General features: G+C 37.3%; 1 protein-coding gene across 1 annotated transcript; it reads right to left on the bottom strand.

Moving 5' to 3' along the window:
* Positions 1-263: 263 nt before the first annotated feature.
* Positions 264-41,033, bottom strand: TEX15 (testis expressed 15, meiosis and synapsis associated). Its single transcript, XM_060001504.1, is given in 13 exon segments — positions 264-486; positions 488-739; positions 741-867; positions 870-1,211; positions 1,214-1,276; positions 1,279-1,454; positions 3,907-3,965; positions 5,815-13,142; positions 17,318-17,480; positions 18,349-18,495; positions 21,857-22,094; positions 32,448-32,613; positions 40,895-41,033. Coding segments are annotated over 13 exon segments (9,423 nt in total).
* Between the last annotated feature and the right edge of the window lie 19,915 nt (positions 41,034-60,948).

The following is a 60,948-nucleotide window of genomic DNA, read 5'->3' as shown; positions in this document are numbered from 1 at the left end:
CCTTGAAGTTGCGTTTTATTGAAGGACATATATTTTAGTGATATCATATTTAGTGATATTACCAATTCTTTCTTTCTCCGTCTTTGACAACTAGTTTTCCACTGACAATGTAATTCAGCTCTGCCTGATTTTAAACAATTCTACACGTCTACACAGAAAAATGTGCCATCTGTCACCACCTGTTGTAAATTCCACTTACATAAATGTACAAAGATAAAAGTGAAAACTCTACAAAGCAAGTACTAAACTTGTGAAACTCACCGTCAAGTCCAAGGAACTTCCGGAAGCACCTTCAAATCAGGAGAGCAAGGGTATTCAGTGACCGGTTGATAGTAAACATACTGTGAAAAAATTGGCTGCTGAAAATTGTAAACAGGCATTTGAGTTTGAAAATGTCCACTCACTGGCACAAAGTCATTTGCTTGTCGTTCCCCAGCAAAGTAACCAAAATATGGAGAGTACAAAAGATTAGAATGCGTATTTTGAACTTGTAACTGCAGTCAACATCCCAAAAGGAGGTGGCTGTACTTCATAGGATGTTATTCCCTGGTATGTCGGGGTAATGGAACTGCCATTGCTGCTGCTGTAACGATAAACACACGAAGCAGAGTGAGGATATGAAGTTCCAAATGACTGCTCAGAAGAATTATATACTGGGGTACATGCAGACTGTGGAATTTCATTCCAATATGTGGCAGCATTCTGAGTTAAAACTTTTGAATTCTATTGTTCAGAAAAAGTATTCTACTGTTTGATTCACATTAAGGGTCATGTTCTCAGATGCTTCAACAGGTGTAGTACTGGAATTCAATGTATCCTTCCTATGTTTTTCTTCTGACTCAGTTTTTGCAGGTTGTGTTTTATTTGTAGAACAGGAATTTTGTTCTGGACATGTATGGGTTCTGGAGAACTGGTGCATTTAGAATTTTTAATGGATGAATTTAATATTTCATTATCTTGAGGTTCAAAGTCAGTGTCATGCATTTCTAAATTGGCATTGATATCCCTCACAAATTAGAAAACAGGCTTTGAGAGCACTGATGCATCAGGCAGAAGAGAAGCATCAGTTTCTGGTTTTATGTCTGAGAGACAAGATTTCTCTGCAGGATCTGAGGAATTCTTAAGAAATTTCTGAGAAGTTATCTCCTGGTCTTTTGAAAGTGTACCATCTACACGTTTTTGGTCAGAAATTGCCAAAGGAGAACAATCTTATCACTTTTTGTTTCAGCAACACTAAAATTTACATTTCTTTCCTTCATGTTATTTAAGCTTCCCTGTCTATTTTGCCCTCTAACTTTGACATACAAGTGTCTTTCAGGTTCTTTAAAGGTAAAAGTGAGCCAGGTAGTGATAGCTGAATTTCAACTTTTTTTGGAGAGACATGGTTTCTTTTCAGATTGTCAGATGAACTTGGTCCTATTTCATTTTCACTTTCGGGATGAGATCTCATAGTCCTATTAAGTGTAACACACATACAAACAACTTTAAATATACAGAGTCACAAAATTTCAATATAAATATAGATTTGAAAATTTTATTTAGGAAAAGAATTCTTAAGATTCACATTTTCCTCTTTGTATTGGCATTATACAAGAAACATATTTCTCCAGTTTTCCTCCCTTGGTTTGAATTTAGATACTTTTCTTGCTGAAGGTGATATATGCCACATTTCAAATATATTTCCAATACATCTGAAAATACCGAGTGCTGCCAATATTGTAATAAATCATGTTATGCTTTGGACACTTCCTGATTTCAATTTTTTTGCAGTAGTTTCTAATTCATATACCTCCAACCTATTGACAATCTTCTTTACTTGCAAATGGCCATATATAGCTGGTGAAACCACTAGCTGTGACCCCTACCCCCAAAAGACTATCTTGTCACAAAGGATTGAGATATTTTGTCTGTTCAAGGTCGAGAGTAGGAAAAGCAGACTTCAAAAATTTCTTGCCAAGTGAATATCCTTGGCATTCCTATCTAAATTTAGACAGTCTCAATCAGGGTGAAGGAAGCATTCATTATTGAAGGTCTAGAGCCAGACAGTTAATGCAGGTCTCCACAGCAAGTATATTTTTTTGGTGTCTCATCAAATTCTTCAAATTACAAGTGGAAAAGAACATGTTGAAAGAAAGAAGTAACCATTCCTCCACAGTCAAGAGAAATTAACCTTTGGCCTAGAATTTGTGTATCCCACTCACGAAACTAAAAGTCCCTATTTTACTTAACCCAGCCTCCTTAAAAGGCACTTGAATGACAACCTACATCATCATCCAACCCAACAGAATACTTTGACAGTTTCCAGAAAGGACAATTTTGACTTTATCACATTTCCAATGATGTTTCAGTGATGTCTCAACCTTACAGATTGACAGCTGCCTGTGTGATCTATCCTTTTACCCATTCTCTTAGAGGATGTTCTTCCACGACCATGGCACCTTATATTAGAATTCATTTTCCTGCTAATTGAGGCACAGTTTGATTCTTTGAGCAGCAAATACTACCTGTACTTACAAAACTTAGTTTTGTAAACTAAGTAAAACAAATCATCTTAGTTACAAAACTAAGATGATTACAGAACTGGTTTATGTTATGCCTCTGATAGCCTATTCATCCTTATGCCACTACACAATTATTTAAAGAGTCATCTGTGCCAGGAAAAAGATTCTAGAAATGTAGTAAATTAAAGATCATATTTAATTTTTAAAATAATTAATTTATTTTTGGCTGTGTTGGGTCTTCGTTGCTGTTCACGGGCTTTCTCTAGTTGTGGTGAATGGGGGCTACTCTTCGTTGTGGTACGCGGGCTTCTCACTGTGGTGGCTTCTCTTGTTGCAGAGCATGGGCTCTAGGTGCACGGGATTCAGTAGTTGTGGCGCGCAGGCTTAGTAGTTGTGGCGCGCGGGCTTCGTTGCCCTGCGGCATGTGGGATCTTCCCGGACCAGGGCTGGAACCTGTGTCCCCTGCATTGGCAGGTGGATTCTTAACCACTGTGCCGCCACTAGGGAAGCCCTAAAGATTATACTTAGAGAAGCAAAACCAAATAAGACAGAAATGAGAATGCTTATCTTCTTTTAGTTCATATTATTCATTTTCCTTCATAGGATGGAAAAAAAGATGGTAAAAAATGAAGCTTGTCATAAATTGAAAACCTTACAGAGTTGAATGAAACAAGAGATGGTCAACAAGTCCAGTGGTGCCACTTCACGTCAAAATGAGAAAAACATAAATAATGTAGTGGGTTTTTAATAAAAATAACTAATTCAAAAAGAATTTAAAGAACTAGCCTTTATTCTGAAATCATGTTCTTTCTATATTGTGGTGTTAATACATCCTTTCATGAAACAGTAGTATACTTATAATATGTGAGTGTGTTTGACTAAGCTCCCACTTAGGAATAAAACTTGTCAATTTTTATCTTGTTAGCCAGTCTTGAAATTCGACAGGTCTATAAAATCCACAAGTTTAAAAAAAATCTAATCATTTGCCCCCATTCTATGCCCTTTTTAGTAATAAGCCAGTCGCTAAGCCCCATCAATTCATTAAATAATGTCTGTCAAATACGACTTTTACCTTCTTATTCTGTAAAGCGTCACTCTTTTCTAAGCCCTGGCTGACTTACTACTTTTAACTGTACTTAGAATCTCCTTACCCTTTAAATCACTGTGAAAACGCATTTCACAGGATATTACCTTTCAATCCTTACAGAATGAAATTCAAACTCCTTAGGCCTTACCTAAGACACTGCATAATCTGAACCTTCTTCTCCCTCCTTAGCTAACTCTTCTCCCCTAAGTTACATGTATAACCCAACAGAGGTAATAAATAAAGGTTTTAGTCTTGTTCCTTAATATGTGCTCAATTTTGTTTAGTTTTTCTTCAGACAGGGCTGATGGCAGCTCCTACCTTAGATGCTTGAACGTTGCCTTTTCTCTGTTGATTTTTGTGACATCTTTCATGTTAACCTATGTTTAAAAAATACAGAGAAAACCTACATTGTTGATGGTTTAAAGTACAATATTTATTATTTTAATTATCAGACATTTGCAATTGCTTGTTCTGTCATCATCTAAAATGTACTGTCTGAAACTATATTCATTAATGATCCTCTCCTTCAAAACTCAGTGACTCTGCTGGACTTCCCATATTTCATAAATGTTTGGAGAAACTTTTTAAAAAAGCAATCTGCAACATTCTTTTTACCCACATCTTACAACACGTCTATTTATGACTGCTTCCTATTTTATGCCCTTTTTAATCAACCAGTCACTCAGTGCCACTGTTAAGTAATGTCTGTCAAGTATGGATTTTCCTTTCCTATTCTGTAAAACAGCACCTTTTTCTAAGACCCAAATGACTTCCTACTTCTAACTATGCTCAAAATCTCTACTCTTTAAAATCACTGAAAAAACACTTTACAGGACACTACCCTTCAATACGTACAGAACGAAGTTCAAACTCTTCAGGCCTATATTTAGAACATTCTGTTATCTGAAACGATATGCTTCTCCATCTTTAGCTTACTTCTGTCCACTAAGTTAAAATGTTTGTTCCAGACTTAATTTTAAACTCATTTCTCAAATAATGCCAATCAGCATTGTGTCTTTGGTCACATTATTTTCCATAGCTTGGATACCCTCTTCATTTTTTTACCTTCATCTGATAACATTTTTTCCTTTAAGGCAAAGCTTTGATCTGTGTCCTTCTATGAAATCAATGAATAAATCTCCATTTTTTAAAAATTTTGCTTTTCTTCTCTATACTTACAACACCTTTTTAGTAATACCCTCACTTTACTCTTCATGTGGAGTACACAACTTGTGTTGTTCTTGTGTTTTGGAAGTATGTTTATAAACTGGTTGTTAATTAAGCATTTCCCCACAAACACAGTGCAATAAATGATTTGTTTCCTAGTCTCTAGAACTAGAGTTTAACTAACGAATACAATTAGAGTAAGCTGAGAAAGAACCCTACTTTTCATTTTGCGTATAGGTCTCTCTTTCTTCACTTCTGAGATGAGAAATTCTCAAAAATTTTTGAGTAGTCTCTGAGGGTGGAGTAGGGGCAATTATTAATATGGGCTCTGGAGCTAGACTGCCTTGTTTTACATGTAGGCGCTTCCATTTACTAACTCTGTGACCTTGGGAAAGTTATTTAACCTTTCTATGCCTCAGTTTCTGTACTTTTTAATAAGATAATAACAGTGCCTCCATCATAAGCATTCTGTGAAGAATAGAAAAAGTTAATGTTTGTACATTCATTAGAATGCTGCCAAGTATAAATGCTATATAAAATTTGTTAAATAAAATGTACTTATGCAGGACTAACTCCTTCATAATCGTCTATTTTAAAATATCTGTACTATTTCTCTGTGTGGATGATAATGGTCAAGAACACAGACTCCACTGTCAATTTTTAATATCCACAACATTAAGTATAGCCTCATTATATAGAAGCTACTCAATAGATACTTGGTCACTTGCTTAACTCACATTCATAATATGTACTTTTCCTTTAGCCGTTATTAAAATTCACACCCTTCCAAGAAGTGTTTTCTAAATAAAATAATTAATTTGTAAGTTTAAAAGTAGACATTTGCAAGGCTACCTCTCACATATACAAATCATTCACATCATTTTATAGATAATATGGATTGTTTAATCCAATAGTTCAGTTAGTAAATTCATTTTGCAAGGCAGTATTTAAAGCATCCTCAATTTTTACAATTCTGCAAACTACGTACTTGTTTACTTAAAGAGTAGCCTTGTTCTCAGAAAGAATACCTACATAGGTTTCGCTTAAAACATTTGTTACCTTTTGTTTTTTACAACTGGAAACGGTAGTATTTTCGTCTTGTTCCTGAGGGTCTTCACACTCGTCTACAGTGAAAGGTCGTTTTTTAGAGGAATTTGAAACGTTTTTCATTATGCACTGTGAAACTGAGGGCACCTTCACACAAGTACTGGACTTGTTGATATTTTTCCTAGGTTTTACATGAATATTCATTTCTTCCTTTCTCTCCAGGTGCAAAGTCTTCTTTCTGTTATGTCGCATTTGGCACAGGACAAAGGAAATGGTTAATTTAGCATTTTTAGCACATATTATCTTCATATCTTCAATAGTTTTCATGACTTTCATAACATGGGCCATTTTCCCTACGTCCTTCCGAGGGGCAGCCATCACATTTTTGAGCAGGGTGGAAAACTGAGTGTAGCTGTATTCTAACTCTGTCACAGTGCTTCCGTAATTTATGGATGCTATACACGGCACAACGTCAATGTATGTGGAAAGAGAATACTTAGACTTCTTTAGAAGTGTTTTTATTTCTGAAAGTTCTTCAAGTTCTCTTGAGAGCAAATGAAGAGCATAGGAGCAATTAACAGCTTCATTATATTTGTAGATAATATCCAGATCGTTCTTAAGTTCAGAAATAGCAGTCTCTATCACTTTCCAAAGACAATCTGTTGAATTATCTTTAAGAAATGAGAAAGAAGTCATTTCTTCTTGGCACTGAACCAGTTCAGGAAGAAGTGACAAATCAAACCAAAGCATACCTCGAAACCTCTGTTTGTCTAGTTTCTTTGCCATTGAGTTTTTAAGAAAGTGAACTGTTTCTGAGAGCATGACGATTTCAATATAGGTTTCAATGGCCGCAGGTTTTAAAATTACTGCCTCGTGGTTGTGGTTTTTCACCATGTCCAAAACATTTTCTTGTGTGATAAAAATATTATCTATGTTATCTTCTTGCAGCAACTGAAAGTATTTTTTCAAAATTTCTAAGTGATCGGTACATCTCAAAGTGAGTTCCTGTAGTTTTTTAAAGTCTGCAAATTCAGCTTGATCCAATATTTCACTAATACAACAGATATCTGGATATGAAAGCAAAGTACTGTTAAACCTAGAGTTTTCTATGCTAATTGTTGCTTTGTTTACTAGAGCATTTGACTTTTTGGAAGCAATCATAGTATTCTCAAGCCCAGTACTGGAAATGCGTTCACTGCTTAAACCTTTAGACAACGTATCACATATCTTCTGCAACTTAGAAAAAGCATGTTCATTTATTTTGAGTAGTATTTCTTTGCTGTTCTTTCCTGAGTATTTTTTGCAGAAAGACTCTCTCTTTTCTTTCCAAACAAGACTTTTTGCAGCATCAAAAAAGATATGTTCCAGACCATAAAGAGATATTTTAATACTTACTGCCTCATTGCTCTTGATAAAATTAACTTTTGAGGAGATCATTTCTATAATAATCCATAGATGGTCTTGTTTTCCTGGACAGGAATCTTTTTGGGGAGAGTCCCCATATATACTGATCAGATTTAATGTACTTTTTCTCAAAGATTCTAGGTCTCCTAAACTATCTCCAAAGTTAACTCCACAGGTAAATGGAACAGAAAGAGAAAAGTCAAAGCAATCAGAACAATGTTTCATTACTGCCTCACACTCATTAATCTGTCGTTTGTATTTTAAGAACATGTAGTATGAACTGATTTCCCTTTTGGTTTCTTCAAACACTTCAACCAACTGATCATGATAGTTTTGCAACTCACAGAATGCATGATATTTTAACCTGCCTTGAAAAGCAGGATAGAAATTGGATTGTTGTTGAAACCCACGTGGTCTGCCAAGCAGCTCACTGTACAATGTCTCATCATACCAAAGCAAGCTTCGGAATGTTGGCTCACCTCCTAAGAGCCTTGTTTTGTTTTCAATGAACTGAATAGTTTCCATCATCATTTGAAGTTCTACAAAGGAGTCAAGAGCACACGGTTTTAATTTGCATCTGCAGTTATACCACAGGTTTTGTTCTACCAACAGGTCTCTTGAAATCAAGATTTGTTTAAATGAACATTCTTGTTTTCTTTCAAAAGCTTCAACAAATAAAGGGAGAATATTTTGACAAACTTTAGTTTCTTCCTGTAGAATCTGCAAAGATGATGCTTCATCTGCCCTCTTCAAAATTTGAGCTATCTTAGCTATAGGAGCCAAATTATTAGTTAAGCAATGTTCTTCTTTTAATTCATTCACGTATGATGTAGGCATCTTCGGAGGAGGAGAGACGTTGGAGGTTTCAGAGTGGGCATGTAGAAGAGGCATGTGATTCATTCCTTTAATGCCTGGTTTGGAATTACAGGCTCTTCCTGAGTGCACTGCGGAGTCAGACTGAGAGTCATGACTAACTTTTCCCTCCTCTTTCTTTCTTTTGTTAAGCTGATTAGAAGCAGTGTTACTCAAAGAGACTGCCTCAGTAGCACCTTTAATGCTTAAATGAGAATCGACCAAGTTGTCTTTAACTGTTTTCTCACTTAAGTAGGAGGATTCTTCTAATGTCTTATTCTTTTGATTTTTGTACTCAGTCTTAACACTTGATCCTTCAGCCATGGTTTTGTGAAATGAATCTTTTGCTTTCTCTGCTTGTTTATCTTTCCACATTTTTCTGTCCTGAATGTCTTTCTTTGCAATACATTTTGGGGAAGAAGAACCCTTTATGTTATCTTTTAAGAGCAGAAAACTATCATGGGAAAATAGTTTCTTCATCATATTGTCCTTACTTTCTTCACTTACTGATGTGAAATCCAACTCAGAATTCTCAATAACATTTGTTCCATTCCCGTCTATGCGGAAGGAATTACTTGAAGAGCAATGTTCTGTCTTTAGCAGCTCCTTTCCAGCACATCCTTGTTGACAGTGTGGTACAATGGTAGACACTGCTGAAGAATCTACAGCAAAAATGCTCTGTTTATTCAGGTAAGATTGTGAAGATTCTCCCTCACTGTCTGTCACTAGAGTGGCTGATAACAATTGAGGAATACTGTTACACTTTTTGCTTTTTATCAGAGTTAGATTTAATGGGTCCATAAGGAAGTTTCCTGTAATAATGCCTGGTTTGGAGCTCTCATTAGGAGCTGTCCATTTTTCTATAGGAAAATTTACTTCCAGGTTTCTTGTATAACCAGATAAAATAAGGTTATTTGGTTTGTTGATATCAATATTAAAAACATGCGTCACACCTGATTCTAAGACTGAAATAACTGCATCAGTTTTCACCTTTGTGTGGGCTATACAAGTTGCATCATGATTTTTGTCCACACTAAAATTTACGTTGCTTTCTTTTATGCAAGTTAAAGATACTGAATTCCTTTTACTTATTACTTCATTAGCTTCAGAATTGTTTTCTTTTGTTGTACCCTTAATATTACCATGTGCTGAATGGTTCTTAAGCTTTTCATATTTACTAACGTTAGATAAAAACTCTGCATCGATTTGATTTTCTCTTTTAATTAGTTTCTCATCTGGGCAGTCTGGGGAAGAGAGACACCCAGTTTTTCTAGAAAAGGGCTGAAGTTCTGATGATCTGGGATTTCTCAAACTGCTAGTGCTATAAGCTGACTGACCTGTACTTTGGGACCTGGAGCAGAGGGCTAACTGTGATTCAGGATACTCTCCATCACAATATCCTCTCACGCGAATAGTGGTGGGACTTCTGGAGACATCGGACACATTTTTCTCAGAAAGGCACTTTGTGACTCTCTCTCCACTTGTTTTATAAGACTTGTGGTTTGATACATGAGTTAATGATTTATCAACTTCAAATCCCAAAGCCCTTTTCTCTCCAGGCTTGTCGTATTTTCTTTTTGACAAAAATTGCTTAGTGGAGTAATATCTTCTTTCAGACACAGAACTATAACCTTGAAGGTCACAACTTTCCCAGAAATTATCGCATATTACTGCATATGCTTTTGGTAAAGGGCCCTTTCTTTTTTCTCCCACTTTAGCTATAAGCTGCAAAGACGTGTGAACTCTTCTGTGAGCTTTTTTTAAGTGACGAACAGCTCTGTCAAGTTTTCTGGAAAGACATCTGCTTTTGCATAAAGATGCTTCACTAGTTAGAATATCCGGGACACTCCTAATGTGTTTTTCTGACCGTGAAGAGGTTTCAATTCGTCCTTGGGATAATGAAGAAAAACGTTCCAACAAGTCCTGACTGGTTAGCCTCCTCCTATTCCCACAAAGTTCGTGATGTCTTAAATCTTTATGTGGTATATTCTGGTCCCTAAAAGGTGTATGTGGCTTTCTTTGGCTAATGCTTGATTCTGTGTCCTTTTTACTTCCAGTATCATTACAATCGGTTTTTGACTTTGTAAAGGAACACCTGCTTTCGTTATTTACTGTTGTGACATTAGAAGATTCAGTAACCAAAGGTCCCTTGTTTTGCTTTTCAGAAAGTGAGGTTTCAGATTTACTCACTAGTCCTGATACTTGCCTTACATTACCAAATTCACCTTCCGATGGATGATGTGAATTTTCACCAGAACACTGGGAATGAATTTCAAATCGTGGAACTTCTTCCTCCTCCTCCTTTATTTCTGATTTTATGGCTTCAGTTCTATATTTGCAGGAATTATCTTTCAATGCAAGGGATTCAACAGCAGGACTGAATCCTTGCATAAATACATTAGTAATCGTAATTTCTAGATCAGGAAGTAAAATTGGGTTGAAGAGCTCTGCTTTGTGTTTTGCTGTAGAGAAGTAAAAACTACTTTCCTCAGAGTAATGCTGATCGCTATTCTCCCTCCTTGTGGTGCTTTTCAAAACTTCTGTCTTCCCATTAGTGCTTCCTAACAGACCTTCCCAACCGATGCGAGACTTCAGAGTCTCGTATGAGGCCCCGAAATCTTCATAGAGTACATTTCCATGGCTATGAGCATCCTGTTGAAATAGAAAAGCACTGTCACTCCGTTCTGATCCTACTTCAATCTCATTATCCAATTTGATGCTTTGAAGAACTGAGTTGTCACTTACCGACTGATGAAATGAGTTGTGTAATTGATTTTTATCCATATCTGTTTCACAATCAGAAACCCTATATTTTACTAACAAACCAAAATCTGGACCCTCAGAAGAACAAGCTTCTTTAAACTGGTATCTTGGGTGATCTTCGAGATTTGTGCCTAACGCTGGCACTGGCGCATCAGCTACCTGAACTACAGCATGTGAGGTTACATGCCCTGAAGAACCTGCAACCTGGGGAAATGTTGTGGAAACCAAATGCTCTACAGTCCTTCCAGTATCTTTTTCGTTTATGACAGTTACGGTACCTTCATTTTCTAATAATGTAGATTCTGTGGACACATATTTTTTCCCCCAAGTCAAATTAAATGTAGTAGAAAATTCTTCAGAACTCAGAATTTCTATGCTATTGTAATCTTTATTCTCCCTCCTTTCATCTACAGTGGTAAAATTTTTGTTTGCATGAAAACTCTGCTTCTCATCTCCATGTATATTCCCTATGTTGTTTTCTGTAGACAAAGCAATGTCTTCCACTTCAGCCTCATTCTGGTTTTCTTTATCATTCTCTCTCTGCTCTCTGCAATCAACATTCAGGTGCACATCACTGTTCAACTGTGAATTACAGAACTGAGTGTGATCTTGACCTTTACTGTTAACTTGAGAATTTTCTTTGCAGTCTCTTTCACTGTTCGCTAAGGACACTGGATCATTTCCATTTCTCCTTTTAACACATATATTTTCTCTAGCCATGCTGCAATTTGCATTATGAGCTGTTTTAATGTCATGAGATGAAGTAACGGCCGGCAGTTGTTTGGCCTGGGGAATGTCTTTTGCTTCCTGCAAAGCATCAGTCATAACGCTAACACAGTTTTGATCTGGTTTTTCCAATTTCAGTTCCATTCGTTCTTGAGAAATGGTAAAACTTGTGTGAACGTTATCTTTGTACTCTAAAGAGTGCTGAGGATGCTTTTGTGAAAGGTTCTCCAGTCTTGGAGTAAGATGATTTTCTATTTCCAATGCTAGGTGATCTAGCTCATACTTCTCCTCTGTGGTAGATGAGAAAGATTTTGGCTTTTCTAACCCTTGAGTAATTAATATTTGATCACAATTTTCCACCAAATAATCAAGATTCTCATTCTCTTTGTTGTCTTGATGCAAAGAAATGTAACTATCTACTGGACTGATTTTTGTTTTATTAGTAAAAGAATTATCACTTTCTTTCCATACATTTTGCTTTTCTTCATGTTTGGAATTGTCTTCTGGCCCAGTGAAGTTTCTCATCTTTCCAATATCTTGAATGTTCTCATGTATGCTTTCTTTGCTTTCGAGTGGAAAAAGCGTAGGCATTTGGTGACCAGTCTGATATACAGTTTTAAAATTAGAAGACTGTGGTTCTGGAGAGATGTGACTATTATATACTTTTGTACAAGTATTCACTGATTCGTAAGAGTCACGTGGCTCACTATTTTGTTCAATTAAAATTGGAATGTTGCTTCTCTGCTGGGATCTCTGAGCTTTTTCTCCACTGTGTTCTTGGATTTCAACTTCTGAGACTACATTTGACACACACATTGGGAAGGAAAAATTATCGTGGCTCTTACACTGTTCTGCCGTGGTAATTTTACTGGGAACTGTACAGTCATAGGTCTTACAGCCCATGTTGTGAGCCTGGGTTTGTGACTCATTCAAAGAAATTTTGAAGCAAGGGGCATCCAAATAATTAGTAAGAACAGTCTGATCACCAGGCATGACTTCAGATGATGAGGCAGGATTAGTTGGCATAGATGATAGGTTTATTTCTGAATTAGCAAAATCTAAACTCTTCTCCAATGGCAAAATCTCATTTAAACCTGTAATAGTATTATGTTTTCCCATGCTTTCTTCTCTCTTCATCAGTCTTGGGTCTTTGATGAGTTTTGAAGTAATAACTGTGCTTGAGCCAATATTGTTATGAAGGGGAAAAGCAGGAGCAAAACCACTTAAAACATCTTTAAGATGTGTCAAATTTAAGAGGTCATCATTATTAACACTTTCTCTGGTATCACTGGGAATAAATGAAGGACCTGAATCATATGCATGTACTTGAGAAGTGTCTCTACATTCTGCTGAATTGTGCTCCATCTGTCCACTGTATGCTTCAAGTACAGAAATGTTTTCATTTTGCACATTTCCATAGGAGTTAGAAATATTTGAGTTGGAAGGATTTATCTCTGAATTTAGTGCACTGCATGAACAGTTTTCCTGAACAAATGGATCTATAGGTTTCCTGAAATGCTCAAAGATGACAGTAGCATCTTTTCCTTTTCCAATTCTTTTGGCCACTGTACAGTTATTCAGAGACCATGTTCTTTCTGTGGAAATAATAAGAAAATAAGGAAAAACAGGAACAAAAAGTGTTTCTTCAGGCAACTCTATTAATGCAAGTAAACTATGTCATAAGCGGTTTTAACTGGAAGTCCATCAAATAACCTAATGATGATTAAAGTATGTTCTCAGCAGAAAAAGCAAGAAGAGGAAGAGTAACCGACCGATAAAGTATAAATGACATAGCATGAAATTCTGCCCTATAGACCCATTATAAGTATTTGCTATAAAAAATTTGAATTTTGACAAATACTAAGAAATAGAAAAATTAAATAGGAATAAAACCATGTTGCTCACAGACTAGGTAATTCTTATATTAATTTCCTATATGCAGATATTTAATAATAGAATCTATACATTATTAGGTAAAATTGTCTCCCTCCACCTACTGTTACCTTGCTTCTTTTCCCTCTACCACAGGAGAACAAAACTGGAAAGGAAAGAGGAATAAGGTAAAGAAACAGGAGGGGGAAAAGATCAAAAAGGCTGCACAAAATCCTTCCCAGGAGCCAAAGCAAACCACTACCCCTGCTCCATTATGAAATAACTATTCTGGCAAATAATAAATATAAATAAAAACCTGGAAAATAGAAGCAAATTTTCTTTTTATAATTTATAGAGATTTATTCCTAAAATTTCATAAAGCACTTCAATGTAATAACAAAGGAACTTATAAAAACACATATTTAGCAGGTAAAATGTTCACAAAGCATTCATAGCTAACTAATACCATGAAAATACCATTGTTAAAACAGATTATTAATGAGAAGTTGCTCATGAACAATATACGAAGTTATAATCATATCACTGGGAATGTACCATGAAGTTCTTTTTCACAGAATGTTAAAAAATAGCTCTGTTGAAGATTTCTAAATTATATAACTATTGTGATTATCCTTTTAATTAGAGTAAGCTATAGTGGAAATATGTTTGAAAATACAGATGTGGGACTTCCCTGGTGGTGCAGTGGTTGGGAATCTGCCTGCCAATGCAAGGTACACGGGTTCGAGCCCTGGTCCGGGAAGATCCCACATGCTGCGGAGCAACTAAGCCTATGCGCCACAACTACTGAGCCTGCGCTCTAGAGCCCGACAGCCACAACTACTGAGCCTGCGCTCTAGAGCCCGACAGCCACAACTACTGAGCCCACGTGCCGCAACTACTGAAGCCTGCGTGCCTAGAGCCCGTACTCCGCAACAAGTGAAGCCACCGCAGTGAGAAGCCTGGGCACCGCAATGAAGAGTAGCCCCCGCTCGCCTCAACTAGAGAAAGCCCGCGTGCAGCAACGAAGACTCAAGGCAGCCAAAAATAAACAAATAAAAAATAAAATTAAAAAAGAAAAAAGAAAATATAGAGATGTAGTCCTTAAGCTGGAGTGGACAGAAAAAAAGGAAAGGTGGATCCCTATACCTCCTTATACTGAAATAAAACAAAATTCATTAAAAAATAAAGCCATAAAAATACTGGAAGAAAACATGGAGGGATAGTTTTATAATCCTGGGGATAGGAAAGTACTTTTTTTTTTTTTTTTGCGGTACGCGGGTCTCTCACTGTTGTGGCCTCTCCCGCTGCGGAGCACAGGCTCCAGACACGCAGGCTCAGCGGCCATGGCTCACGGGCCCAGCTGCTCCGCGGCATGTGGGATCTTCCCGGACCGGGGCACGAACCCACGTCCCCTGCATCGGCAAGCGGACTCTCAACCACTGCGCCACCAGGGAAGCCCTAGGAAAATACTTTTTAAGCATGGATGGAAGTCAGAAAACCAAAAATGAGAAATGATTTCAATTACATACACATTAAATATTTTAATAGGTCAAACCCATGGTAAAACTTAGAAAAATAAACTGGTGAAAAGAATATTCTGAATGAGACAAACTTAGTACATAATTACACATATATTGGAATACATAAAGAATATACAGATATCTTCAAACGATTAATAAAAAGACTATGCAATAGATAGTTGGGCAAAGTACTTAAACAAGAAAATCACAGGTTAAGTAAAAACTGTCAACAAACACAAAAAGACGTCCAACCCCACTAAATACACAAGAAGATTCATATTAAAAAACCTTTTAGATGGCAAAGATTCTGAAGGATAAGTAATTGCCCTTTTCAAGATAAAAACACTCAACAAACTAGGAATAGAAGGGAACTTCCTCAACAGGGTAAACGACATAAAAAAACCCCACAGCTAACATCATATTTACTGGGGAAAGATGAACACTTTCCCCCGAGGTTCAGGAACAAGCTATATACCTAAGAGCAAAGAAAACACATGTCTACACCAAAACTTGTTCAAGAACTCTCTTAGCATAATTATTCATAATTGCCAAAAGGTGGAAGTGACCCACATGGTCAACTGATGAATGGATAAACACAACGTAATGTATCCATGTAACAGAATATTTTTCCATAAAAAGGAATGAGGTACTGATACATGCTGCAACATGCAAGAAGCCTGAAAACACTGTTAAGTGAAAGTCACCAGTCATGAAAGGCTACTATTTATGACTTCACTTAATGAAATGGCCAGGCCAGGATAGGATCATATATAGAGACAGAAAGCAGATTAGTGACTGTGTAGGGGTCGTGGGGGGCTTAGGGGAAAAGGGACAGGAGAGCTTTCAATGGGTAAAGAGTCTCTTTTTTTGAGGTGATAATGATAACATATCACACTCACTAGGCTGGCAGAAACATTTTTTAAATTTAGTTTTTATTTTATACTAGAGTATAGTTGATTTACAATATTGTGTTAGTTTCAGGTGTACAGCAAAGTGATTCAGTTATACATATAAATATATCCGTTCTTTTTCAGATTCTTTTCCCACATAGGTTATCACAGAATACCGAGTAGAGCTCCCTGTGCTATACAGTAGGTCCTTGTTTATTATCTATTTTATATATAGTAGTCTGTATATGTTAATCCCAAACTCCTAACTTATCCCTCCCCCTTACCTTTCCCCTTTGGTAATCATACAGTTGTTTTTGAAGTCTGTGAGTCTGGCAGAAACATTTTTTTAAAAGTATATGGGGCTTCCCCGGTGGCACAGTGGTTAAGAATCAGCCTGTCAATGCAGGGGACACGGGTTTGAGCCCTGGTCTGGGAAGATCCCACATGCCGCGGAGCAGCTAAGACCATGCGCCACAACTACTGAGCCTGCGCTCTAGAGCCCGAGAGCCACAACTACTGAGCCCGTGTGCCACAATTACTGAAGCCTGTGTGCCTAGAGCCCATGCTCTGCAACAAGAGAAGCCACCGCAAATGAGAAGTCCGTGCATCGCAATGAAGAGTAGCCCCCGCTCACCGCAACTAGAGAAAGCCCACCTGCAGCAACAAAGACCCAATGCAACCAAAAATAATAAATAAATAAATTTATTTTTTTAAAAAAAGAAGTATATGTACTGGCAATAATGCAGAGTAATTAGGTAACCTGACACAACCACTTTTGAAAACTGTTTGACATTGTCTTTGGATTAAGTTGCACATTCCTGATGTAGATGTATACGCTATAGAAAAACTCTTGCACATATGCACTGAGATGCGTACATGAACATTTAAAACAGCAATATTTGGAATATGAAGAAAACTACAAAATGTCAAAACATCCCCAGAGGAATAGTGTATAGTCACAAAATTGAATAATATGGTGTGTGTGTGTGTGTGTGTGTGTGTGTGTGTATGTGTGTATACAAATATATGAGTGAAAATGAAGAAACTACAGTTATACATATCAGCGTGGAAGAATCACACAAACATAACACTGAGCAAAAGAAATAACAAAAATAGCTGCAATGGGCTTCCCTGGTGGCGCAGTGGTTGAGAGTCCACCTGCCGATGCAGGGGACACGGGTTTGTGCCCCGGTCTGGGAAGATCCCACATGCCGCGGAGCGGCTGGGCCCATGAGCCATGGCCACTGAGCCTGCGCGTCCGGAGCCTGTGCTCCGCAACGGGAGAGGCCACAACAGTGAGAGGCCCGCGTACCACAAAAAAAAAAAAAAAAAAAAAAATAGCTGCAATGTAATTCTAGATATATAAAATCGAAAATAGGTAAAGCACAACTATTTTGCTTAGATATTCATAATGTATTAGAAAATCATATTCAGAAGTTGTAAGACCAGCACAAATGCTACTGAAGTAGAAAAATATATGTATCTTACCAGCCCTTTTAGGAAATCCTGTTGAGAGGAGTCTCAAAGATGTCATAAGGTGTCCTTTGTCTACTTTTTGACCAATAAATTTTACTGTTACTATTGCATATGGAAGACACTGCCTAGGTTTATCTACTGGCTTTGAAAGATCATCATATTCATAGAAGTATACCTAAAAGATAAAGAAGGAAGAGAACATTTTTATGCCGATTAATTTTTGCAGACTTGAATAAGCTCCTATTTAAAAAAATCTAGATAACTGCATGTTGGTATTTATTAATCAGCTTCCATACGGCCCCACTCTCCCTGGCTTCTTCAACCCTAGTTTTCCTGAAAAGGAATTTTTTTCCCCACAGCATATTATTTCCTTGATAGGCTTCCAATATCAGCAGAAACAGACACAATCTGTTTTTAAATAAAAAAGTATTTTTTCATTAAAACTTCAATGTTTTGCATATGCTGGGAACCACTATATTTTATTTGGGAGGAAAAGTCAATTAGAAAAATAACAATAGCTTAATACATCTTACATGTGGGAGCATATATATATTTCTAAAATATTTATCCTCATTTAATCATATATATGATTATATATAGTATGTATTACGTAATTTAATCTTCTATAAAAGATTAAAGGTCTACTAAGTATCTCAGTAACATATGACAGAAAATTACTGTGTAGTAATTAGTCTACCATGTAATGACTAATACATAAGCCTTTTCTCCTTTTGTGAAGATCAATAACATTTCAAAGTAGTCTTGTTTGTTTTGCAAGTTAGGAATTAATCTATGAAACATCTAAATAAAAGCAGCCACTGTACTTAGAACGAAGTTAAATGTAAATCTGGAAGCTTCTTTATTAATGTTCTGAGATCACAAATATTAAAACAGCTTTTACTATCTATTTATTTAGGTCATATTATGGTGAATGAAGTAAGAGATTTCCATTTAATATTTTGGGCAGTTGTTTTAAGGCTTGTATCATACAGTGTGAGGCATGTGACTTTCAAGTTGTCAAATGAACCGAAAAGTTAACATACTGCTGAACTGTAGGCTTGTAGTTCAATGGTATCTTTCAAAGAGGGGACACTTCTTGACATATGGCAGTCAAAGTTAGGAGAAGGATCCAAAGAAACTTTGTTTTTATCCACTGAAGGCTGAATTTTCTTCACTTTTCCAAAAAGAACCTGGAAAAAAAAAGACAAAAAGAAGTTAAATAAAAATATACCAAAACACTTTAAACTCTCATACTAGGAAAGTAAAGCTAGCTTCTTTTTTAAGGAAAGAAATTTGAATGGAGAGATAATCCATGTCCCAGATGAATGGCATGACTTATTGTAATTATGTCAATTCCCCCTTAAATTAAACTCAAAGACTATAGTAGTTCCAATAAAAATTTCAGAAAATCCATTTGTAGAAATGAGTTTTAGTTTAAAAACTTCCCTGGAAGACTAAACAAGAATAACATATAAAATTTTGGAAACAATTTTTTGAAAAAAATTTGGGTCAGAAATAGAAAATCATGGAACAGGAAAGGTGACATGCACTTCCAGATATTACATACTTTTTAAAAGAACGGTACTACCACAAAAAAGGCAGAGAGGGGAAAAAAGCTGCACAAAATAAAAAGCCCAGATAAGTCCAAGCATCTATAAAAACATAATATGATATTAAAAGCATCATTTGAAATAAATGAAGCAAAACCAGATTATTCAATAAATGGTGTGGACTTGAAAAAGATTAAATTCCTCTCAACCTATAAACCAAAATAAATACTAAACAAGGTAAACATTTAAGTAATATAAACACTGTAGAAAGAAATACAAGCAAATATCTAACCTCCAAGTGAGGATTCTTTTCTAAGCATATTGCCAAAAAACCATGAACTAAAAACAAATTTCACTGTGAAATATTCCAAAACTTCTGTACACCGAAAACAAATGAGTATAAAAATTTTAAAAACCATGAACTAATTAAGTGATAAAAGGTGGGGAAAAAGTGCAATTAATATGAAAACAACCACAAATTTTATTTAAGTCAGCAATTCTATAACTTTTATTTTTTAATATGCTAATAATTCATTCAAAATTGAAAACAATACTAAATGTAATGTGGTACCCTGTACTTGGATACTGGAAGAGAAAAAAACATTAGTGGAAAAACTGGCAAAAGCTGCAGTCTGTATTAAATAGTACTGTACCAATGTTAGTTTCTTTTCATTTTATTTTATTATTTTTTAAAAATTGAGATATAATTGACATACACACTGTTAGTTTCAGTTTCTTAGTTTTAACAGAGGTGTTATAGTTATATGAAATGTTAACATTAGGGGAAGCTGGCTAAATTGTATACAGGACCTTTCTGTACTACCTTCATAATTTTTCTGTAAATTTCAATTTATTACAAAATAAAATGTTTATTTAAAAAAGAAAACAATAAGTGATAAAACATTATACACAGAAAAGCCTAGCTCTCAACATTCACTTTAATGAATTGATAATGCTTATGAATCAACTAGAAACAAAGAAACAAAAAACCAAGAAACTAGCAAAGGATATTAATAGGCAGTTCACTAAATACTGTCAATGAATATACGCAGAATGTTAAGCTCAGCAATAACTATGAAAAAGAATAAAAAACTGAACCAACAATGAGAAACTATCACATTATGACTGGCAAATATCTTTTAAAAAATATAATACACAGAGTTAGTGATGATGTGAGATAACAGACATCCCCCACAGGCTGTGGAAAGGAATGTCAATTAGTACCACCTTTCTCAGGACAACTGGGCATTTCACATCGAAAGCTGTGAAAGTGTACACATACCTCTGACTCCTAATTTGACACATAGGAATTAATCAATTAATTCTCAGCAAATAATCACAGGTGTGTGTAAAATGTACCTACATGAATAATCAAAGTAGTATTTAAAAGTACAAAAATAAGAAAACCAAGTAATTTATATTCCAACATTAAAAAATGTGTTGCACAAATTTATGGTAGAGTTGTACAGTGGAATTCTATGTAGTCGCTCAAAAGGATACTACAGAAGAATATTTATTTAATGACATGGAAAATGTTGATTTTATCATCAATGAAAAAAGCAAGTTACATAATATATAAAGAATGTATTTTGGGGCTTCCCTGGTGGCACAGTGGTTGAGAGTCCGCTGGCCGATGCAGGGGACACGGGTTCGTGCCCCGGTCTGGGAAGATCCCACGTGCCGCGGAGCGGCTGGGCCCGTGAGCCATGGCTGCTGAGCCTGTGCGTCCGGAGCCTGTGCTCCGCAATGGAAGAGGCCACAACAGTGAGAGGCCCGCGTACCTCAAAAAAAAAAAAAAAAAAAAAAAAAAGAATGTATTTTAATGACAATTATACAATGCATATCCATATATATGAGCAGAAGACTAAGTATTAGGTATACAAAAAAATTGTGTCATTATTAATGGGCTTTTTGGAGCTTCTTAGTATGCTCTAAATTTTCTAAAATCAGCATGTATTATTTTTTTTAATATAAAAATAAAAATAAATTATGATTTATGAATTTGATAATACCTGAGGTCTAAAAATAATTAAATTATACCAAATGAACCGCTGGTTTTATGTGAATGTACATACATCCTAAATTACACAACTGAGAATCCTGCCTACTTACTGTGATTTTAGTAGTCCTGGCAAAGTTGCAATTAACAAAAAAGTATATCTTAACCAGTTTGTCTGTTGATGCTTACAATTCGACTGTAAGATTTTTTTTTCAATTTTGCGTAATTTTAGACTTTAAGAAAAGTTGCAAAACAGTTCAGAGATCCCATATATCTCTACCCTGTTTTTCCTAATGTTAACATCTTATATAAGCATGGCAAAATTATCAAAACAAAGAAAATATTGTACTACACTATTAAGTAAAATAAACAGTAAGAGTGTAGCAACTCTAGCTTAAGTCAGAATTATTAATACCAATGTCTTGAGGAAAGACACTTAGAACACTCTGGTATTAATTATAGTCTGAACAAAAGAGAGAAAGATAAGAAGGTCAATTAGGAGAGAAAAAATATACATTAGGAAAACCAATATGGTAAAGGCTGCCTTTGTTTACTTGAAGACTTTTATGCTGCACACCCACTGGAGTCAAAAATAGGGGAGGGCTTCCCTAGTGGCACAGTGGTTGAGGGTCCACCTGCCGATGCAGGGGACACGGGTTCGTGCCCGGGTCCGGGAAGATCCCACATGCCGCGGAGCGGCTGGGCCCATGAGCCATGGCCACTGAGCCTGCGCGTCCGGAGCCTGTGCTCCGCAATGGAAGAGGCCACAACAGTGAGAGGCCCGCGTACAGCAAAAAAACAAACAAAAAAAAAAAAGGGGGAAAATTTCAAATGATGATGATGATAGTAATAAATAATTAATATTTATTTTATACAATGCAACTTTAAAACATTAATAATTCATATTGAAAGTAAAATACAAAAAAAAAGAAAGTAAAATACATTTAGGTCAATTTAAAGCAAACTGAATATAATATTTAGTATTTGTTTTGTGCTACCAACCTTAAAAATTATAATACTTTCTACAGTAATGCTTCTACTGTGAGCAAAATTCAAGGCCACATCAACATGTCTAAATATATAAATTCCAAGAAGAGGGTTGCCTAGTATCTTCAATGTAGATGTTCTGGTACTTATTCCATTCTGATATATCTCAGCCACATCACTCTGAGGAAGTGCTAAAAAGCAGAAATGTTCTTCAAGTTCTCTGCCATGTCTTCCACTCCCACGCATCTCTGACCTAAAGCAAACAGCGTGTAATTAAATGAGAACATCAACAGAATTTTCAAGGAGAAGATGAATACTTGAGCTAGCTTGCTACAGTTATGGTAACTATCCTATGGTAACAAGTTAGGCTGAAAAATCATGTAAGGAAAGAATTCAGGAAATATTTCAATAACTACTTGTGTAGGCCAATGGAAATAAGGGCTAACATTTCCTGAATGCTAATGTCCCCAGCACTGTTAAGACTTAACTGTTTCATGCATTTTGTCATTTTGTTCTCAAATCCCCAAGAATTGAATTACTGCTATTACTATTACTTATTGTCATTGTTACACACATTTTTAAAATGAGAAATATGAGGTTCAGAGGGTTAAAACTTGCCAAAATAGTAAAGTGACAAGAGTCGGAAATATATATGACAATTCTTGTCCATTAAGTTCTGGAGCTAAAGTTCTTATTTGTGTTACAGAGGGAAGGACATGCGTTTCTTAAATATACACAGAGAGGGACACATAGACAATACACTTATACATGGTCAATTATTAGGGCCATTCTCTATTCTCCAGGGATCTAGGTCACAACTGGGAGAAGCAAGCTAGAATTTGATTACAGGCTCCTATCTTGGCACTATGAAAATTATAAATCATTCTCAGAAAAGGTTATAATCTAAAAGTACAGACACTGTTGAACTTTTACCCACATTCCATGAGAATCACTGAAACATATAAAACACCTATCCTTCTCCTCCAATTGGTGCACCAGGGAAGGGAGTTCTACATGGCCTGCTCAGGAGCAGCAGCAGCGGCAGCAACTGCCACAGCAGGTGATAAGGACAGAGAGGTTCAATCACTGTGACACAAGTGTGATTCCAAAAGATTATCAGCAATGGAGAAGCTACAGAACCGAGAAAGTAATGTGCATACCACAAAAGGAAAACTGCTCTTGAAAACCACATGCTACCTATATTTGTTATTTCCTGGAACACCACTCAAAGAATTTGTAAGTATACTATGCACATTAGTGTATTAATATTTATTTGCAAAAATAATTCACCTTTACAGTAGACAGGCCCATGGCAACAAAACACATGGCAACAATAACAAGCAAGACTAACCGATGAGATCATGACCATTTCTCTCAGTTCTGGAAATGTCAGCCTTAACTTTCAACTCCACCGTCATCATTTCCTGCTCTTGTTTTTAGCTTGACGTTAGACTCTATAAACCACTAAGATCTCCATGTTGATTGTTAAGGTTTAATTCTCACAGAAGAATTACAATACTTTTTTCTGTTTTCCTAATTTCTCATGTGGTTTTTCTTGGGATCTGGAAGGACTCCCACAACAAAAGCACAAAGCATGAGAGGGAGGGAGGAAATCAAAATATATTGTTGTAAGGTTCTTACAGCACATGTGAATCACATTATGTGAAGGCGTATTGTGATAAAGATGTATACAGGCATACCTTGTTTTATTGTACTTCACTGCATTGGGCTTCGCAGATATTGCATTTTTTATGAACTGAAGGTTTGTAGCAACCTTGCGTCAAGTAAGCCTATTGGCACCATTTTTCCAACAGCATTTGTTCACTTTGTGTCCCTGTGTCACATCTGGGTAATACTCGCAGTATTTCAAACTTTTTCATTATTATTATATTTGTTATGGTGATCTGTGATATTTGATGTTACTACTATGATTCACTGAAGGCTCAGATGATGGTTAGTATTTTTTAGCAATAATGCATTTTTAAATTAAGGTGTGTACATTGTTTTTTTAATGCTATTGCACACTTACACTATAATGTAAACATAACTTTATATGCACTGGGAAGCCAAAAAAATTGTGTGAATCTCTTTATTGTGGTCTGGAACTGAAGCTGTGATACCTCCAAGGTATGCCTGTAAAGTAAACCCTAGAGCAGTGGTGCCGTTGACATTCTGGACCAAATAATTCTTTGTATTACCTAGTCATCTTATTGGCTGAACATTATATCCTGTTAATGGACTGAGTAGAATGAAAAAAATACAACTTAATAAAGATCCAATCCAGGGCTCCAAAAACCTTTATAAATTCAAGTAGAAAATATTCCCTGAAGGTTTGTGTTAGTAATAATACTGTTAAAAACTTTGTACTTTTCAATGTATATTCAGAATTACACTTGAAAAAAATTTAGGACTAAATATGATTTACATAATCAAAATTACCAATTAAAAATTAGCCTTTAGAACTATTTCTAGGTCTAAAAAGGTTTGTAAAGGGTTGACTTTCAAAGTTATTCAGACACTAGGATCTATGTTAACTTGTGAAATGACAGCGGCTCTGAGTTTCAACAATTCCATTTCAGAGACGATAGGTAAAATGAATCCAAATAGTCTTTTGTCTTTTTTTTTTTTTTTTTGGCCGTGCCACCGTGCGTGCCTTACAGGATCTTAGTTCCCCGACCAGGGACTGAACCTGCACCCTCGGCAGTGAAAGCACAAAGTCCTAACCACTGGACTGCCAGGGAATTCCTGTACACAGAGTATTTTCAATAAATATACAGTTGGCTCTCTGCATCGGTTGGTTCTGCATCCATGGATTCAACCAACCACGGACTGCAAACAACTTACAATCCATGACTGGTTGAATCTGAGGATGCAGAACTCGTGGATATGGAGAACCAACTATGGGACCTGAGCATCTGCAGATTTTGGTATTTGGGGCAGGTCCTGGAACCAATCTCCCATGGGTACCAAGGAACAACTGTAAAAGACTTAGATAAAACTCATATTGATGAGAAGTTATATAAGTTAGCAAAGCACAATGAATGAGTGGTAGAGCTGTGCACTTACACCTGTCACCAACCTAAATTCCCATGTGTGCACCATGGCAAGACTCTGCTGATAACCAAGGCCCTACAGCAGCATGTAGGCCCACATCCAGCCCTGTCTTCTGTCACTGGCCTGCACCACTAGGCTCACCTGCAGCTAGCCCTTCCACAGTGATGGATACCCCTGGCCCCCATCAGGCCTCCACAGCTACATGTCCATGGCAAGATCCAGCAGTCATAGTAATGCACACCAACAGCCAGGACCACACCAAAGCTGTCAGTGCACCTGCCATCGGCACTTGCCTTGATATCTGCCCTGGCCCCCATTGCTACATGTGTGTTTATTTGATTTCTTTTTAATCACAGATTTCTAAGTATTTAATCACATTTTGAGATAATCGTTTAGTTACAGTAAATGCTTTTTGCTTCCATTTTCCTTTCTTTATTTTATTCACTGTAAGTTATCTTATTGTGCCCAAGAGAGTATAACTTTAAAATGAGTTAACATGTTACATTTTCCTTTCTAACATGAAATTTAATTATATTGCATTTAATTCACGTAAGTGTTCATCTAACAAGTGGATTCTTAGATATTTTTTGAGTTACTAAGAAACAGAACTTCTCTTTCCCTTTCCTTTTGCTCCTCTTCTTCCTTATTCCTCTTTTTTCTCAAGTAAATTCCTCAGCATCGTCTTCTGCTCGCAGATTCACAAAGCTGAGTCCACTAGAGCTGGAAGAGGCTGTAATGATCCTCCTGTCCATGAGTTCCTGACCTGGGGTTCACTTACACAGGAAAAGTCCCAGGTTGGCTATTGTGGGGGAGCCCAAAAACCTTAAAATTCTGTGCAAAGCTCTGTGTTGATGTGCACTTCCCTGGGAAGAGGGGCTATAGCTTCATCAAATTCTCAGAGGGGTCCCTGACCCCAAAGGTTAAATAAGTATCACTGATGAGAAAAACAATGGCCAAGATGTCAAAATAGCTCATCCAGGATCACATAACTATGTAGTGGCAGAACCAGGAGTAGAATTTGGTCTCTGGCTTCTAGTACAAGGCTTTTTCTGCTACACTAAGAAAGCGGGCCTAGCTTCAATTTTTATGGGGTTGTTGATATACAGTTTATGTCTTCTTTTTTAAAAATTTTTCTTTCTTTTTTAAAAAATTTTTATCGGAAACAACCTAAATGTCCATCAATAGAGGAATGCATAAAGAAGATGTGGTACAGATACACATGGAATATCACTCAGCTGTAAAAAGGAACGAAACTGGGTCATTTGTAGAGACGTGGATGGACCTAGAGATTGTCATACAGAGTGAAGGGAGTCAGAAAGAGAAAAACAAGTATCGTATATTTGTGGAATATACGATAATGCATATATGTGGAATCTGAAAATATTGGTATAGACGACCTTATTTACAAAGCAGAAATAGAGACACAGATGTAGTGAACAAACATATGGATACCAAGGGGGAAGGAGGGGGTGGGATGAATTGGGAGATTGGGATTGACATATATACACTATTGACACTATGCATAAAATAGATAACTAATGAGGACCTACAGTATAGCACAGGGAACTCTACTCAATGCTCTGTGGTGACCTAAATGAGAAGGAAATCCAAAAAAGAGGGGATATATGTACATATATAGCTGATTCATTTTGCTGTACAGGAGAAACTAACACAACATTGTAAAGCAACTATACATGTGTGTTTATAACCAGCCCTGTCACAACTCAGGCACCTGCAACTGGCCCGCACAGCCGAGTGTGTGCATACAAACCAGCTTGGGCCACTACTGCTGCTTACTCTGGTCCTCTCCCTAGTTTATGGACCTGGAGGTGCTGCTGAGAACCCCAACAGCCATTGTAACCTCTGCAGACCCCTGGCAGTGCTTGCCAAAGACCACACAAATTGTCGATGTTGTGGATCCCAATGGCCTGATCTACTGAGTTACACCACAATCCCCAAGACATGTAGCCACCACATGCCCCTCCACTTGGCACCTCCAGCACTAACCCAGGGTCACAGCACTCTCCGGCATGTCCCCACCCCAGGTGGAAGTCTTTTCTTAGCAAAGTCAGTCCATAAAGTCTCTTCTTTAAATGTGCAGACACCTATGCAAGGCTAAAGGACCATGAAGAATCAGGGAAACGTGATTCCACCAAAGAAATACAGTAAACCTCCAGTAAATGGCCCCCCAAAACTGGAGATACAGGATTTGCTACATACAGTTATGTAGGTCATAAGTCTGACATGGGTCTCATGGGTCTAAAATCAAGGTGTCATATAGACTGCGTTTCTTTCTTAGGCTCTAGGGGAGGATCTCTTTCCTTGTTGGCAGAATTCAATCACCTGCAGTTGGAGGACTGAGATCCCACTTCCTTGTTGGCTGTTAGCCAAAAGCGATCCCCAAATTCCAGACAATACCTGCGTTCATAACACCTTTCCTGCATCCTTAAAGCCAGCAAAGGCAAGCTGAATCCCTCTCATACTTTTCTTTCTTCCTTCAGTCTCTCACTCTTCTGTCTTCCTCTTAAGTTTTTATGATTAAGAGCTCACATCATTAAATTGGGCCCACCCAGATTACCCAAAATAATCACCCAAACTCAAGGTCTGTGACCTCAATCACATTTGCAAAGTCCTTTTTGGTAGGTTAAAGGTTGTGGGGATCAGAGTGTGGGCATCTTTGGGGGAGCATTATGCTGGCTACCACAGGAAGAATCTGACCTTATTTAGTCCCTCAACAATATTAGGAACTCAAGTTTCTTTTCCTTGACTCTCTACACTGATGTCCATAGCTTTATCTTTATCTCTGCCTGGCTCCTCTTGTGGTCATAAGAGAGCTGCCAGCAGCAACTAGGCCTACCTGCTCCCTTGCCCACAGACACCAATAGAGACAGTGACTTCACCTTCCCAGGATTTCTAAGAAAGCCTCATACCGTGTTATACTGAACCATATTGACTATGCTTGTACATCAGTAAACCAACAAAGGCAAGGGAAATGGGACAAAGAATAGTTTAGACTAATTACATGAGACAATCTAGAACTATTAGGGAGGCTGCAGTCTACTCGTTCGGTTCTCCTTTAGTCACACCCTTCTTCCAACACTTACACTTTCAAAAATGCTCATGCTCACACTGAGCAGGTCAATCCACCTCACAAAACGGGAACAATCCAGTCTCATCGAGTTACTGCATCTAACTTCAGATCAATGATGTGAGTAATACGCCTTCCCTTAAAGTGGGTCTGGAGGTAGACTCATATAGTCAACATCCATTTAGGCAGCATATGGTTACAAGGTTAAGTTACCTACACGAAAAATAAACCGGTGAAGAAAACGTAGGGTAACCACAATTAAATTTAGAGAAGTGAAGAATGACACAATGGTCAGTGTTAACTGGCCCTTAGCACAAAGTATATCCTTCTAGAAAGAAATAGCTAGGATTCTTGGCCCTCAAAATTCCAAAGGCTAGGAACCATAGCATAATCTTGTTTAGACAATGGTTGTCATTAGGAATTTCAGTCTCCTGGCAACAAGCCTCTGAGACCCTCCCATTTCCCAAGGCCCTGAATTTAGAATGGTCATTACCCACTGCATTACAATTTGAAACTATCCATTTCTTTCCCCAGACTGCATTTAAAATATATCTTTATTGCATTAAGTTGAGTAGTTCCATTTACCAGGTAGAAAATGCTTAAAAGGACGTATCTGGGAAAGGCTGAAGGCAACAGATTTGTGCCTCATACTTACTTCAGATTTGCCTCATACTTATCTCTTGTTAAATCTCCTTTCTTTCAAACCCATATTCACACTGACTTTGGAAAAGATGAATGCTTTACTTCAAGCTAATCTTGCAAAGCTGATCTGTAAAACTAGGCCATAAGTACAAAGGATTTTTTTTTTTAACCAAATCTGAATTTTAAAGGCCTCTTGGATCTAAGCAGGAAATGGGTAGGGCACTTCAACATCCTGAATTTTTTTTGTACAAGTTCCCCCCAAACCACAGCCTCATAAAATATATGGTCTGTGCCCCCACATATCATCCACTTCCCATTTAGGAACAGTGAGACATCCTTATTGCCCTCTTTCCAAGTTAAATCCATATCTTAGAATCTTCCACTAGCAAGTGGAAGTACCAAGTTCAACACCAGTACCAAGTTCAATACCAGTTTAAATGCTATTGACTTCAAGTATGGAAAACCATTCAAACTGGCTTAAAATTGAGTTAACTTCTTCTTTTTTTTTATACATTTATTTATTTACTTATTTTTGGCTGTGTTGGGTCTTCGTCGCTGCGTGCGGGCTTTCTCTAGTTGTGGAGAGCGGGGGCTACTCTTCGTTGCGGTGCACGGGCTTCTCATTGCAGTGCCTCCTCTTGTGGAGCACGGGCTCTAGGCTCATGGGCTTCAGCAGCTGTGGCACGCAGGCTCAGCAGCTGCGGCGCACGGGCTTAGTTGCTCCGCGGCATGTGGGATCTTCCCAGACCAGGGCTTGAACCCATGTCCCCTGCATTGGCAGGCAGATTCTTAACCACTGCGCCACCAGGGAAGTCCCGAGTTAACTTCTTACAACAAGAAATTCAGAAATCAGGCAGTCTTTATCAGTTGACCTATTCCACAGCTCCAGATGTTTTCAAGGATTCAGGCTTTTTCCATCTCTCTGTTTTGCTGTCATCACCTCAGAGGGTCATCCAACTGGTGTCGTCATTATTCCAAGAGTGCGGCCATCAACAGGTTGAGCAACATGCTTCCTTGTTCACAGCAGATTGGCTTCTCTTTTCCAGAGACGCCCCCCCCCCACCGCCCACAAGCCAATCTGTCCTCAGTGTGTCACTGGCCCAAACTGATTTAGTTCTGCACCCTCTCCCCAAACCAATCATTGATAAAAGTAGATGAAATTAAGCATGGACGGCTCAGTCCACTCACCTGGGGTAGAACGTAAACTGAGATGCCAAGTACAAATTTAACCACAGTGTCAAGATAGGTACTGACAATTTTTAAAATGATACCCTTTCACATAAATTTAAAATGTTTAAAGGTAAGTTATCTTAAAACAAAAAAGGGTCAAACTGATACAAATAGCACAATATACTTAAGAAGAAGTGAATTCAGTTCTCTTTTACCCATTAAGACCAGCTCAAGTTCTTAACTCTTCAGAACATCTCTCAAGACTCTTACGAAGAATACTCAATTCCTCATCTATGCACCTACCTCTTACTATAACGTTATTTTATATTTAGCTGTATGTCTTCTCCACTGGAATGTAAACTCTTTACGGCTGAGGAGAAAACATTCATTTTTCTCTGAGGGTATCAAATACAACATCTGACACAGTAGGCACTCAAATGCTCAATGAATGACTTAATACACAGATGTTTAGATGATTAACGTGTTTTTGCTGATTTCACACTTAAGAAGTGGTAGATGCAATGTGGATAAAAAGTGGAGACAGGGGAGTTCCCTGGTGGCCTAGTGGTTAGGATTCTGGGCTCTCACTGTGTGGCCTGGGTTCAGCCCCTGGTTGGGGAAATGAGATCCCGCAAGCTGTGCAGCACGGCCAACACAACAACAACAACAACGACAAAGAAGTGGAGATTGGTATCTTTCTGGAGCTACTTGCTTTTGCTGAGATCACAGATTTATAAACTCCTCTAAGGGGAACAATAAAAAGAAAAGCTAGAGGCAGTCAATGTTATTAATACTTTCTCTTTTCATCTCTCCATCCTATTTTTCTCTTCTGCTAACCAATTCTGATCTTTCCTTTTATTTTTTTTTACCTGTGCCTAAGGCTACTTAAGGGTACTTTCCACCTTCATTGATTTAAAACAATGAAATAAAAATGTAACTTAATTTAACAGTTAAGTGCTCACTGTGTTGCCAGACTCGGTTCCATACTATGGACACAAAAAACAAATGAGATAAAACTCATAATGTAGTAAGGGAATCAGACAAAACCAACATAGTGTGGTAAGTCGTGTAAAACGAATATAAAGTACTATGGGAGATAAATGAGTTTGTCTAATTGGGCAAATACCTAAGAAACCAATAAATCCTATACACATTAGTCATTCAGAATGTTCTATCAAGTCTTGTATTGTTGGGTAGTTGTTCTAACTTTTCTGTAATGTTAACAGGGAGAAATAAATGGTTGCAAATTAAGTGTCGGGGGCATTATGAAAAAGGACACAATTTAAAAATGCCTAATATAACCAAAATCAAGGAACAATGCAGGAATTCATTTTTGATCAAACTACTATTTCGATCTGGAAGGGGCAGTGTATAGCCAGTCCATTCTACTTTTGCTCAAAACTGTGATTTTTAGATGAAAAAATATGCCATCAACTATTTCTGTCATTCTCACCAATTCTCCCCAACAGACAACAAGTGGGGTAGCATGTCTGAGTCAAGAGGAATTGATTCTAAAACAAAAAAAAGAGACCAAAAACATTCCAAAATGAGTTCTAAGTGTGGGTCCATCAAACTATAGTTATGTTCTAAGTTAAAAATGCAAAATGGTGAAGGAGGCAAGTTCAGAAAATGAAAATGCTAAAACTGTGTTCACACAAGATCTAAACGTATTAAATACAAAATGTTTACAATGAGAACTCTGCATGTGCTCTTATTTTTTCTTACTAAGATAACATAATGGGGCTTCCCTGGTGGCGCAGTGGTTAAGTATCTGCCTCCCAATGCAGGGGACATGGGTTCGAGCCCTGGTCCAGGAAGATCTCACATGCCACGGAGCAACTAAGCCCGTGTGCCACAACTACTGAGCCTGCGCTCTAGAGCCCGCGAGCCACAACTACTGAGCCTGCACTCTAGAGCCCGTGAGCCATAACTACTGAGCCTGCGTGCCACAACTACTGAAGCTCACGTGCCTAGAGCCTGTGCTCCACAACAAGAGAAGCCACCGCAATGAGGAGCCCATGCACCACAACGAAGAGTAGCCCCTGCTCGCCACAACTAGAGAAAGCCCGCGCGCAGCAACAAAGACCCAATGCAGCCAAAAATAATTCATAAATAAATAAATAAATTAATTAACTAACATAATGGAATGTGCCTTCCCAAAAACCAGAAGGGGTACTTTTTAAAAGTGTCAGAAATTGTGGCTCTAGTGGAGTAGTTGGAAATAGCCAGATACAACTCTGCCAAATTAAAACATCAACTCAGTCTCTGAAGGACTGAGTCAAGAAAAAAAATTTCATTCTAAATATTTTAAGTGCTATTTTATATTATGCAGGAGGCACAAGGATCTACAAAATGGCTCCTTAATAAATGTGCTGATGTATGCTTCTGAAAAACTTACAAAGATTAAAAAAGAAGGGAGTGTCTGAAGTCTGGTTACATTGATGTGCAGGACTTACTAACCAAATCTCACACTTAGCTTTTTACTATTACAGAAGGCTATGAGATGGCAACAAAATAAGGAATAAAACACCTCTGTACTTATTTTCTCAGTAATACTTATCAAATCTCAAATGGCAGAAATAACAGATTCGTATAAAACCTCACAGCAAAAACAAACAAAATCTCAAACTTCCTTAGGTCACAGTAACTTACCTCTTAGAAGTAAAATTTTTTTCCAGCTCTTCATTGTGAATCAGTTTTGTATCTCCAAACTGCCATGAAGACTGTAGATCACAGCTTACATCAAGGCAGCACTGATTAAGAGTATCGTGTATGAAATTATACTCTCTAGTATTGATGCAACAAGGTGACAAGTAAACTAAAAATAAAGAAAAGGGCAAGTGGTTATTTGTGTTTAAAATGACATCGTTGGGACTTCCTGGTGGCGCAGTGGTTAAGAATCTGCCTGCCAATGCAGGCAACACCGGTTCAAGCCCTGGTCCTGGAAGATCCCACATGCCACGGAGCTACTGAGCTGGTGCGCCACAACTACTGCAGCCTGCGTGCCTAGAGCCTGTGCTCCGCAACAAAGAGAAGCCACCGCAATGAGAAGCCCACTCGCCGCAACTAAAGAAAGCCCGTGCACAGCAACAAAGACCCAACACAGCCAAATAAATAAATAATAAAATGACATAATTGTACATCTGCACAATCACAACTGTGTATCAATATAAGACACAAAATAAAAAAAATATTTGGAATTTTCTTTAACCATCTGGAGGCATTTATATTTAAGATTCTATAACAGTAATACAGACTTCCTATACCTCGTATAAATGAAAATATGAAACTTGTTTTTCTCCACTACCTATAGGGAGTTCTTAAAAGTTGACGCAGATATACTAGATAGTACTAAAATTCAGGTGACTTGTTTTCAACTTAAGATGTACAGACTCTATAACATACAGTGCTACACAAACCTGGTAGCTACTGTTAGTGCATGAATATTTCTTGAATTTCCCCCAAATAAGGCAACCTATATACTAGTAAACTGGTTATTTCGACTTGCAAAAATACCAGAACATCACTGTACACTCTTGGCTGACGTGGTGGCATGACCAAGAGGCACTCTTTGAGAAGACAATAAGCAGTGTTTTAAGCATTGCTATATTAAGTAGATGCATAAAAGAATAAAACCCTCAAGGAAGAGGACTTGGAGGAAACTGGGGAATCCAGTTGATTCTTGTTATTTGGCGAAGGTATAGTCTATTAAAGTTGCTGCCAAGAGTGAATTAGTGAATACTGAACTATTAATCTTAGGAGAAATACAGGGTTAGGTTCCTGTCAGCCTCTGGTCACATTTTTGACAACTGGAATGCCATCTGCAGTAAGTTTGTTTGCCAACATCCCGGTAAAACAAGCCAGTCTCATCAGGGATGGAAACTTGCCACATAACCTTTTCTTGTATAACACTTAGCAGGTGTCTTTAAAATTCTCCCCCAGCCTCCTGTTCTGCAGAACCTGCCTACCTGCATCCCTTATCACCTTTTGAAATGTGTGAGTCAGCCAGCACTAGCCAAGAGGGACCTAAGATTTTCCTGCCCCTGGGGACCATGACTGAAAGTCTCTTTGGCTTTTTGCCTCACAACAATGCTGCCCACAAGCTATTTATTTATTTATTTATTTATTTATTTGTGTGTTGGGTCTTCCTTTCTGTGCGAGGGCTTTCTCTAGTTGCGGTGAACGGGGGCCAATCTTCATCGTGGTGTGCGGGCCTCTCCCTGTCGCGGCCTCTCTTGTTGCGGAGCACAGGCTCCAGACGCGCAGGCTCAGTAGTTGTGGCTCACGGGCCTAGGTGCTCCGCAGAATGTGGGATCTTCCCCGACCAGGGCTCGAACCCGTGTCCCCTGCATTGGCAGGCAGATTCTCAACCACTGCGCCACCAGGGAAGCCCGTCACAAGCTTTTTATTGGTGGTCATCTCATGAATCTATAAATGTAGATTCCATCCTTTCCACAGGAAAGGAACCACAAATGTTCCTTTAACACTTTCTGGAGAGGCTTCATGTACAAACTGGCAAATTTCCTCTTCCTTTTCCTGAAGGTTCCATACTGTTGGTCAACAGCACTATAACTTACCTTACAGTGTAGCTTTTGTGACACATATTTTCTCTGTAAGGCACATCATAGACTCCTTGAGCTTAGGAACACTAGACAGCATTTCAGCATGATATGGTGGAGACCATTTTAAACGTAGACATCACCAACAAAAATGCAAACAACACAGCACTAAGTAGGTGACTAAATGGACACTTATTTATAATGAGAGCTGGAACAAGATGCAGAGCTCCGTCTCATCTGGCCTCATCTAGGAACGTGTGCATCAAGTGACTCAAATTTTTCACCACTCGCACGTGTCTGCAAATGACTGTGAAAGCACTGCTGCTGAGTACTGATGCTGGGGGTTACAAGCAAATTTTCGCAAGTAGGAGAATTTGCAAATATGGAATCTGTGAATAATGAGGAACAACGATATATATAATTTAAACCAATTTCCATGTATATGAATCTAATTAACATAAACAATAGTCCTTTGTATTTAACAATCAACAGAGTAAGTTACAATGGCAAAACTAATACAAAATATTACAATCCTCTGTTTATCAAAAAAACCTCATTCTTCATCCCCTTCCCATCTTAAATTCTATTATTAAATTAAAATAAAATTAATCCAAGTAAAACTAATTTTCGCTTTAATATTTGTAACAATTTAATTGTTACAAAGTTTGATCATTTCATAAGATATGAGATATGATTTTGTGCATGTATGCCTGTGTTTAACTTCTTATTTTGAAGTGAATATAGATCACACAACATTCTTATAGAGGCCCTGTATACCCCTAACCCAAACTCCCCGGTGGAAACATTTCATGTAATTATAATAAAATATCAAAACCAGAAAAATGACACTGGTATAATCCACAGTCCTCATTAACATTGTACCAGTTTTATGTGCAGTTATGTGTGTGTGGGTAGTTCCATGCAATTTTATCACATGTGTAGATTCATGTAACAACCACTATAATCAAGATACACAACTTTTCCACCTCTCACGCTACTCCTTTACATACAGTCATACTGGTACCCCACACCTCTTCTCTTCCTCTCAATCCTGGACACTACCAATCTGTTCTCCATCTCTGTACCCTTTATCATTTCAAGAATGTTTTGTAAATGGAATTTTGTACTTCAACCTGTGGAGACCGGCTTTTTTCATTCAGCATATTCCCTCTGAGATTCAACCAAGCTGTTGTTGTTCCAGTAACTCATTTTTTAAAACTGCTGATAAGTATCCCATGGTATGGATGCATCATACTTTAACCACTCACTCACTGGAAATCAGGGTGATTACCAATTTCTGGCTATTACAAATAAAGGTGCTATAAACATTTTTGTTTGGACTTAAGTTTTCATTTCTCTGGGATAAATGTCCAAAAGTGCAATTGCTGGGTCATATGGTAGTTGCATGTTTAGTCTTTTAAGAAACCATCAAACTGTTTTTCAAAAAGGGGCTGAGCTATCTTATCTGACCATCGGTTGCATGACTGATTTGGCTTCCCCATATTCTTCCTAGCTTTTGGCATTACTATTCTTATTTTAGCCGTTTTAACAAGCATGAAGTGACACCTCGCTGTGGTTCTGATTAGCACTTCCTCAATGGCTATGATGAGCATCTCTTTGTGTGCTTATCTGCCATCCACACCTCTTTAGTGAAATGGCTGTTCGTGTCTTTGCCTGTTTTCTGCTTGGATGTAACACTCTCTTTTCCCTTACTACTGAGTTTTGAAGGTGCTTTATATGTTCTAGATGAGAGTCCTTGGTTAGATTTATGATATGTAAATGCTTCCCCCCACTCGTACCTTGTCTTTTCACCTTCCTAACAGAGTCTTTCACAGAACAAAAGTTTTAAATTTTGATGGAGTCCAGTTTACCACATTTTTTTTTGGATTGTGCTTCTGGCATCATGCTAAGGACTCTTCATCTAACCCTAGATCCTGGAGATGTTTTCTTCTAAAAGTCTTACAGTTTCCCGGGATTCATTTTGAATTAATTTTTGTGTGAAGTTAGGGTGAAATTCTTTTTTTTTTTTTTTTGCCTATGGATAGCTTTCAATTGCTCCATGATATCTGATGAAAAGACTACCTTTCCTCCACTCAATATACCCTTGTTAAAAATCAACTGAAAGGAAACCAATTGAGCATATTTGTGTAGGTCTATTTCTGGAATCTCCATTCTGTCCCACTAAGTGTCTATCTTTGTCAATGCCACAGTGTCTTGATTATTGTAGTTACACAGTAAGCCTTAGTATTGGCTACAGTAATTCTAAACACTTCTATTTCAAAACTGTTTTCGCTATTCTAGTTTCTTTTTCTCATGTAAATTTTAAAAATTTATTTATTTATTTTTGGTTGCGTTGGGTTTTCGTTGCTGCGCGTGGGCTTTCTCTAGTTGCAGTGAGAGGGGGCTACTCTTCCTTGTAGTGCACGGGCTTCTCATTGCAGTTGCTTCTCTTGTTGCAGAGCATGGGCTCTAGGCGCGCAGGCTTCTGTAGCTGTGGCTCGTGGGTTCAGTAGTTGTGGCTCACGGGTTCTAGAGCGCAGGCTCAGTAGTTGTGGCACAGGGGCTTAGTTGCTCCGCAGCATGTGGGAATCTTCCCAGACCAGGGCTCGAACCTGTGTCCCTGCATTGGCAGGAGGATTCTTAACCACTGGGCCACCAGGGAAGTCCCTTCTCATGTAAATTTGAGAACAAGCTTATTTATTTACAAAAGGTCTTGCTGGGATTTTGATAGAAACTGCAATAAATCTACAGATAAATTTGTGGAGGACTGACATCTTCATTATGTTGAGTCTTCTAATCAATAAGCACAGTAGGGCTTCCCTGGTGGCGCAGTGGTTGAGAGTCCGCCTGCCGATGCAGGGGACACGGGTTCGTGTCCCAGTCTGGGAAGATCCCACATGCCGCGGAGCGGTTGGGCCCGTTGAGCCATGGCCGCTGAGCCTGTGTGTCCGGAGCCTGTGCTCTGCAACGGGAGAGGCCACAACAGTGAGAGGCCTGCGTACCGCAAAAAAAATAAATAAATAAAATAAGCACAGTATACCTCTCCAATAACTTAGAATTTCTTTGATCTCTTTCATCAGCACTTTGTGGTTTAAAGCATAAAAATCCTGTATATATTTTATTAGTTTTATACATAAGTATTTCATGTTTTGAGCTATTAGAAATGGTATTATCATTTTGATTTTCATGGGTTCTTTGCTAGTATATAGAAATTCAATTTATTTTTGTATTTTGATTTTGTATTCAGTGACCCTGCTTAACTTGTTAGTTCCAGGGTTTTCTTCTTTTTCTTTTTTGTAGGTCCCTTGGGATTTTCTATGTAGACCATTGTGTAACCTTCAAATAGGAACAGTCTTATTTCTTCCTTTCTAATTTCTATGCTCTGTGCTTTTTATTCCATTTCCCTGACTTTTTGTGCTGGTTAGAATTTCCAGTACTATGTTGATAGTAAGAGTGGTAAAAGAGAACATTCTTGCCTTCTTTCCCTACAGAGAAAACATTCAGTTGTTCATCATTAAGCATGATGTTAGCTATGGGTATTTTTTACATACTTTTTATCAAGCTGAGGAAGTTCTCTATTCCTAGTTGGCTGAGTCTTTACCATGAGTGATTTTTTTTGTCAAATGCTTTTTCTGCAAAAATTGATATGATCATGTGATTACTATTATTTATCCTGTGAATACAGACTGACTTTCAAATACCAAACCAGGCTTGCATCCCTTGAATAAAACTCTCTTAGTTATAGTACAGAATTGATTTTATACCTTGCTAAATACAATTTCCTTATATTTTGTATAGGATTTCTGTGTCAAGGCTCATGATGCATATAGGTCTGTAGTTTTCTTTTTTTTTTTTGGTATTACATTTATTTAGCTTTGGTACCAGGGTAATATTGTCCTGATAAAATTATTCTCTCCTCTGCTATTTTGTGGAAGAAATTGTAAAGAATTTGTATTAGCTCTTTTCTTTAATGTTGAGTAGAATTCTCCAGAGAAACCATCTGGGCCTGGAGATTTCTTTTCCAACAGTTCCTGTGGGTTACTTGAACATTTTTAAAACAGCATTTTGATTTATCGTGTTTTTATAAAAAATTTTTAATTCTGAGATAACTGCAGATTCATATGAAGTTGTGATGTATAATAGAGAGAGATCCTATATCCTATTCACCCAGTTCCCTTCAATGGTAACATCTCACTTTATAATTGCCTTAAATACCTCCTCTACATATACCAAGAATCACATTGAAGAATGTCATACTTTTTGTTCCAACTGTCAAACATAATTAAAAAACTCAAGAGGAGGACTGTCTATTGTATTTCCCTATATTTTTACTCTCCGTCGTTCTTCCGTCATTACAAATGTTCCCACCTTCTTTCTTTTGTCATTTTCTATTTTGAGAACTTTGTTTAGCCATTCTAAACTAAGATCTACCAATAAAAAATTCTTAGTTTTACTTCATCTGAGAATGTCTACTTCAGTTCTATTCCTGAAGAATATTTTTTCTGGGGACAGTTCTTTTCTTTCTGCACTTAAAAAATGTTGTGCCACTTCCTCTGGGCTCCATGGTTTCTAATGAGCAATCTCCTGTCATTCAATTTTTTCCCCTATAAGTAACATTTAGTTGCTTTCAAGATTTTTTCTGTTCTTAGTTTTCAGAAGTTTGATTATGATGTGCCTTGTCATAGACTTCTCTGGGTTTATCGTGTTTAGGGTTTATTCAACCTTTTGATTGTACAGGTCTATGTCTTTTGCCAAGTTTGGGGAATTTTCAGCCAGTATTTATTCAAATACTCTTTCAGCTCTATGCTCTCTTCTACTTTTGGGGCTCTGAGGACAAAGACATTAGGTCTTCTATTATTATTCCACAGGTTCCTGAGGCTCGGTTAATTTGATGTGTTCTCTGTTGTTTAGGCTGGGTAATTTCTGTTATTATATCTTCAAATCCACTGCTTCTTTCCAAAGTCTTCTTGATTCTTCTCTGGAACCCATCCAATCAGTTTTTTTATTTTAATTATTGTATTTTTTTCAGTTCCAAAACTTCTACTTAATTCTTTATTACATTTTCCATTTCTTTGTTGAGATTTTCCATTTTTTCATTTGTTTCAAGAGTGTTTATAATTGCCTGTTGAAACATCATTATGATGGCTGTTTTAAAAGCCTTGTCAGATAATTCCAACATCTGTTTTATCGTGATGTTGGCATCTGTTGATTCATCTTTTCTCATTTGAGTTGGGATTTTACTGGTTGTTGGTATGATGAGTGATTTTTTTAAATATCTTGGTCATTTGGGGTATTGTTAAGAGACTCTAGATCATATTCAATCTTGTGGTTTAACAAGCCTCTACTAAAACTAAGCCAGCAAGGGACTGTGCCAGTAGGGAAAGGCTGGGGGTGGGGAAGACTCTGACTCTTTACCACCAGGACATCCTGGCTCTCTACAAGGTCTCCATGGACACCTTTGTTGGGCGGGGGGAGGGCTGTCTTGTTACCATGAGAAAGGGGTGCAGGTCCATGCTCCTGACTCAGCCTCCACTGACACTGTGGGAGGGGGACAGATGCTTTATTACTGGTGTGTGTGACAGAGTCTAGGCTCCCCACTTGGCCTTCACTGACTCTACTCCCACTGAGAAGGGGCAACTCATCACCACAAGGCAAGAGTAGAAACCCACTGACACTGAAGGGGCACAGGATAGCAGAGAAAGGAACATATGAAGTTCCAAGAAGGGGAGAGGCACAGGTGGAAGGGGAGAGGCACAGGTGGAAGTCTAGGCCCTCCACTTAGCCTCTGCTGACAAAGGTGTAGGGCCTATTTCTTTTTATTCCCCCTAGTGTTTTGCAGGAATAGCATGTTCACTGTCAAACAGGTTTCTGTCATTCTAGGATACCCCATTCCCAGTCCCTGGCAAGACAGAACACTTTTCTTAGGGCTTTTTGTGTCTGTAAAAGTTGGCATTCCTGGGTTGTGGTCACCCAATCTGAGATGTGGAGGAAACAAACAGAAAATCCAGAGAACTTAATGCTACAACACTCCGTAACTCCCAGGGTCCCACACTGATCCAACTTCTTCTCTCCACCATTCAAAGTCTTCTTATGTTTGTTTTATGTATGACGTCCAGTGTTTTTAGGTGTACTTAGTGGGAGGGATAGGAGACATGTGTCTATTTTATTTTGTGTGGAAACAAAAGTACATGTGTATTTAAGGAATTAAAAGCCTGACTTAACCTAATTTTATGTAGAGTCAAAATAGAAGACGAGGGCTTCCCTGGTGGCGCAGTGGTTGAGAGTCTACCTGCCGATGCAGGGGACACGGGTTCGTGCCCCAGTCTGGGAAGTTCCCACATGCCGCGGAGCAGCTGGGCCCGTGAGCCATGGCCACTGAGCCTGTGCATCCGGAGCCTGTGCTCCGCAACGGGAGAGGCCACAACAGTGAGAGGCCCGCGTAACACACACACACACACAAAAAGAAGACGAGCATAAACTAAGAATCAGAGAAATGTAGTAACAGTTATGAAATAATCCCATCTTCCATAGAAATATTACCTTTCTCAGCTGTCCTCCTGATCTTGGGAATGGTGAATTTTTTCAAGGGATTGACATCTATACCAGTAACAAATAAAGGTTCAGTAGTTGAGTTCATTTTCCATGGCATCTTGTATTTAGCAGTCTTTTTCATTTCCATTTTGCTGGTGGCCTAAAATCAACCCAAAGTTATTAAACAAAAGGTCAATAAATACATAAGAGGCAATGGCAGTAAAACTATTTAAAAGTTATTACATGAAATCGAATAAAGATATATTTTTGGTCACACTCACAACAGATTTCAATCTCAATTTGGCAGGTTACCCAAAAGAGAAAATGAATTAACAATTTTGGGTTTTATACAATATAAAATATTTATTTTGTAGTTTCTAATATACATTTTCCTTGCAATTTAAAGCCTGTGTGTTTCCGAAAAGCTTAATAACATCCAAACAACAATTTCTGTTAACATTTGGTTAAGCTCTTGCCAAGTATCTATTTTTTAAAGTGTTTTTCCTATACACTTCTGTGAATTGAATGATATTCTCTAAATTAGAATCTTTGGCTTTGGGAGAAACTTATGAAAGTTTTAAACCAACTATTGCATGGCTATCCCTACAACTGATAGCCTAAAACAGTCACTATCACTCACTGGCTATTGCTCCACAGTATTACTACCAATGGTTTAAGACATCATATATTGTTATACTACTAGTAACATATTCCTTTTCCTTCCTCCTCCTTTCAACCCTTTTCCCCAAACATACACACACATTGATTAACCTTTCCAGTAGAACTCATACTGGATATCAAAGGAAAGCTATGGTGCCCACACACAGAGAAATATATGCAAAGATATATTTTTCATACCATTTCATAATATGTTTCCTGGGCCTCCTGATACCTATCAACTGCTTAGTTCAAGCATTAGATCACAATCCAAATTAAGAGGTGCCAAAATTCTACATAAGGGTCACAAAGGAAAAGATTCTAGTGAAGGTTCACAAAGGATTATTCCCCACAATCCCCACTCCTTCACCCTTTATGAAAGGTGATCTTGCAATCAAACATGGATCAGAACAGGGAACCAACCAAGACCTCTAGAAAGAGAAGAAAATCAGCCTTTCTCTCATCCAGTCATGTGGACAGACACTAGTGGTGTAGCCTACTAACAAGAATACCCTTAACATATACTAGCTCCAGAGATATTTGTCAAGACTGCCATGTTCATGTGGAAGTTTAATAAGGTGGAAAAGGGAGAAAAATTTACTTAGAATAACTTTTATTACAAAAAACTCTTCAATTCATCATGTTCTATACCTATTGCACGCAAAGGTATACAGCCATCAGTTAAATATACTTTATACTTGAAGAGTCTCGTGCTGTGACAATCAGTATTTTCTTTAACTACAGTAAGATGGGTGATATTTCAGCTATATGGTTCCTTAAAAAATGTTTCTCTAGTAGAATTTACTAATAAAGACTTCTGAAATCGACTCATTTTGTTCCTCAGTGCAATACTTAGCCACAAAGTAGCTATGTTAAAAATCGTCTGATGAAAGATGAATATTCAGGGAACAATGTATTCAACGTCCTTCATTAAGTAAGTTGTACCCAGCAAGTTTTCAAGTATAATCTTTCAGGTAGGAATAATACCCCTTTTACTTCAGTCCAAACAAATCAGCCACATTAAAGTGGTAACAAATTTATATATTTCTTCATGCTTATAGATCACAGTCCCAGAACCACTTATTTATGTTATTTATTTTTATATATATGTGCAAAAATATATGTTATATATTGCAAAATATATACAATAGTCCTATAACCATTATCTATGTATTTATATATATTATTTATTTTTCTATGTATAAAAATGAAATCACAAAGTTTGAATCCAGGGAGTTCATTCTGTGGCTGTGCTATGGGGTCCTGGATTATTCTAGGTGACAGTAAAGAGAAAAATCAATACTAAAAGCTTCAAGAATAGTTAATACACAGGACACTGAACTTAGTAGGTCCTTAACAGATACCAAAACGGATGAATGAACTAAAGATCAAACAAAGAAACCAAAAACAGAAAGCTTCCCCAACAACTAAAACATCTATTCATATAGGTCCTAAGAGCACGTATATTATGAACAACTATAAGTCAATACATTTAAAGATTACACAAAATAATAAATTCCAGGAAAAAATTTACTAAAGTTGATTCAAGAAGAAATTAAAATAATGCATCATCCTATTACTAATAAAAGGAAGTTAAATTAGTAGTTACAAATTGATTCTAAAAATGAAAACGATATTACTATATCATAAATAAGCCAAGTACATCCCAGAAATGCAAGAGAAATTTAATAACAGGAAATGGGTATACTTCATTTACTACATAAACCTATTAAAGGAGAAAAAATCAAGTGACTATCACAACAGATGAAGAGAAAGCACCTAATCAAATTCTAAATTCACTTATAATTTAAAAAATAGTCTTAGTAAAGGAAACATTCATAACTTGATGACAGGTATCTGCCGAAAATTTATAGCAAACTGGTAAATGTCTGATGCACTACCTTTTAAATTTAGAATAAAACAAGGATACCACTATCTCTGCTTCCTTTTAACAGTGTCCTGGAGGTACTCATAAGGGCAGAAGACAAGAAGTAAAAGGTATAAAGGAACTAAAAAACTAAAGGGGAAAGGAAAAGGGCTTGGGAATTTCTGGGAGTGACAGAATGAGTCTAAGCTTGTAAGAGAAAGCTTAGACCCAAATAACAGATGAAGAATGAATTTTAGGTAAAAGATCATAATGATTCAAATTTTGGTTCTACTATTAATTAACTATGCTGTTAGGCAAAATATCTAACTTCTCTGAGACTAACAGTATCCATACCTCACATGATTGCAGAAGCCGGTAAAAAACAACTGCACACTATGAACTGTTAGTGATATCCTGAAGCCTATAATGTGGACCCAACTTACAGAGTTTGTCCAGAAGCAGTATTGTAAAGATAACTAGGTTAGAAGTCAAGTGATATTGGTTCTAATTCTCGATCTGCAATTAACCAATTAACCTCAGTTAATCAACATGTCACTAACTTCCTTTGCAGTGCATTACTCTGCTTGCATTATGAATGCTAATACATTCTTCAGAGGCAAGTTAGCAGCAAAGGAATAAATCCCTTTTATGTCAAATAGCCAGTCTAAAGACTTAAACCTCTTAAAGTTTATCTTAAAAGAATATTTGTACTGAGTTTCCTAAAACTATCATTAAAAATTAAGGACCTGAATGCTTGAGACCACTGGTTATGGATTAGAGATTACTAAATAAACCTGCAAAATCTTTTACCCGCTTACTATCAAAAAATCTTGGGCTTCCCTGGTGGCGAAGTGGTTGAGAGTCCGCCTGCCGATGCAGGGGACACGGGTTCGTGCCCCAGTCCAGGAAGATCCCACATGCCGTGGAGCGGCTAGGCATGTGAGCCATGGCTGCTGAGCCTGCGCGTCCAGAGCCTGTGCTCCGCAACGGGAGAGGCCACAACAGTGAGAGGCCCGTGTACCGCAAAAAAACAAACAAACAAACAAAAAAAACCAAACTTTACAGAACTTGGTGTTTCAATTGAACAACTTAGAGAGCCCTAGAGTTTCTTTAATAAGACTCAACTGCTATCAGTTATGAAAAGGTTTCCTAGTATAACGCAACTCAAGATGACTGTAGCTACATGAAGCATGAGAAAGTTTCTTTTTCAGTTCCCGTTCAAACTTCCACATTCATCAGTTTGTTGTTAACTTACCTTTAACATCTCTAAAAGTTTGCTAATCTCTTTTTAACAAAAACAATGACTCAGTTTCAGGATTTTCTGGCAAATGACACTGTTCTGTTTTATTTTTACAATTACCTTTGATTTGTTCCAAATAATACAGATTTTCTACTTATTTTCCATCCCAAAATATACTTAAGTTAAAAATAAGTCTATTATAAAATATTAAAGATACTATTCTAACAGTGATATGCAGATATGGCAAAGATCATCCCTCTTCCAGTAATCTCAGGAAAGAGTTCCTGATGAATAAATAAATGACGAATAAATAATGTTCTTGAAACCTGAGTCACAAACACATAAATTCTAAGTTCTTCAGCAGAATTCTAAATGGTTAAGAGTAAGAATTACTTCTGATAAAAGGTTAAATCAGGGCTTCCCTGGTGGCGCAGTGGTTGAGAGTCCGCCTGCCGATGCAGGGGACACGGGTTCGTGCCCCGGTCTGGGAAGATCCCACATGCCGCGGAGTGGCTAGGCCCGTGAGCCATGGCCGCTGAGCCTGCGCATCCGGAGCCTGTGCTCCGCAACGGAAAAGGCCACAACAGTGAGAGGCACGCGTACCGCAAAAAACAAAAAAAAGGTTAAATCATATCATACATATGATAAACTACATACACATTTAATGAGATTAAGTCAAGAATCCCCCAGTTAATAAAAATAGAACTACCATATGACCCAGCAATCCCACTACTGGGCATATACCCTGAGAAAACCATAATTCAAAAAGAGTCATGTACCACAATGTTCATTGTAGCACTATTTACAATAGTCAGGACATGGAAGCAACCTAAGTGTCCATTGACAGATGAATGAAGAAGATGTGGCACATATATACAATGGAATATTACTCAGCCATAAAAAGAAACGAAATTGAGCTATTTGTAGTGAGGTGGATGGAGCTACAGTCTGTCATACAGAGTGAACTTAAGTCAGAAAGAGAAAAACAAATACTGTATGCAAACATATATATATGGAATCTAAAAAAAAAAAAAAGGTTCTTATGAACCTAGGGGCAGGACAGGAATAAAGACACAGACGTAGAGAATGGACTTGAGGACACAGGGAGGGGGAAGGGTAAGCTGGGATGAAATGAGAGAGTAACACTGACATATATACTCTACCAAATATAAAATAGCTAGTGGGAAGCAGCTGCACAGCACAGGGAGATCAGCTCAGTACTTTGTGACGACCTAGAGGGGTGGGATGGTGTGGGTGTGAGGGAGACGCAAGAGGAAGGGGATATGGGGATATACATATGAATATAGCTGATTCACTTTGTTATACAGCAGAAACTAACACAACATTGTAAAGCAATTATACTCCAATAAAGATGCTAAAAAAAGAAGGCAAAATTAAAAAAAAAAGAATCCCCCAATTAAGACAATATGATGTCAAAATGAAATATATTTTAGTCCAACTTTTCACTTCATAGATCAGGGGTTGGCAAACTATAGCCTATGGGTCAAATCCAGCCCATTACTAGTTTTTGTAGGGCCCACAGCTAAATGACTTTAAAAAAAAAAAGGAATAATATTTCATGTCACTTGAAAAATTATATGAAATTCAAATTTAAGTGTCTGTAGTAAGTTTTACTAGACTATAGCCACACTCATTCATTTACCTATCTGTCTATGGCTGCTTTCCTATTAGAATAGCATAGCTGAGTAAATATGACAGAGACCCTACGGTGCACAAAGACTGAAATATTTACCATCTAGCCTTTTACAGAAGTTTGCCAACCCCTGTTATAAATGAAATAACTAAGTATCAAAGAATTGGAACAATAAAAACTAGGTCTTTTTTTAAAATGTCTTAAGTTAATCTTTTTTTAAAAAAAAAAAAATTATTTATTTATTTTTGGCTGTGTTGGGTCTTCATTTCTGTGCGAGGGCTTTCTCTAGTTGCGGCAAGCGGGGGCCACTCTTCATCGCGGTACGCGGGTCTCTCACTATCGCGGCCTCTCTTGTTGCGGAGCACAGGCTCCAGATGCGCAGGCTCAGTAGTTGTGGCTCACGGGCCTAGTTGCTCCGCGGCATGTGGGATCTTCCCAGACCAGGGCTCGAACCCGTGTCCCCTGCATTGGCAGGCAGATTCTCAACCACTGCACCACCAGGGAAGCCCAAACTAGGTCTTATGATTTCCACTTTGCAGCTTTTTCTTCTATACTCCCATTGTCTCAATTATCTCTCCACCATATTCTGAATTTCATTCCTACCCACTTTGCTTCTCTGTATCCAGCCCTACAGCATTTAAACATACTCACCCGATGAAGTAAAAAGCGAAACACACAAAACTTGCCAGGGTCAGACAGATTTGCCCTTATCTATATCACCTCCTACTTCCTCCTCAATCTATTGTGATTTCCACCTTCATTACTCTACCTAAACAGCAATCTTTGTTACCAATGATTTCCACGTGAGTCTCTCATCCAGATAGTACATTTCTGGCTCATAACTTACTTGGCCTCTCTATCTTTGAAACTTGTGACCGATCTCTTCCTGAAACACTACGCTGACTTGAAATACTGCCCTGACTTCTGTGACGTCATAATCCTGATTTTACAGCTGCTTCTCAGGTGGTGTTCTCTTAGTCTCTTAGCAACCCATCTGTTTTAACCTGACCTTTATTATTGTTTTAATTAATTTTCATTTTTATAAGATAAATTTAAAAATATCCTCTTAAATTTTCTTTTAGTATTTTTTCAAACTAATCTTTGTAAATAAAAATAAAACTTTGTGTTTTTAATTTGCATTTCTTTCATTATTAGCGAGACTGAGTCATCCTGTTTTTCTGTGAATCACTTGTTCCAATCCTTTTCTCGCTTTTTTTGTTAAAATGGTCTTCAGTTAATGATTTATAAGGACTCTATATACACAAAAATTAGTTTTTGCCTGTCATAAGTGTTGCAACATTTCTGTCTTTTAATTTTGTTGATGCAATTTTCCTCCCATAGCAAAACTTTAATTTTTGTGTTGTCTACTTTCTGAATATTTTAGTATACTGGATTTTTATACTATCACCAGGAGTATATATACCCTCACTGACACGTGATACTTGCAAACTTTAATTTTTGTCAATCTGATGCAAATATCTCACTGTGGTTAGTTTGCACTTCTCTGGTTTTTTATGAGACTGATCTTCTACTGGGTGTATTTATTGGTCATTTGTGTTTTCACCTTTGTGAAATGCCTGATTAAGTTTTTTCCCACTTAAAAAAAAATTTCCTTCCTTTTATTTATTTATTTAGGCTGAGTCAGGTCTTAGTTGCTGGCACGTGGGATCTTTTGTTGCAGCGCGTGGGCTTCTCTCTAGCTGTGGCATGTGGGCTCCAGAGCACATGGTCTCAGCAGTTGCATTGCACAGGCTCTCTAGCTGTGGCACGCGGGCTCCACAGCACATGGGCTCTGTAGTTGTGGCATGTAGGCTCAGTAGCTGCGGTGCATGGGCTTAGTTGCTCCGCACCCGCTGCATGTGGAATCTTAGTTCCCTGACCAGGAATCACACACGACTCCTCTGCGTTGGAAGGTAGATTCTTAACCACTGGACCACCAGGGGAGTCCCCCACTTTTCTATAAAGCTGTTTATTCTATTTAATGTATCTGTAAGGAATCTTTGAGATACTAACTCTTCACCAATTATACTTGTTGCAAATAATTTCCCCTATGTTTTTTAAACTTGCCTTTTCACTTTTTGAAGAGAAAAAGTTAATTTTTTAATGTAGTCGAAATTTTCCTTTATATTTGGTGCTTTCTTTTTCACTTTCGATCAACTTTGAGAAATAATTATCAAAAGTAGCCAAGATGGTGGAGTAAAAAGACCGTGAGTTCACCTCCTCTCATGAGCACACCAAAATCACAACTATCTGCAGAACAACCATCAATAAAAAAAAGACTGGAACCTACCAGAAAAGATCTTCTACAGCTGAAGACATAAAGAAGGAACCACATCAAGACCACTAACATCAGGGACTTCCCCAGTGTTCCCGTGATTAAGAATCTGCGCTTCCACTGCAGGGGGCGCAGGTTTGGCCACACAGTGTGGCCAGAAACAAAACAAAGACCACTAACATCATACTCAACGGTGAAAAGCTGAAAGCACTCCCTCTAAGATCAGGAACAAGACAAGGATGCCCACTCTTGCCACTTTTATTCAGCACAGTTTTGGAAGTCCTAGCCACAGCAACTGGAGGAAAAGGAAATAAAAGGAATCCAAATCGGAAAGGAAGAAGTAAAACTGTCACTGTTTGCAAATGACATGCTACTATACATAGAAAACCCTAAAGGCACCACCAGAAAACTACTAGAGCTCATCAATGAATTCGGTAAAGTTTCAGGATACAAAATTAATATACAGAAATCTGCTGTAATTCTATACACTATGAATGAAATATCAGAAAGAGAAATTAAGGAAACAATTCCATTTACCACTACATCAAAAAGAATAAAACACCTAGGAATAAACCTACCTAAGGAGGCAAAGGATCTGTACTCCGAAAACTATAAGATGCTGATGAAGGAAACTGTAAGACCACACAAACAGATGGAAAGATATACCACGTTTTTGGATTAGATGACTCAATGTTGTTAAAATGACCATACTACCCAAGGCAATCTACAGATTCAACACAATCCCTATCAAATTAACAATGGCATTTTTCACAGAACTGGAACAAAAAAAATTTTAATTTGTATGGAAACACAAAAGACCCCGAATAGCCAAAACAATCTTGAGAAGGAAGAATGAAGCTGGAGGACTGCTCCCCAACTTCAGGCTCTATGACAAGGCTACAGTAATCAAAACAGTATGGTACTGTCACAAAAATAGACACAGAAATCAATGGAACAGTATAGAAAGCCCAGAAATAAACCCATGCACCTGTGGTCAATTAATCTACAATAAAGGAGGCAAGAATATACAATGGAGAAAAGATGGTCTCTTCAATAAGTGGTGCTGGAAAAACTAAACAGCTACACTTAAAAGAATGAATTAAAACATTTTCTACCACCATTTACAAAAATAAACTCAAAATGGATTAAAGACCTAAATTTAAGACCAGATACTATAAAACTCCTAGAGGAAAACATAGGCAAGACACTCTTTGACATAAAATCACAGCAATATTTTTATGGATCCATCTCCTAGAGTAATGGAAACAAAAATAAACAAATGGGAACTAATTAATCTTAAAAACTTTCGCACAGCAGAGGAAACCATAAACAAAAAGAAAAGACAACCTACTGAATGGAAGAAAATATTTGCAAATGATGTGACCGACAAGGGATTAATTTCCAAAATATACAAACAATTCACACAGCTCATTATCAAAAAACAAACAACCCAATCAAAAAATGGGCAGGAGGGAGATGCAAGAGGGAAGAGATATGGGAACATATGTATATGTATAACTGATTCACTTTGTTATAAAGCAGAAACTAACACAGCATTGTAAAGCAATTATACCCCAATAAAGATGTTAAAAAAAAAAATGGGCAGAAGACCTTAACAGACATTTCTCCAAAGAAGACACACAGATGACTAATAGGCTCATGAAAAGATGCTCAACATTGTAATTATTAGAGAAATGCAAATCAAAACCATAATTAGGTATCACATCACACTGGTCAGAATGGCCATCATCAAAAAGTCTACAAACAATAAGTGCTGGAGAGGGTGTGGAGAAAAGGGAACAGTCCTACACTGCTGGTGGGAATGAAATTGGTGGTCATTATGGAGAACAGTATGGAAGCTCCTTAAAAAACTAAAAATAGGGTTACCATATGATCCAGCAATCCCATCACTGGGCATATATCTGGAGAAAACTCTAACTCGCATGTACATGTACCCCAATGTTCATAGCAGCACTATTTACAATAGCCAAGACATGGAAGCAACCTAAACGTACACTGACAGATGAATGGATAAAGAAGATGTGGTATAAATATATACCATAATGGAATACTACTCATAAAAAAAGTCATAAAAAAGAATGAAGTAAATGCCATTTGCAGCAACATGGATGGACCTAGAGATTATCATATTAAGTGAAGTCAGAGAGAGAAAGACAAATATCATATAATATCATTTATATGTGGAATCTTAAAAAATGATACAAATGAACTTATTTACAAAACAGAAATAGACTCACAGGTGTAGAAAACAAACTTATGGTTACCAAAGGGGAAAAGGGGGGTAAGGATAAATTTGGAATCTGGGATTAACAGACACAGACTACTATATATAAAATAAACAACAAGGCCCTACTGTATATAGCACAGGGAACTACATTCAGTATCTTTTAATAACCTATAATGGAAAAGAATCTGAAAAAGAACAGATATATATGTGTAACTGAATCACTCTGCTGCACATCTGAAATACTGTTAATCAACTATACGTCAATAAAAAAATAAAAATTAAAAAAAAGAAATAATTATCCCTAAGGTCATTAAGATAATCTCCTATAGTCTCTTCTAAAAGTTTTATAGTTTTGCCTTTAAGTCTTTAATCTGATTGAAATTCATTTTTGTCTAAGGTAAGAAAGTAGGGCTCAGTTTTTCTTATGACTATCAAACTGTACTAGCATTGATTAGAACAATTTTTCCTTTCCCTATTTATCTATAATGCCATCTCTGAGAAAAATCAACTTTCTATATACACAGGAATTCTATGGTCTCTGTTCTGTTCTACTCTGTTCTGTTCTACTGGTTGGTGTATCCTGCACCAACACCATACCATAATAAATCTTGATATATGTCAGGGCATGGCCAAAAGAAAAAAAAACAAATCTTGTTCTTCTGAAGCATTTTTGCTCTTAAAAACACATTTTAAAATGAGCTTGTCTAATAAGGAATCTTGTTTAGGTTTTAATTAGAATTTCATTGAACCTACCGATGATCAATTTTACAATATTGCTTCTGTTTTTATGTTTTGGTTTTTTGGCCCCGAGGCATGGGGGACCTTAGCTCCCCAACCAGGGATTGAACCCGCACCCACTGCACTGGAAGGTGGATTCTTTACCACTGGACCACTAGGGAAGTCCCCGATGATCAATTTTAGGAGGAATGACATTGTTATATTAGTCTTCCTATCTGTGAACATGATATCTCTCCACTTATTCATCACTAATATCTTTCAACAAAGTTTTACAATTTTTTCCATGAGGGTTTTACACGTTTTAAAGAATTTATTCCAAGATACTTTATAATTTTTAAATTACTACACTGTATACCATGTCATGTATTTTTCAGATTTACATTTTATTCACTGCTAATATGTTTTAAATGGTGTTGATGATAAATAGCAAAGGATAACATTTATCTATAACACTTACTAGCTACCAGTTATCTAAGTGCTTTAGATATTGACTGATCCATTTAATCCTCATTATATCCCTATGAGATACCCTTATTTTTAAATTAGAAAAACAAGTACAGGGAAGTTAAATAATGTGCCCCAGGACACAAAGCTAGAAAGTGTTGAATCTGGAATTCAAAGCCAGGCAGTTTGGCATCAGATTGAATGCATTCAACAATGAGGCAAACCGACTTTCAGTGAAACTGATTCCTGCATATGAACTATCCACCTTGTTAAGTGCCTACTAATTCTAATAATTTCTCTCCATTAACAACTATATCCTCTATGAATAATGAAGGACAATATAATAATGACTTACAGTTGTTTCTTCCTTTCCATTTCTTATACCATTTAGTTCTTGTGCTTGCCTTATCTTGCTGGCTAGGAATTCTAACATATGTCAAATATGTGATAATGGCAGGCATCATTGTTTTTTTCCCTTGATTTAAAATTTTTTAAGGGAATGTTTTAAATCTTCTGCAATTGAGTGATAAATGTTTTTTGGTAGACATGCTTACAGCATGTTACAACAGGTTAAATTTTCCTGGGTATAAAATTCTAGGCTGCCTGCTATTTTCTCTCAATACTCTGAAAACGTTATCCCACTACTTACTGTCCTTCACTGCTCTTGTCAATGAAATTGCCTGTCATTCACTTATGGGCAATCTTTTTATCTGGCAGCTTTTAAATTCTTCTCTTTGGTGTTTTGCATTTTCATAATGATGTTTTAGTCTAACTCTTTTTTCTTTTTTGCGATACGCGGGCCTCTCACTGCCGCGGTCTCTCCCGTTGCGGAGCACAGGCTCCAAACGCGCAGGTTCAGCAGCCATGGCTCACGGGCCCAGCCGCTCCGCGGCGTGTGGGATCTTCCCGGACCGGGGCACGAACCCGTGTCCCCTGCATCGGCAGGCGGACTCTCAACCCACTGCACCACCAGGGAAGCCCTAGTCTAACTATTTGATGGACTTTTTGTATCCAAGGTTTCGTATCTTTGACAGTTATATGAAATCCTCAGCAACTTTATCTTTGACTATTGCTGTGGCATTGTTCTATTTCCTCAGAACAGGACTTTTAGTTAACTATGTTCAAACTTCTACCTTTATTCTTCATATATCTTAACTCCTAATTCATATCGTTCATGTTTTTTCCTTAGGCTGCATTCTCAGTAAGTTGATTTAAAATAAATGAAGTTGGTTTAATACACACCCACAGGAAACAAAGGTAGAGATAATATGGTATCTGAATTTGCTTAAAACATATATAGTTTGTAACTGCTGAAGCTTAAAAACAGGCACATGGCAGTATTTTATTCTCAGGTATGTTTGCATTTTCCATAATAAAAATAGAAATATAAGAGTGCTTGGTTAAATGTGCATGAATTATCCAAAAGAAATAGTTGCCTGTGGAGAAAGGAACATTAGATGATTTAGAAATGGGGAGGAGGGAGATTTATCAGTTTCTGTCTTTATTACCTTTTCATTTTTATCTTTGTAAATGTATATCCTCTTAAAAATTGAAAAGACTTCCTTCACTATTAGTGAAAACTCCCTTCACTCCCTCCCCATAGCAACAAAAAATATAACATACCTAAGAATAAACTTAAAAATGGACTGGGCTGGGGCTTCCCTGGTGGCGCAGTGGTTGAGCGTCCGCCTGCCGATGCAGGGGACCCGGGTTCGTGCCCCGGTCCGGGAAGATCCCACATGCCGCAGAGCGGCTGGGCCCGTGAGCCATGGCCGCTGAGCCTGTGCATCCGGAGCCTCTGCTCCACAGCGGGAGAGGCCACGCCGGTGAGAGGCCCGCGTACCGCAAAAAAAAAAAAAAAAAAATGGACTGGGCTGACATGAAGACTTGTAAAAAAAAAAAAAACCACACACACACACAAAACTCTGAGGGTTATAAAAGTTTTGCTTAAAAGCATAATATGCACTTTATCTTTGAGCAGAAGTATGTATTATATTGAATATGCAAAAATCTTCCCCTATTAAGCCTTTAAAGTTGATTCAATCTCGAGGTTGACAAAAATAATATTAAAGGTCATATGGAAGAAAAAAACAGAATGAAATTCTGAGAAATAATTAGAGGAGGAAAACTGGCACTATTAAATATTAAAATTTATTTAATAGTTACAGCAATTATAATTAGCTAGGTACACTACCACTCAAATCCAGATTCTATTAATAAGAAAGAAGGGATCATGAATAATAGGCAACTTGAAACTGTGCAACTGACTCAATAATAAACAATGGAACACCGTGGTCACGAAAAAGACCAGAAAACCCCATGCTTTTTAAGATGCTATTATTGGTATTCCAAATCAGTAGGAAATCTATGGTACTGATTAAGTTAGGGTGGAAACAGCAGATTCTAACCAAAATCTCTAAGAACCACTGCCCTAGAGATGCTCTTGCACATGCATTCCTAAAGGCGAGTAATCTTCCAAGCAGCACTGTCACTGAACAACTAACTGAAATGTCTATCACCAACCAGCAGATAAATAAGCTGTAGTATATATACCAGGAAATACAACACATGAATGAAAATGAGTGAACCCCAACCATATGAAACAGAATGCCAAATCAAGTTGCAAAAGATTAAAATATGATTCCATTTATATAAACTTTAAAAAAACATGCAAAACTGAATAATTTGTAAGAGTGGAAATATGACAGCAGGCAAAGCATTAGCTCAGGTGTGTTAACAAACTTGTAGAGTCTCAATAGAAAATTTTCAATCCTACACAGGTGAACAACTGAGGCTAGAAAAACGTACATACAGAAGGGTTTAGACAAACTTGTGCTTAACAGATCTATAGTAATATCCTTCCTCCTCGTCACCATTCATTCATGGTGATCCATTATGTAGGCATGATTGATGACTGATAAAACTACTGTATTATTTTTATTCCAGGAAACATTTTTTCAAATTCCCATGCTTTTCAATCATTTATTAAAGTCAATATGAATTGGAATGTAGTATTTTTATCTTCCCCACCAAAAGATCACTATTAGGTTAACAGTCGATATTATATCAAGTGGCAATCTATAACAGAAAAAATATGACAGAAACAGAAAAAATATGAGTTACACAACTGAGTGGTAGCTGAATGCTGCCAAAAGAAAAATTTAACCACTAAAAATGTACTATTTTTCAATAATCCCAATTCCCTTTACCATTCCATACTGTACCTATTATACTTTATACATTTCTTCAAGTATTATACTAGTCTTCACCCTGACCAGCCCATTACTGACAGCAAACAGAGGCCTAAATGTTCCAGGAGGAACTGCGTACAACCAGAATTATGTTAGTATATTAAAAACTTACCTTTTAATGATTTAAGTGAGTTTTACATTTTCAGATTTTTACATCAATCTTAATTCTTAAGTTTGTTAAAGAAGTAATCATAACTCTAAAAATAGTTATAATTAGTCTGTGTTCATCCTAATTGGAACCATTTCAATGTTCTAAAATTCACTGATCTTGTGACATGTAGAGAAGGTAAGATCAAACCTCTAATACGACCACTGATATCATATACTGAATTATATAATAATCTTATCAATAGACAAAGGATACTTACTTTGATCAAATACTGTTGTCTTTGATAGTTTTAGCTACAATCACCACTGAATATGAAATTGGTATAAAAAGAGACATGGATTGTGCAACCAGAAACCAACTGGTCTTACTGGTAGGACTAAAGTTTCACAAGTCCAATAACATCAGGAAAAAGAGGGCTGGGGTGAAAAGAGACAACATACTAAAGTTATGGAATCCTTAGCTCTTTTGCTCTTCCTGGCTCACAGAATGTCAGTACTACAGAGAATACCCTCTGCAGGTATGGAAGGGCTAAAATACATATATATTTAACATGTACCCTTTTGTAGAAAGCCACCATAAGATGTGCTTTGGGGAAAAAAAAAGAAAGAGAATGAATCTAAAATGAAGATGACATGGGATAAAAAAAAAAATGAAAGGTTCCAAACAGGGTAGTAATCTTAGGATGGATGAGAGTGGCACATAACTTCTAGGAAGCCATCAGTCTAGACTAAAGCAGAAAAATGGAGACTCTAAGAGACAATTCTCCTGGTCAAAAAGAAAAAGGAATTTATATGTCTTAGCCAATAAAAACAAGACTGACAAGTTATGGGTACATTTGCAGAAAAAAATTATTAGACTTATAGAAAAGCAGGCTAAAAAAAGCAATGATTATCCTATGGAGAACAGACAGCCACAGTTGTAGTAAACAATATCTGTATCATAACAATGTGAGCATTGACTTCTAACAAAAAATTTTATGTTGGAAGAATGGGGGAAGGTAGCGGAGTGGTGGTGGCTGGATGGAAGCGCTTTGTTCTCATTGACCATAAAGACAAAAATCAGTGGATAATTTCTATAATTGATAAATCAAGAAATACTATTGAAACCATATTATCTCTAAGTGTGGAGGGGAATACCCAGGAGAGTAACTATAAGAGTTGAAGGTGGCTGCCCCTAGGAAGTAAAACTAGGAACAGAAGAGAGTGGGACAATGGACAACTGTTTTCCAGTATACATCTCTAGTACTATGACTTTTTAAATAATTCCATGTATTAGTTTGATTAAAAGAAAAAGTTAAAAAGTAAGTTTTTATATGTCATATTTCCATAAAAAATAATACAAATGAATATATATACAAAACAGAAACAGACTCACAGATACAGAAAAAAACTTGTGGTTACCAAAGGGGAGAGGGAAAGGGGGAGGGAAGGAGAAGGGAAAAATTAGGGGTATGGAATTAACAGATACAAACTACTATATATAAAATAGATAAGCAACAAGGATATACTGTATAGCACAGGGAATTATACCCATTAACTTGTCATAACCTATAATGGAATATAATCTGCAAAAACATTGAATCACTATGCTGTACACCTGTGTACTATTGCTGTACACAATACTGTAGATCAACAATACTTCAATTAAAAAAAATAAAGATATAAGGCTATGCTATTACATGTGGCAGCAACTTTGATAGGAATCAGAATATCTAGGAAGAACGTGTAACATCTTTCAGAAAGAGGCAGAGTATTCACTTTGATGGAAAAATATGAACTTTGGTATCAGATGCTGAAGAATTCTCACAGATCCAGGTAACATCCCAAGGAGTATGGGGGAGAGCTTGCTTTTGTTGTGGGAGTGGTTGTTATTGTTATGTAAATGTTCCAAGTCCTTTTCCAACTCTTAATGCTATTTGGCTATTTGTATCATTTAGTTTTTGTAACACACTTGACATTTTTATAAGCGATGTTTGTCTCTTGTTGGAATTGTCTAGTTCATTGAATGCTAAATAGAAAGTAGTGATATTTTATATATGAAAGAAAATTAAGGTTAAAAGAATAGCAACTATAATAGAAAAAGAAAAGAAAAGAAAAATGTTCAGAGGTAAGTGCTTTTATTCAAGTAACAAAATCTTGAAGATACAGGGATTAGATGATAAAAGTATCAACAAAGTTTAAAAAAATCCTTTCTCACTAGAAATGTGCCTGGAAAGGAATGGTTCTTGGCATCCCTACCTGTCCACAATAAGAACTATGCACAGTAACTGCTTTTTAATGTAAACATGAAACTTCAAACTCAGTTTGGGTTGTCACACAACTCTTCACTAAAAAGAATGCATGAGGAGACAGTCTGAGACACTTTAATCAGGAAGAAGAACTGGCTTGTTTCTACTGGAAGGAAATACCATGCGTCACAAAGTAAATTGAGCAAGGAAAAAAAACCGTGGCAGATGATTTAACAAAAGTTAAACAATAATTATGGCTTGGGTTATTGGTAATTTCCTTTTTACTTTCTACTTTTATATTTTCTAATATATTAAGTTCAGAGGGTTAGAGTGAAGACTGTTCTAACATCCTATATTACATAGAAGGATAAATATACTGATTAACTTTAGACCTAAGTTACATATGTATGTTTTAATTTCTAGGCAAATAAGATGGAGGAATAATTGGTTTGGTGAAGAGTCTCACTCATTGATTTGTAAACAATGACATCTAGTTTTTCAATAACTGCTACCTCTCCCAATCTGCTGAGTAGCATGTTCTCTTACAGAGTTCATAACTTTTTTTTAGCAGTGAAATCACAGAGTCCTAACCACTGGACCACCAGGGAATTCCCCAGAGTTCATAACTTTTAACTCACTCTTTATTATTAAGTCTCATTTAATTAAGAGAAAGGAAGCAAACTTATAATAGAGAAAAAGAACAAAAGATAAAAATTATTTTTTTGTAAAAGCAAAAAAAACCTTTTAAATACTTCTGCTAAGACTGATCAAGAGGGAAAAAGACATATTTAAGACAATTCCTTTATGAATCCTAATTTTTTTTTTGCAGTTAGAAAAAAAAAATATTTAAAAATGCATGCAAGGGGCTTCCCTGATGGCACAGTGGTTAAGAATCTGCCTGCCAATGCAGGGGACACAGGTTCGAGCCCTGGGCCGGAAAGATCCCACGTGCCGTGGAGCAACTAAGCCCATGTGTCACAACTACTGAGCCTGCGCTCTAGAGCCCACGAGCCACAACTACTGAGCCCAGGTGCCACAACCACTGAAGCCCACGTGCCTAGAGCCCATGCTCCACAAGACAGCATGATGAAAAGCCCATGCATCGCAACAAAGGGTAGCCCCCGCTCGCCTCAACTAAAGAAAACCCGTGCAGCAATGAAGACCCACTGCAGCCAAAAAAAAAAAAAAATTGCATGCAGAGGCTTCCCTGGTGGCGCAGTGGTTGGGAGTCCGTGGGTTCAAGCCCTGGTATGGGAGGATTCCACGTGCCGCAGAGCAACTGGGCCCATGCGCCGCAACTGCCGAGCCTAGGCTCTAGGGCCCTTGAGCCACAACTACTGGGCCCATGTGCCACAACTGCTGAGCCCACGTGCCTGGGGTCTGTGCTCCGTGACAGGAGAGGCCACCACAATGAGAAGCCACCGCAATGAGAAGCCACCGCAATGAGAAGCCACCGCAACAGGGCATGGCCCCTGCTTGCTGCAACTAGAAAGCCCGTGTGCAGCAACAGAGACCCAAAATGCAGCCAATCAATCAATCAATCAATAAAATAATATGGCCATTAAAAAAATGCATGCAGAAAAGTAACTGCCTGAGAATAGCCAATATCCTTAACTGTTATTAAAATTTATTATAATGTTACTATAATCAAAATGATGAAGTATTGGCTCAGGACATATATAGACAGCAGGACCAGAACAGAGTCCAGAAATAAATCGAAGTATCTGTGAAAAATTAATACATAATAAAGGTGTCAAATTGTTAGGAAAGAGATGGCTTATTTATTAAATGGTGGCAACATAAATGGTTATTTTTTAAGGAAACAAGACTAGATCCCTAATTGAGAACATAATATAAAAAAAGTCAAGTTGGATACAGAAGAATTAATCATGATACTCTCTAGCACTGCTAGGCATTTCAGGGGAAAGGAAATGTAGAATGTTAGGAAAATTATTAATGAAATGGAATGAGTGACCATGGGCAAATCCAGCTTCAATAATGATACAAAGTATGCCAAGAGGCTGATAAAAAATACAACCGTGAAAGGGGTAGAGATTATAGTGAAGATAAAAAAGCAGCAGGGGAGAGATGAAATGGGAGGCATGGAAGAAAGAGATGGTAGTCAAAAAGGTTAAGAGAACGTCTGCAGTCCCATAAGAGTGGCAGTTTCTGGTAATGCGTTTCCAAGCAGAAATGAAGCACTACACTGAGGAGGCCAAGAGCAAAAAGATCCAGGCGCATGGAAAGGAATTGGATGATGACAGAAAACTGGAAGGAGAAATCCCTTCTGAGGTCACAATAAACACATAGAACACTAAGAGGGAAAACATGAATACTGGAGGATTTTTAGAAGATCTCCCACTGGTCAAGCTGAACTGACCATTAGAGAGTAAAGGATTATGATCTGTATGATGAGAAGCAAAAAGGCTCAGATGAAAAAAAAGTATAGCTTAATGACTCAAAGGTTAACACCTAACTTCATACAAACAGATTTTCAATAAATGTCTCTTGAATTGAGGTGGGGGGAGTTAGAGAGGTAAAGTCAAACAATATACTGTTTGTCATGGGCTGGGAAACTTGAAACCAAATTTTGTTGAAGGGGCAGAGAATGCCCCTAAGCTGCTATCAGTAAAAAACCCTCTATTAAATAATTGCCTTCTTTCACTTAAAGAATGTTATGGACCTTTATTTGTCCATTAATTTGGGCAGGAGCACCTGGCTGAGCATCAGACCATTTGTTCTTATTGATTTCAGATTCAACATCCATGAAACCATTATTGTGTGTCACATATCGCATTAGATATAGAGATTATTCAAAAGGTTTAATGTCAACGCTTTGTGAACATACACATTTAAAGAAAGCTCGACTTCATTGTAGTAACTTAGAAAGTTCTATTCTTAGTTCTCTCAAGTTCTTTAACTAGAGGTTTAGCTATAGGTGACTTGGAGCTCTGGAGGAGAGAGGGACATCTGGAATGCCTAAATGCAGAACAATGATAACCATAAAGTTGTTGTGTTCTTTTTAAACTGCCCCTCAGTCTTATACACAGAAGGTGGAAGTTATTAAATAAAAAATGTTTCTGGATCACCTCCACCCTCTTCACATAAAGTTAATAGAAAACTAGAAATAAAATAGCAAAGGAGGTTCAAGAATAGTTTTATTTTGCTTCTAATTTTATTAAACATGGCCATTAGGTCTATCTTATCATTTCTTTTCCACTCATCATGTTTACTTTGCCATTGCCAAATCTCAGAATCTTTTAGAAAGAGCACCATGTGGAGATTATCAAATCCTTTTGGAGAAGATGAGCCATCTGTTGAGTCCTAGTTCCCTGGAGGGCATTATTCTAAAT

The sequence above is a fragment of the Delphinus delphis genome, chromosome 21 (assembly GCF_949987515.2).
Source record: "Delphinus delphis chromosome 21, mDelDel1.2, whole genome shotgun sequence".
In the NCBI taxonomy this organism is placed as follows: Eukaryota; Metazoa; Chordata; class Mammalia; order Artiodactyla; family Delphinidae; genus Delphinus; species Delphinus delphis.
This window is presented reverse-complemented; position numbering and strand designations above follow the sequence as displayed.